Genomic DNA, 64,818 nt, shown 5'->3' with positions numbered 1-64,818 from the left:
CTCACCCTCACCTCTCACCCTCTCTCTCTCCCTCCCTCTCCCTCCCTCTCCCTCCCTCTCCCTCCCTCTCCCTCCCTCTCCCTCCCTCTCCTCCCTCTCCCTCCCTCTCCCTCCCTCTCCCTCCCCTCCCTCCCTCTCCCTCCCTCTCCCTCCCTCTCCCTCCCCCTCCCTCCTCTCCCTCCCTCTCCCTCTCCCTCCTCTCCCTCTCCCTCCTCTCCCTCTCCCTCCTCTCCCTCTCCCTCCTCTCCCTCTCCCTCCTCTCCCTCTCCCACTCTCCCTCTCCCACTCTCCCTCTCCCACTCTCCCTCTCCCACTCTCCCTCTCCCACTCTCCCTCGCTCACTCTCCCTCGCTCACCCTCCCTCTCACCCTCACCCTCACCCTCACCCTCACCCTCTCACCCTCACCCTCTCACCCTCACCCTCTCACCCTCACCCTCTCACCCTCACCCTCTCACCCTCACTCTCTCACCCTCACTCTCTCACCCTCACTCATTCTCTCACTCTCACCCTCACACTTTCTCATCCTCACTCCTCCCTCACTCCCCCCTCACTCCCCCCTCGCCCCCTCGCCCCCTCGCCCATTCTCATTCTCTCACCCTCCCTCATTCTCTCACCCTCCCTCCCTCGCCCTCCCTCCCTCGCCCTCCCTCCCTCGCCCTCCCTCCCTCGCCCTCCCTCCCTCGCCCTCCCTCCCTCGCCCTCCCTCCCTCGCCCTCTCACCCTCACTCACTCTCTCACCCTCTCTCACTCACACCCTCAGTCGCTCACCCTCTCACTCTCTCACTCACTCTCTCTCTCACTCACTCTCTCACTCACACTCTCACCCTCACTCACTCTCCCTCCCTCCCTCCTCCCTCCCTCACACTCTCTCACTCTCACACTCTCACACTCTCACACTCTCACACTCACTCTCACTCTGTCACCCTCTCTCTCTCTCACCCTCACTCTCTCTCTCACCCTCACTCTCTCTCTCACCCTCACTCTCTCTCTCACCCTTACTCACCCCTCTCATTCACCCCTCTCATTCACCCCCTCTCATTCACCCCCCCTCACTCACCCCCCCTCACTCACACCCCCCCTCACTCACCCCCCCTCACTCACCCCCCCCCACTCACCCCCCCTCACTCACCCCCCCCCCCTCACTCACCCCCTCACCCTCACTCACACCCCTCACTCACACCCCTCACTCACACCCCCTCACTCACACCCCCTCACTCACACCCCCTCACTCACACCCCCTCACTCACACCCCCTCACTCACACCCCCTCACTCACCCCCCCTCACTCACCCCCCCTCACTCACCCCCCCTCACTCACCCCCCCTCACTCACCCCCCCACACTCACCCCCCCACACTCACCCCCCACACTCACCCCCCCACACTCACCCCCCCACACTCACCCCCCCACACTCACCCCCCACACTCACCCCCCCACACTCACCCCCCCACACTCACCCCCCCACACTCACCCCCCCACACTCACCCCCCCTCACTCACCCCCCTCACTCACCCCCCCTCACTCACCCCCCCTCACTCACCCCCCCCTCACTCACCCCCCCTCACTCACCCCCCCTCACTCACCCCCCCCTCACTCACCCCCCCTCACTCACCCCCCCCTCATTCACTCCCCCCTCACTCACCCCCTCACCCTCAACCCCGCACCCCCTCACCCATTCATCTCACCCTCACCCCCTCGCCCCCGCCCGCCCTCGCCCCCGCCCGCCCTCGCCCCCGCCCGCCCTCGCCCCCGCCCGCCCTCGCCCCCGCCCGCCCTCGCCCTCGCCCGCCCTCTCCCTCGCCCGCCCTCTCCCTCGCCCGCCCTCTCCCTCGCCCGCCCTCTCCCTCGCCCGCCCTCTCCCTCGCCCGCCCTCGCCGCCTCGCCCGCCTCGCCCGCCCTCGCCCGCCCTCGCCTCGCCCTCGCCCTCGCCCTCGCCCGCCCTCACTCATTGTCATGGTCTCTCACTCACTCTTACACTCTCACACACTCAAGCACTTAGAGAAACAGCGGACAGCTACACCACGTGCCATGCAGATACTCTCTCACAAGCACGCACTTTCACACGCTCACATTCACATGTTCTTGTGCTGCCTGACAATGTACAGAAACACACAGACACAGACACCTATCCCATTTCTCTCTCTCTCTCTCTCGCACAGAGACAAACTCACTCTCTCACTCACTCTCTCACTCTCTCTCACTCTCTCACTCTCTCTCACTCTCTCTCACTCTCTCTCTCTCTCTCACTCTCTCTCACTCTCTCACACTCTCTCACTCTCACTCTCTCACTCTCTCTCACTCTCTCACTCTCACTCTCTCACTCTCTCTCTCACACTCTCACACTCTCACACTCTCACACTCTCTCACACTCTCACACTCTCACACTCTCACACTCTCTCTCCCCTCCCTCTCCCTCTCTCTCTCTCTCTCTCTCTCTCTCCCACCCTCACTCTCTCACCCTCACTCATTCTCTCACTCTCTCACCCTCACTCACCCTCTCACCCTCACTCACCCTCACTCACTCAACCTCACTCACTCACTCAACCTCACTCACTCTCTCACCCTCCTCACTCTCTCACGCTCAGTCACCCTCTCACCCTCTCACCCTCTCACCCTCTCACCCTCTCACCCTCTCACCCTCTCACCCTCTCACCCTCACCCTCTCACCCTCACCCTCTCACCCTCACCCTCTCACCCTCACCCTCTCACCCTCACTCATTCTCTCACTCTCACCCTCACTCACTTTCTCACCCTCACTCCTCCCTCACTCCTCCCTCACTCCTCCCTCACTCCTCCCTCGCCCCCTCGCCCCCTCGCCCCCTCGCCCCCTCACTCATTCTCATTCTCTCACTCTCACCCTCCCTCACTCTCTCACCCTCCCTCACTCTCTCACCTCTCTCGTCGCCCTCACTCTCTCGCCCTCACTCCCTCGCCCTCACTCCCTCGCCCTCACTCCCTCGCCCTCACTCCCTCGCCCTCACTCCCTCGCCCTCACTCCCTCGCCCTCACTCCCTCGCCCTCACTCCCTCGCCCTCACTCCCTTTCCCGCTCACCCTCTCACCCTCTCTCACTCACACCCTCAGTCGCTCACCCTCTCATTCTCTCACTCACACTCTGTCTCACTCACTCTCTCACTCACCCTCTCACCCTCACTCACTCCCCCTCCCTCACACTCTCACACTCTCACACTCTCACACTCTCACACTCTCACACTCTCACACTCTCTCTCACTCTCTCACTCTCTCACTCTCTCACTCTCTCACTCTCTCACTCTCTCACTCTCTCACACTCTCACACTCTCACACTCTCTCACACTCACTCTCACTCTGTCACCCTCTCTCTCTCACCCTCACTCTCTCTCTCACACTCACCCCCTCTCACTCACCCCCTCTCACTCACCCCCTCTTACTCACCCCCTCTCACTCACCCCCTCTCACTCACCCCCCCCTCACTCACCCCCCCTCACTCACCCCCCCTCACTCACCCCCCCCTCACTCACCCCCCCTCACTCACCCCCCTCACTCACCCCCCTCACTCACCCCCCCTCACTCACCCCCCCTCACTCACCCCCCCTCACTCACCCCCCCCTCACTCACCCCCCCCTCACTCACCCCCCCTCACTCACCCCCCCTCACTCACCCCCCCTCACTCACCCCCCCCTCACTCACCCCCCCCTCACTCACCCCCCCCTCACTCACCCCCCCCTCACCCTCACCCCCCCTCACCCCCTCACCCCCTCACCCCCTCACCCCCTCACCCCCTCACCCCCTCACACCCTCACCCCCTTACCCCCTCACACCCTCACCCATTCTCTCACCCTCGCCCCCTCGCCCCCTCGCCCCCTCGCCCCCTCGCCCCCTCGCCCCCCTCGCCCCCTCGCCCCCCTCGCCCCCTCGCCCCCCTCGCCCCCTCGCCCCCCTCGCCCCCTCGCCCCCCTCGCCCCCGCGCCCCCCTCGCCCCCGCGCCCCCCTCGCCCCCGCGCCCCCCTCGCCCGCGCCCCCCTCGCCCCCGCGCCCCCCTCGCCCGCGCCCCCCTCGCCCGCGCCCCCTCGCCCGCGCCCCCCTGCCCGCGCCCCCCTGCCCGCGCCCCCTCGCCCGCGCCCCCTCGCCCGCGCCCCCTCGCCCGCGCCCCCCTCGCCCGCGCCCCCCTCGCCCGCGCCCCCCTCGCCCGCGCCCCCCTCGCCCGCGCCCCCCTCGCCCGCGCCCTCGCCCGCCCTCGCCCTCGCCCGCCCTCGCCCTCGCCCGCCCTCGCCCTCGCCCGCCCTCGCCCTCGCCCGCCCTCGCCCTCGCCCGCCCTCGCCCTCGCCCGCCCTCGCCCTCGCCCGCCCTCGCTCCTGCTCACCCCCTCACCCTGACTCGCTCACCCTCACTCATTGTCATGGTCTCTCACTCACTCTTACACTCTCACACACTCAAGCACTTAGAGAAACAGCGGACAGCTACACCACGTGCCATGCAGATACTCTCTCACAAGCACGCACTTTCACACGCTCACATTCACATGTTCTTGTGCTGCCTGACAATGTACAGAAACACACAGACACAGACACCTATCCCATTTCTCTCTCTCTCTCTCTCTCGCACAGAGACAAACACACTCTCTCACACTCTCACTCTCTCTCTCTCTCTCTCTCTCTCTCTCTCTCTCTCTCTCTCTCTCTCTCACACACTCTCTCTCTCTCTCTCTCTCTCTCTCTCACACACTCACTCTCTCTCTCTCTCTCTCACACTCACTCTCTCTCTCTCTCTCACACTCTCTCTCACACTCTCTCTCACTCTCACACCAGGGACAACTGTGTCAGACGACACTGAGGAGGCAGCTGGAGCAGTTAAACACATCCTCCTCAGAGAAAAATGTATTTCCTGGGGGAAGGAATCTCCGGAGAGTATCAGACAAAGGAATTCCGCCATCAGATGTAAACCCCAGGCTTCCATCCGTGTAAATACTCTGCTTTCCTTGTGTTGTTACCAATACAGTGTAGTCTTAGGGCTGTGCTTGTGTTCAAATCTCATGTTACACTCAGACGCCCGCCCTCCTGCCCGCCCCGGGGCAGGGGTGTGGGAGGTGGGTACAGTCAGTGAAAGGGAAATATGGATGGGGTTGGGGGGGAGCCGGGTAAGCCAGGGGTGACGTCTAACCCTGTTCCTGTCAATGTCCACTCGGTCTGACCCTCACCTGATGGACATGGTGCCCATTTTCAACACGTGTTAAAGTGGAAATGGATTTATTTCAACAACGGTTTAGCAAGAATCTGTATTTTTGCTGCAATGCCCCGGGAGTGGGAGAGAGAGAATGTTGGACTTTATTATGAGGGGATTCTGAACACTCCAGTCTCCCCGCAGTTGTCCCAGGTCTTGGTGAGATCCAGAGCCGGAATTCTGTGATAGAGATAATAGGAACTGCAGATGCTGGAGAATCCGAGATGACAAGGTGTAGACCTGGATGAACACAGCAGGCCAAGTTTGATCTGCCTTTTGAAAGAGGGACATAATTACATTTGGACACATTACATAGTGTAGGCTCACTAGAACTCTCCCTGTGATGACAGGATGGGCGTACAATGGGAGGCTGTGGAAACTGGGGTGTTATTCTCTGGGCTTTATGAGAATGAGAGGTGACCAGGTTGGCTATTTTCACATTCAATGGCAGAGCCATTCCCAGGAGCTGAATGGCCTCATCCTCTTCCTAGTTCTTATTGAAACTTTCAAAATTCTGAAAGGGTTTGAGGGTGTTGACACTGAGAGGGTTAACTGGGGCAGGTTGGTGGGGATGGGGGCTGGTACACAGGGAGCTGGCACCATCTCAGGGGAAAGGGGCCAATGGTTCCAGGGCTGGAATGGAATCTTCAGGATTCTGTGCCCCAGAGGGTGGGGGCTCCATCCTTGAATATATTTCAGATTAAGACAAGATCGATTTTCGGGGAATTGTGGAAGATGGGGAGTGGGGTTAGGGGTTTAGTTGAATGGAGGCTATGGTCAACCACAATGGTATAGAATGGCACAGCAGGCTCAATGAGCTGAATGGCATGCTCCCATCTTATCTTCTGAACTAATCCATCAGTCTGCCCATCTGGCCGTGGGGCAGATACTCTGACAGAGAATTGAGGGGGTGTTTGGTGGGAGGAGGGAAATGTGATGTCTCTCATTCTCAATTCACTTCCATTAGGACCTGGTAATTGGAGAAAGGGAGAGAGTCAGCTTAGGGATCCTGTAAGAGGAGCTAGTCTGAGGACATGACCCATCCTCTAATTCACTCTTGGGCTTGGCAAATTTCAGAAGCAGAATCACAAGGCCTGACCCCAAAGCCAAAAGCACAAATTAAATTAAAGCTTGTGGAAATTACAGACAGTAAGGCACTAATCTCCCTCTCACCAATCCTGCTCCATCATCCTCAAACTCTTTGATTCTCTCCACCAGAAACCACGCCAATCCCCCTAGTAGTAGAAGGAAAATATTCTACCTGGAAGTCAGTGGTGAGTGGAGTTCCACAGGGCTCTGTCCTTGGGCCTCTACTGTTTGTAATTTTTATTAATGACTTGGACGAGGGAATTGAAGGTTGGGTCAGCAAGTTTGCAGACGACACAAAGGTCGGAGGTGTCGTTGACAGTGTAGAGGGCTGTTGTAGGCTACAGCGGGACATTGACAGGATGCAGAGATGGGCTGAGAGGTGGCAGATGGAGTTCAACCTGGATAAATGCGAGGTGATGCATTTTGGAAGGTCGAATTTGAAAGCTGAGTACAGGATTAAGGATAGGATTCTTGGCAGCGTGGAGGAACAGAGGGATCTTGGTGTGCAGATACATAGATCCCTTAAAATGGCCACTCAAGTGGACAGGGTTGTTAAGAAAGCATATGGTGTTTTGGCTTTCATTAACAGGGGGATTGAGTTTAAGAGTCGTGAGATCTTGTTGCAGCTCTATAAAACTTTGGTTAGACCGCACTTGGAATACTGCGTGCAGTTCTGGGCGCCCTATTATAGGAAAGATGTGGATGCTTTGGAGAGGGTTCAGAGGAGGTTTACCAGGATGCTGCCTGGACTGGAGGGCTTATCTTATGAAGAGAGGTTGACTGAGCTCGGTCTCTTTTCATTGGAGAAAAGGAGGAGGAGAGGGGACCTAATTGAGGTATACAAGATAATGAGAGGCATAGATAGAGTTGATAGCCAGAGACTATTTCCCAGGGCAGAAATGGCTAGCACGAGGGGTCATAGTTTTAAGCTGGTTGGTGGAAAGTATAGAGGGGATGTCAGAGGCAGGTTCTTTACGCAGAGAGTTGTGAGAGCATGGAATGCGTTGCCAGCAGCAGTTGTGGAAGCAAGGTCATTGGGGTCATTTAAGAGACTGCTGGACATGTATATGGTCACAGAAATTTGAGGGTGCATACATGAGGATCAATGGTCGGCACAACATTGTGGGCTGAAGGGCCTGTTCTGTGCTGTACTGTTCTATGTTCTATGTTCTATGTTCTATGTTCTATGTTCTATGTTCTATGTTCTATGTTCAATCAACGAGAATGCTCACAGCCTGATGTGTGCGACTGTATGGCAACTCCTGTGAGCTACTGTTCTGTGAGGGAGAGGGGGCCTTTATCTTTCAGGGAGGGGTATCCAGATCTACAGGGGGAAGGGGTGTCATACCAAGGAAGGTCTGAATTACAGAGAAGGATGAGAGCATTCCATCTCAGGCTGTTCCATCCTGCCCTCTCCCCCCTGCCCTGGTATGGCCAATCTGAGTGGCAACTTTTCAATTGAAATGAGAAGTCAGGGTTCAGGGGATAGTATGGGTCACCCTCTGCTCTCCTGCTGCTTGGCTGCCAAGCCCAAGACTGGAATTTGGATGGAGTCTGGGTGATATCCCCGGCTTCTAGTCTTAATTGGTCAGTGCATTGAGTATAGGAGTTGGGAGGGCCAAGTTGTGGCTCTACAGTGCATTGGTTAGGGCCAGTTTTGGAATATTGTGTTCATTCCTGGTCTCACTACTACAGGAAGAATGTTGTGAATCTTCAGAGGGTTCAGAAAAGATTTACAAGGATGTTGTCAGGGTTGGAGGGTTTGAGCTACAGGGAGAGGCTGAATAGACTGGGGCTATTTTCCCTGGAGTGTCAGAGGCTGAGGGATGACCTTGTAGAGGTTTATAAGATCATGAGGGGTGTGGAGAGGGTGAATAGTCAAGGTTTTTTCCCCAGGGTGGGGGAGCCCAAAACTAGAGGGGCATAGGTTTAAGGTGAGAGGGGAAAGATTGAAAAGGGATCCGAGGGGCAACTTTTTCACACAGAGGGTGGTGCGAGTTTGGAATGAGCTGCCAGAGGAAGTGGTGGAGGCTGGTGCAGTTACAGCATTTAAAAGGCATCTGGATGGGTACATGGATAGGAAGAGGCTCGAGGGACATGGGCCAAATGGGACTAGTTTAACTTAGGATATCTGGTCGGCACGGATGAGTTGGACTCAAGGATCTGATTCAGTGCTGCTCTTCTATGACTATGATGCCCCTTGTCTGGTAAAGCATGGGCAGAATGGCCTCCCCTGAACAAACGTTGTGTCCAAGAGTTAAGGGGGTGAAAAGTAGACCTTGTGTAAGGTTGTGGGAGATTGGGATCCCTGACTATGCTCAGTGCTTTTCGATAAGTTCTCACTGGGAACCAGGTGATGGGAGTGACACATGGAACTCTGAAACTCTGACAAACCTGGATGTTTGCTTGTGTAATTATAAACTGTGAGCTTTGTTCGGTGTATCCTGTGCACACAATAAACAGCGGAAAAGGTTTTGGGGGGAAATAATATCACTGAAAGATTCTAATCTGGTGTTTGTTTTCCATAGCTTTGTGCTCCTCAATCTGCTTAAACTCTTTAATGAGATCATTCACACCTCAGTGTTCCAAACAATTAATGCTTTTCCTCATTAGCCCTTTTAACTTCTGTAGCTTGTCACACTATCTTCAGTATCTGGGACTTTGATCTTATAAAACTGCAGCAGGTTTCGCAGTTAGAGAGAGAGACATTGTCAGAACTTGCACTGAGGAATCTGGAGAGTGAGTGTCTCTTGTTCTTCAAGACAAACCTAAACTTGTCCCAGGCTCATCTGCCTGTAATCATTGAATCCTTACAGTGTGGAAGCAGGCCATTCAGCCCATACTAACCCACTGAAAAGCATTCCACTCCACCCCTGTGACCCTGCATTCTCCATGGCTAATCCATCTTAACCTGCACATTTTTGGACTGTGCGAGGAAACCGGAGCACACCCACACAGACACGGGGAGAATTTCCAAACCCCACACAGACAGTCGCCCGAGGGTGGAATCGAACCCGTGTCCCTGGCGCTGTGAGGCTGCAGTGCTAACCACTGAGCCACCGTGTCAAGGCAAACCTCCGGCTTTCCCTAATTCACAAAGTGTGTCACCGGTGACCCCAGGCTCCCTTGTGCAGTGAATGCTGGGCTATCTACAAATGGGTCCCAAGGGTCCCAGTTTATCGTGAGGGTAACTAGGATCTACAGGGTGACCCTCAGGGATTTGGAGTGGGCCACGGAACCAGCAGCCTCTGTCAGCAGGAGATTCCAGAGGGACAATATCAACGGATGTCTCTCCTTACAGACAGACCTACAAGGCAGTAGTAGAAATAGGCTATTCGGCCCCTCAAATCTAATTCACCATTCATGGTTTCCTGGTTGATTTTATTTAATGCTTCAATCACCTTTTATCCACTTCCTCCCTTTCACTTCCCATCTGACAAGAATCTATCCACCTCAGTCCTAAAACTGTTCAATGACCCTGTCTCCACTGCCTCCTGAGGCAGACAGTTCCAAAGATTCTCAGCCCTCTGAGAGAAAAACATTTCTCCTTGTCTGTCATAGACTCATGCAGCACAGAAAAAGTCGCCCCTCAGGTCCCTTTCAAATCTTTCCCCTCTCGCCTTAAACCTATGCCCCTCTGGTTCTGGACTCCCCACCCTGGGGAAAAGACCTTGGCTATTCACCCTCTCAAAGGGTGACACTTCATTTTTAAATCAGTGACCCCCTGGTTCTGGACTGACCCACGTGAGGAATCATCCCCTCCCCATCCATCATGCACAGACCATTCGGGGTCTGATACACTTCAATCAAATCACCCCCTCACTCTTCCAAACTCCAGTGGGAACAAACCCGGTCTGTCCACCCTTTCCTCCTTGAACAACCCACTCCTTCCCAGTAGCAACCCAGGAATCCTCCTCTGAACCACCTCAGATACATACACACACACCTTCCCTCAATAAGGAGACCGAAACTGCGCACCATGTTCAAAATGTGGTCTCACCAGTGCCCTGGATAACTGAAGCAGAATTTGTGGAACGAGACAAAAACTAGGGGTCATCAATATAAGATAGCCATGTAAAAATTCCACAGGGAATTTAGGGGAAGCCCCCCCCCCACCTCACCGAGAGTGGAAGGATGTGTGACTCACTCTCACGGCAAATCAGTACATTTAGGAGGAAGCTGGATAAATGCATGAAGGGGAGAGGAATAGGGTGATAGTATGAGATGAAGAGGGAATGGGAGGAGGCTTAGGTAGAGCTTAAAAACCAGCACAGACTAGATGGACTGAATGGCCTGTTTCTGGGCTGTAAATTGTGTAGAATGTCCTGTAATGTTGTCTATCTACTTGGTAAATTACCTACCTCTCCTGGGCTGACTTGTTACGGATTTTCTGTATCTGCTTCCAGCCTTGTTGGAGTGCTGGAGGATATATTGACACATTTCTCTGGCCAAGCAACTGATGGATCCTTGCTGCTGCAGTTTTACTAAAGACCGAGCTGCCGTGCTGTTTTTATCCAATTGGAACGTGGCTATGACTGACGTTTCACTTATACAGCTCGGAAACAGGCCCTTCGGCCCGACTTGTCCGTGCTGACCAGATATCCTAAATTGATCTAGTCCCGTTTGCCAGCATTTGAAAAAGTTGCCTTTCAGGTCCTTTTTAAATCTTTCCTATCATGTGGGCAGGTGATGGCCTAGTGCTATTATTGCTGGACTGCTAATCCAGAGGCCCGGATAACATTCTGGGGACCTGGGTTCAAATCCCACCGTGGCAGATGGTGGAATTTGAATCCAATGAAAATATCTGGAATTAAGGGGGAAGTCCCATCTGGTTCACCAATGCCCTTTAGGGAAGGGAAACTGCCATCCTTATCTGGTCTGGCCTACATGTGACTCCAGACCCATGCCATGTGGTTGACTCTGAGTAATGAGGAATGGGCAATAAATGCTGCTTGACCAGTAACAACCTGACCTTGTTAATGAATAAAGGAAAAAAAAATCTTAAACCTATGCCCCTCTAGTTTTGGACTCCCCCACCCTGGGGAAAAAGACCTTGACTGTTCACCCTATCCATGCCCCTCATGATTTTATAAACCTCTATAAGGTCACCCCTCAGCCTCCGATCCTCCAGGGAAAATAGCCCCAGCCTGTTCGGCCTCTCCCTGTAGCTCAAACCCTCCGACCTTGACAATATCCCCGTAAGCATTTCCTAAACCCTTCCAAACTTCACAACATCTTTCCCACAGCAAGAAGAGCAGATTTGCACGCAGTCTTCTAAAAGTGGTCTAACCATTGTCCTGTACAGCCACAAAATGACCTCCCAATTCCTATACCCAATGCACTGACCAATAAACACAACAATGCCAAAGCATACTCAAGCGTTAAGTGTACTTAAACAAACCCCCAGAGCAAACTTCAACTCCCCTGAAATTTTTCACCTCCAATTCCAACTCAATCTGATTCCCCTTCCTGACTGCACTCACTGACCTACACTGGCTCTCTGTATAGCAACACCTCTGTGGTGTAAGGTAAAGGGTTAATGTTGGAGCTTGCATTAGGCTCCACCCAACCTGATGATGTCATCCAGCGATTAGGCAGTAAAATAAAGAGCTGCAGATGCTGGATATCTGAGATAAAAACAGGCAGTGCTGGAGGAACTCAGTAGGCCCGGCAGTGTCTGTGGAGAGAGAAACAGGGTTAATGTTTCGGGTCCGGTGATCCTGTTTCTTTTAAGAGAAAGGTTCTGATTCGAGATCCTTAGGGTGACAGGCGTGTCATTGCCGGTTTCTGACAGCCCTAATCATTTATTTTTCTTCTTGTACAGGCTGTGGCTGTTGTAGACAAGGACAGCTTTACTTTCCCATCCCTGAGTGCCCTTGAATCTCATCTCTGTGAGTTTGGAATTGTGTGTAGGCTCACGTGGCAATGTTCCTGCCCATTGCCAGGGTTCGGGGCATCAGCTCAAGGCTGGAGAGGAACGAGCAGTGACCAGGGTGGGGTGGGGAGAATTGAGTTGTCATGGCCTGCAGGAGTACCAAAGCCACAGACAGGGATTCTGCATTACCAGTCTGAGGAGCTAGGTGCCACATTAAGGAAACTAGGCCTCAAAAGTTGTAACTTTTGGTTTAATTCAGTCAGCCCTGCGCACACTGGTACAGGGCAGATGTGGAAGAGAGGGGTGAATGTGTGGTGAAGGCTGCAGTGAGAGAACCGGGCTCTGGTTCATAGGGCACAGGCGCCAGGCCTGGTGAGAGTGGCTCCTGTACCAGTTGGATGGTCTTCACCTGAACTGTGCTGGGGTATCCTCACTGACCCCCAAACTACTGACATCGAGAGGATGTCAAACTCTATCGTGGGGGCAAGGATCAGATTTGAGGAGATGTAAGTCAAAGAGTAGGGTCGAGGCCAAATGGAAAGATATTAATAGAAAGATAGAAACTAGAAGCAGGAGTTGGCCACTCAGCCTGTGAGCCTGTTCCAACATTCATTGAGATCATGGCTGATCCTCTGCTTCATCACCATTGTCCTACACTCTTGCCACAACCATGACACCTTTAGAATTGATCTATTTTTGAAAACATATTCAAGTGACTTGGTCTCCACAGAATTGCTCAGGTTTGCCAACCTCTGCTGAATCATTTCTCCTTGTCTCAGTCCTAAGCTGATCTACCTCACACCCTGAGACAGTTCGCCTGCTCCTGGTCATTTGGCCCAACTCATCCCTGCTGACCAAGTTTCCCGACTAAACTAATCCCGCTTGCCTGCATTTGATCCATATCGCTCTAAACCTCCCCTATTCATGTACTTATCCAAATGGCTTTTAAATGCTGTAACTGTACCAGCCCCCACCACTTCCTCTGGCAGCTCATTCCATACACGCACCACCCTCTGTGTGAAAATGTTGCCCCGTAAGTCACTTTTAAATCTTTCCCTTCTCACTTTAAACCTATGCCCCTCTGGTTTTTGGGTTCCCCTGCCCTGGGGAAAGGGCCTTTGCTATTCACCTTATCCACGCCCCTCGTAATTTTAAAAGCCCCTATAGCCCTCAACCCGCAGTAATCCAGTGAAGGAAGCCCCAGCCCCTCCTTATAACTCAAACTCTGACAGCACCGACATTCAGAGATTGAGACTGCTGTTGTGCAGCTGTGTTTTCGAAATGTTTGCAGACTTTTGTTGCTTAAATTCTGCTGCAGATATTTGGTGAGAGTTTGTTCTGATATTCCCAGCAGCTGCAGGACCCCCCCCCCCCCCCAACCAACTCCGCTCCCTGGGGGTAGTGTGTTTGATAAAACTTTATGCATGTTTTTCCGAACCAGTCCTTCCCAAAGCAGCTCCCAGCTCTACCTTTTTCGGAGTTCTGTGGGGCCTGGGATGTGATTGGCTGCCAAGGGGTGGGTAGTTTTCCTGGACGCAGTTCAGTTTTCGTCTTCAGCCTGAATTTGTGTGGTTAGCAGAATCCCGTCTGTTAGTGAGATGGATTCGTGGCCCCAGCCCGTCCCACCCGTGACAACTTCCACAGCCCTCAGGATATCTGCATCATCTTGGCAGCCAACGAAACAGCCTTTTTAGGTGGGGGGCAGGGGGTGCTGCTGTGGGAAGGTGGTGGCACAGCAAGATCCCACAGCAGCAATGAGAATGCCTGTCGGTTGAAAGGCATGTGTCATGAGGCCTCATTTTCAGGGATAGGGCCTCCCATCTCCCACCTGATAGGACAGATAGAGGGTTCGGGTTAATGTCTCTTCTGCAAACCAGACCCACCGACAGTGCGGCGCTCCCTCAGCGCTGACCCTCCAACAGTGCGGCCCTCCCTCACCATTGACCCTTCCTAAAGTTGATGTGATGGTCGAGAAACTGCAATAACGCCTCTTTTTTTTACCAGGAGGCTAAGGAAATTTGCCGTGCCTGTAAAAATTCTTACCATGTTTTTATAGGAGCACCACAGAACGCATCCTGTCTGGATGTGTCACAGTGTGGTTTGGAATGCTGCGCTTCCCTGGACTGTACGAAACTACAGAGAGTTGTGAACACAGCCCAGTCGATCTCACAAACTAACCCCCCATCCATTCACTCCATCTTTACATCCCACTGTCTCGGGAAAGCAACCATCATCAAAGACCCCTCCCACTCCGGGTTTATTCTCCCCCACCCCCTTCCATCACACAGATGATGTAAAGGTTTGATTACACAGATGAACAGATTGAAGAGCAGCTTCTTCCCCTACTGTTATCACATTTTTGAATGTACCTCCTTAATGTTAATGTTGATCTGTCTGTCTCTCTGTGCACCTTCTGTGTGGCTATAACACTGTATCCTGTGCTCTCTGTTCTGTTACCCTGATGTACTTTGTATAGTGCAATCTACCTGTAGAGCACACAAAACAACACTTTTCACTGGATCTCGGTACGTGTGACAGTGATAAATCAAATCAATATTTTGTCTGCTGTTGAGGCTGCCACTTTCTTCCAGTGAAAGGTCCAACATCAATTCCAGATACTGTTGTTGTTGTTGTAATGAGAGAGTTCTAACCTGTCCTGGTAAGTTATTGTGGGTGGAAGTTTAGTCAAACTGCCTGACCCCTGGCACAGTTGACAGGATGAACCTGCAAACAGTGTCCTTAGATAAGGAACAAGAGGTTAAGAGAATTGAAGAAAAGATTTTGGTGAGAACTCACTGCCTGGGAGGGTGGTAGCAGCAGGAAGACAATTAAGATGAGACTTGACCTACCATAGTGTCCAAGGATACCTGAGTTCCTTGTAGTGTTCATACCTCTGACCTTGGAAGCACAGGTTATGTCAGACTCATAGCATCCTCACTGTGCAGATAGAGGCTGTTTGAGTCTGCACTGACCCTCCAAACAGCATCCCACCCAGATCCACCCTGCTACATTTCCCACGGCTAACCCGAGAGACGAAGTGTGGAGCTGGATGAACATAGCAGGTCAAGCAGCATCTCAGGAGCACAAAAGCTGATGTTTCAGGCCTAGCCCCAAAACGTCAGCTTTTGTGCTCCTGAGATGCTGCTTGCCCTGCTGTGTTCATCCAGCTCCACACTTTGTTATCTCGGATTCTCCAGCATCTGCAGTTCCCATTATCTCTAACCCACCCAGCCTGCACATCCCTGGACGCTCTGGGTACTTTCCCCTAACCTGCAAATCACTAGGCTGTAGGAAGAATCCAGAATAATCCCATGCAGATACGGGGAGAATGTGCAAACTCCACACAGACAGTTGCGCGAAGGTGGGATCGAACCTGGGTCCCTGGCGCTGTGAGGCTGCAGTCTTAACCACTGAGCCACCGAGCCAGTCCAACCTGTGGCAGAGGTGTGTCTCTGAACAGGTCCGTTCAGAAAATACCTTTGAGGAGTTCTGGAAGGCTTTTGTGATGCAGGGGTAGTACCCATGCCTCTGGGTTTGGAGACCAGGTGTGTATACAAAGGAACACCATTGTAAAATCCCTTCGGACTCAATATTGAGTTCAATAACTTTAGGGTCTAAACTCTCCCAAGTCCCAGCCCCCTACCCCACACACCAGGCCTTGTTACCACACAGCCTGCCCCTACACACCCCCTGTTGTTAGTCACTAACAGCCCCCATTAACAACTATTCACCCCCCAACCCCCAGCCTGATCGTCAGCAACTCCTTCGTCTATCCAACTGTCTTTCTCTCTCTCTCATTGTTTACTCCGAACCCCACCCACCTCCCTATTTGCTGCAGATAAACCGATGTCTTCCCAGCCACCATCAGTTCTGAGGAAGGGTCACCGGACCCGAAACGTTAACTCTGTTTTCTCCCTCACAGATGCTGCCAGACCTGCTGAGCTTTTCCAGCAACTTGTTTTTGTTCCAATATAAAGCCATGCCGTTCTGTCCTGCAGGTTATGATCTTGCTGCTGTACTGCAGTGGTTCGCACAGCGAGTGGATCGGATCATCCTCCTGTTCGACGCTCACAAGCTGGAGATCTCGGATGAATTCTCGGAGGCGATCCGGGCCCTGAAGGGGAATGAGGACAAGATCCGAGTTGTCTTGAACAAGGCCGACCAGGTGGACACCCAGCAGCTGATGCGGGTCTACGGGGCCCTGATGTGGTCGCTCGGTAAAGTCATCAACACGCCCGAGGTGATGCGGGTCTACATCGGCTCCTTCTGGTCCGAGCCCCTCCTCATCTCCGAGAACCGGAAGCTGTTTGAGCTGGAGGAGCAGGATCTGTTCCTGGATCTGCAGAACCTGCCTCGGAATGCTGCCCTGAGGAAGCTGAATGATTTGGTGAAGAGAGCCCGACTCGTGAGGGTGAGAGGACGCTATTGATATTCGTCAAAGCTGCTGATCGGCAAAGGGGGCAATCGTGTGATCGGGTTCAATATCTCATTGATGCTTAGCTGTATTCTGCTTGCGGCTTGTTTCAGCGTATTTATAAATCCAACACCCCCTCTGTCCTTGGGCAACTCCTGTCCAGTGGGTCAGCTCAATGTTATCCTCAGTTACAGTCAGTTTTGTATTTACTGGTAGTGCACTGTAATGCTTGGTGTTAATCTCAGCACATTGAAGGAATAAGCAGATCAAGAGAGGCCTGCAACTGAATAGTTGCCTTTCACACTGGGCCAGACGGAATCTGTGTCTCAGGATTTTCCAAATTCTTGAGGAATTTCTATAACGAATTCCATTCATGTTGCAGAACCTCTGGTATATACTGTGCACAATGCAGAGGGATTCCTCTCGTCAGCAAAGTGATAATGACCAGGTCATCATCTGTTATTGATTGAAGGATAAATATTGGCCCGAACAACCCCTCCCTTCTGTAGAACAGTGTCCCACAGTGTTTCCCCCAACAGGTCTCATGAGATCTCGGTTAAATAACATCTTTAACTGATGTTCGCTCAGCACTGACCCTCTGACAGTGCGGCGCTCCCTCGGCGCCGACCCTCCGACAGTGCGGCTCTCCCTCAGCACTGACCCTCCGACAGTGCGGTGCTCCCTCGGCGCCAACCCCCCAACAGTGCGGCGCTCCCTCAGCACTGACCCTCCGACAATGCGGCACTCCCTCAGCACTGACCCTCCGACAGTGCCCACTCCCTCAGCACCCACTCCCTCAGCACTGACCCTCCGACAGTGCGTCGCTCCCGCAGCACTGACCCTCCGACAGTGCGGCGCTCCCTCAGCACTGACCCTCCCACAGTGCGGCGCTCCCTCAGCACTGACCCTCCCACAGTGCGGCGCTCCCTCAGCACTGACCCTCCGACAATGCGGCACTCCCTCAGCACTGACCCTCCGACAGTGCCCACTCCCTCAGCACTGACCCTCCGACAGTGCGGCGCTCCCTCAGCACTGACCCTCCGACAATGCGGCACTCCCTCAGCACTGACCCTCCGACAGTGCCCACTCCCTCAGCACTGACCCTCCGACAGTGCCCGCTCCCTCAGCACTGACCCTCCGACAGTGCCCGCTCCCTCAGCACTGACCCTCCGACAGTGCCCACTCCCTCAGCACTGACCCTCCGACAGTGCCCACTCCCTCAGCACTGACCCTCCGACAATGCGGCACTCCCTCAGCACTGACCCTCCGACAGTGCCCACTCCCTCAGCACTGACCCTCCGACAGTTCAGCGCTCCCTCAGCACTGACCCTCCGACAGTGCGGCGCACCCTCAGCACTGACCCTCCGACAATGCGGCACTCCCTCAGCACTGACCCTCCGACAGTGCCCACTCCCTCAGCACTGACCCTCCGACAGTTCGGCGTTCCCTCAGCACTGACCCTCCGACAGTGCCCACTCCCTCAGCACTGAACCTCCGACAGTGCGGCGTTCCCTCAGCACTGACCCTCCCACAGTGCGGCGCTCCCTCAGCACTGACCCTCCCACAGTGCGGCGCTCCCTCAGCACTGACTCTCCGACAGTGCCCACTCCCTCAGCACTGACGCTCCGACAATGCGGCACTCCCTCAGCACTGACCCTCCGACAATGCGGCACTCCCTCAGCACTGACCCTCCGACAATGCGGCACTCCCTCAGCACTGACCCTCCGACAGTGCCCACTCCCTCAGCACTGACCCTCCGACAATGCGGCACTCCCTCAGCACTGACCCTCCGACAGTGCCCACTCCCTCAGCACTGACCCTCCGACAATGCGGCACTCCCTCAGCACTGACCCTCCGACAATGCGGCACTCCCTCAGCACTGACCCTCCGACAATGCGGCACTCCCTCAGCACTGACCCTCCGACAATGCGGCACTCCCTCAGCACTGACCCTCCGACAGTGCCCACTCCCTCAGCACTGACCCTCCGACAATGCGGCACTCCCTCAGCACTGACCCTCCGACAGTGCCCACTCCCTCAGCACTGACCCTCCGACAGTGCGTCGCTCCCGCAGCACTGACCCTCCGACAGTGCCCACTCCCTCAGCACTGACTCTCCGACAGTGCGGCGCTCCCTCAGCACTGACCCTCCGACAGTGCGGCGCTCCCTCAGCACTGACCCTCCGACAGTGCGGCGCTCCCTCAGCACTGACCCTCCGACAGTGCGGCGCTCCCTCAGCACTGACCCTCCGACAGTGCGGCGCTCCCTCAGCACTGACCCTCCGACAGTGCCCACTCCCTCAGCACTGACCCTCCGACAGTGCGGCGCTCCCTCAGCACTGACCCTCCGACAGTGCCCACTCCCTCAGCACTGACCCTCCGACAGTGCGGCACTCCCTCAGCACTGACCCTCCGACAGTGCGTCGCTCCCGCAGCACTGACCCTCCGACAGTGCGACCTCCCTCAGCACTGACCCTCCGACAGTGCGGCACTCCCTCAGCACTGACCCTCCAACAGTGCCCACTCCCTCAGCACTGACCCTCCGACAGTGCGGCGCACCCTCAGCACTGGCCCTCCGACAGTGCGTCGCTCCCTCAGCACTGACCCTCCGACAGTGCGACCTCCCTCAGCACTGACCCTCCGACAGTGCGGCACTCCCTCAGCACTGACCCTCCAACAGTGCCCACTCCCTCAGCACTGACCCTCCGACAGTGCGGCGCACCCTCAGCACTGACCCTCCGACAGTGCGGCGCTCCCTCAGCACTGACCCTCCGACAGTGCCCACTCCCTCAGCACTGACCCTCCGACAGTGCAGCACTCCCTCAGCACTGACCCTCCGACAGTGCCCACTCCCTCAGCACTGACCCTCCGACAGTGCAGCGCTCCCTCAGCACTGACCCTCCGACAGTGCGGCGCTCCCTCAGCACTGACCCTCCGACAGTGCCCACTCCCTCAGCACTGACCCTCCTACAGTGCGGCGCTCCCTCAGCACAGACCCTCCGATAGTGCCCACTCCCTCAGCACTGACCCTCCGACAGTGCCCACTCCCTCAGTACTGACCCTCCGACAGTGCCCGCTCCCTCAGCACAGACCCTCCGACAGTGCGGCACTCCCTCAGCACTGACCCTCCGACAGTGCCCGCTCCCTCAGCACAGACCCTCCGACAGTGCGGCACTCCCTCAGCACTGACCCTCCGACAGTGCCCACTCCCTCAGCACTGACCCTCCGACAGTGCGGCACTCCCTCAGCACTGACCCTCCGACAGTGCCCACTCCCTCAGTACTGACCCTCCGACAGTGCCCACTCCCTCAGTACTGACCCTCCGACAGTGCGGCACTCCCTCAGCACTGACCCTCCGACAGTGCCCACTCCCTCAGTACTGACCCTCCGACAGTGCCCGCTCCCTCAGCACAGACCCTCCGACAGTGCGGCACTCCCTCAGCACTGACCCTCCGACAGTGCCCACTCCCTCAGCACTGACCCTCCGACAGTGCGGCACTCCCTCAGCACTGACCCTCTGACAGTGCCCACTCCCTCAGTACTGACCCTCCGACAGTGCCCGCTCCCTCAGCACAGACCCTCCGATAGTGCCCACTCCCTCAGCACTGACCCTCCGACAGTGCGGCGCTCCCTCAGCACTGACCCTCCGACAGTGCCCACTCCCTCAGCACTGACCCTCCGACAGTGTGGCGCTCCCTCAGCACAGACCCTCCGATAGTGCCCACTCCCTCAGCACTGACCCTCCTACAGTGCGGCGCTCCCTCAGCACAGACCCTCCGACAGTGCCCACTCCCTCAGCACTGACCCTCCTACAGTGCGGCGCTCCCTCAGCACAGACCCTCCGATAGTGCCCACTCCCTCAGCACTGACCCTCCGACAGTGCGGCACTCCCTCAGCACTGACCCTCCGACAGTGCGGCACTCCCTCAGCACTGACCCTCCGACAGTGCGGCACTCCCTCAGCACTGACCCTCCGACAGTGCGGCACTCCCTCAGCACTGACCCTCCGACAGTGCGGCACTCCCTCAGCACTGACCCTCCGACAGTGCCCACTGCCTCAGCACTGACCCTCCTACAGTGCGGCGCTCCCTCAGCACTGACCCTCCGACAGTGCGGCGCTCTCTCAGCACTGACCTTCCGACAGTGCGGCGCTCCCTCAGCACTGACCTTCCGACAGTGCGGCGCTCCCTCAGCACTGACCCTCCGACAGTGCGGCGCTCCCTCAGGACTGACCCTCCGACAGTGCGGCGCTCCCTCAGCACTGACCCTCCGACAGTGCGGCGCTCCCTCAGCACTGACCCTCTGACAGTGCGGCTCCCCCTCAGCACCACAGTGTGAGTGTCATGTGTCTCTCGTGGAACTCGAGTTTCCATTCTTGTGATCCAGTGTCTGAAACAATCGGAAACTCGCAGAGTGCTTTAGCCCTGGTTTTATGGCAATCAGTGTTGTCCTTGTGTTGGATCAGCCGATGTTGGTTCCCTCTGGGCGATGGAGCGATTGAGATATGAACCAGGGGCGTTGTTCCTCAGTGTTGTCCAGTGATCCCTCTCCCATTGACATGATGGGAATGCAGAACGTGTTTACTTTGAGTGGGGACAGGAAGGGACCATAATCTGAAGCCCTCCGTAGTTGAATAGGGGGCCAGCTTTGGCATGGTGGAGATTACAGGAGGGATATTTGAGCCGCAGGCCTGTGTTCGGAGTGAATGTTTGACTGTGTGCCCTGAATATTTGTGCACCTCAGTGATTGCCTTTTCATTTCACAGTGATTGGCAGCTTCATCGCTCAGGTCAGGCCTGGGTCAGATTTGAAGCCATGTCCCTCATGCCTCACCCCCTCACCACAGACACCAAACTAGCCTGGCTGCAGCCTCACACTTGCCGACGCCTCCCTTCCCCTGGGCACAGCTCCCAGTCCAGGCCCTATCCCACTCCCAGAAACATCATTGGTCTTTAAAACAATCCGGCAGAGACCGGTATCCTGTCACCGAGTCACCCTGTTACATACACAGGGAGAGTCCTTGACACTGACCCAGCTCCCTCAGAGCCACCTCTCTGAGTCAGCAGAACCTCTGACACCCCTGTTTATATCTGTCAGCCAGGGCTCCTTCATTGGACCAGGATAGCAGCCCCAATCAGGGAGCTCACATTTTGTGAGGACCACCACCCCGCCACCCCCCAACTCCCACCCTGATCTTGTGTAGGTGTCGGGGGGGATATAGGTGTCCACTACACAGAGATGTCTGCAAATCAGATTGGCTTGCAGCTCCATAGTCCCAGCATTGCCTGCTTTGAGCCATAGCCACTCCTGGATTACACACTGTCCCTGTGCTCAGCGTGTTTGATGGCAGACAATGTAGAGGGAGCTTTACTCCGTATCCAACTCTGTGCTGCCCCTGTTCTAGGAGTGTTTAACGGGGAGTGGTGTAGTGGGAACTTTACTCTGTATTTAACCTGGTGCTGCCTCTGTCCTGGGAGTGTTTGATGGCAGACAGTGTAGAGAGAGCTTTACTCGATAGCTAACTGCAGAGGTAGGCTTTGAGGCAAGAGGTCAGAAATTATGCGACACCAGGTTATAATCCAACAGGTTTATTTGAAAAGACATGCTTTCGGAGGCTACTCCTCCTTCGGGTGTTAGTGAGAGAGGTGGAATCAGACACAGAATTTATTAGTAAATGATCAAAGGGCCATACCACTGATGAGGATGTATTGAACAAACCCAAGATGGCATTAAATCTCTAATCTTTAATGGATACACAAATCCTGAATACCTTTTCAATCACAGGCCTGAGAGAACTAGGGGTTTTATCAGTGTTAACAAGAGGTGACATTTTAGGTCAGACAATGTATGTGAGGTGTGAGGCCTTGTTTAGAATCTGTTTGTGTTTTGGTTTGGAGTCAGACTGGTTTTATTTCTGAGGAGGTCGGGAGGAGATAGGTCAGTCCAGGGAGGGTTAGAGAGACAGAGGATATAACACCTTGTTATATCGGCAGGCTTAGGCCATTCAGCTGTTGAGGCCTGCTGCGAATTTATAAAATGCTGCATTGACTGACTGTATATAAATTGTGCACTTTTTGAACAAACTAGAATGTATCTGCAAATACAAATTCATACCATAGGTTCACATTTATGTGTGTGTGTGTGTTGGCGGCGGGGGGTGGGGGGAGGTATATGTGAGTGTGTGTGTGTGTATGTGTAGGGGGGTAGAAGGACAGAGCGAATGATGTGTGTGTGTGTTTGTGGGAGAGAGAGTCTGTGTGTGTGTGAGATGTAGAGAGAGAGAGAGTCTGTGTGTGTGTCGGGTGGGGTGGTGGTTAGAGAGACACAGACATACAGACATAGAGACAGGCAGAGGGGTTGGGGAAGGATCTGGAGCTTAGGGCCCAGGCAGGTCACAGCGTGGGTGTCAGCGTTGGAGCGATGAAGATTGGAGATGGACAAGGAGCCAGAACTAAAGGAATTCAGAGAGATCCCAGAAGGGAGGAGATTCCAAAGATAGGGAAGGGAGAGGCCACAGAGAGACTTGAAAACAGATGTGAATTTTAAAATTGAAATGTTACTGAGCTGAGAGTCAGTGTGGGGTGGGTCTTTCTACCACCTGTTTCTGGGATCTTGCTGTGCACAGGTTGGCTGCTAATTTTCCTGCATTATCCTAGCTACTGCCCTTTAAAAAGATGCCTTTCCTGACTGTAAAGAGCTGAGGGACTTGCTGAGGCCGTGAAATGCATGTTCATTATTTTTGTTCTTTCAGTAGCCAACAAGCCCCACCCCATGAGCCACTTTGCACAAAGCAAGATCCCACAGTTGGGACACAAGATGATACACAAGGATAAACACAGACCAGCCCACTGCTAGTGGACTTCCCACTGCTGTCCATCAGAATGATGTGGTTGATCGGGTGTGCAGGGCCCTGGCGGTGACAGTGCAGCTCTCCCTCAGCGCTACTGCCCAAGCCTTCCGTGCTGCCAAGAAGAGAGATTCTTTGTTTAAAGAAGCTCAGTGTGTTCCTCAAGGGACAGAACCCTCTCTGCCATTCACACCACAAACCCTATCAGCTCCCGCAAACCCTGAAATGGCCTTTGTTTGTATCTGTGACCTACTGACTGTGTATACACACTGTCTGTAAATAGCGCAGATCCTGCTTACAACTGATGGCAAGTAAGATGCCAACATAAACATATCTTTATCCTGATTAACCTCAGACCTGTTTATTTATGTTAGAGACAGAGATCCGCTGTTAGTTACTCCACAATATTTATGCTGATTTTCAGGCTCACTGACTGCCCAGGTAATGAGAACTCCTTCTGACAGACACAACATTTTAATAGTGCGTTAAGATCAACTTGGGATCTTCCAGGTGAACCACTTTGAAAGCCCAAGGTGTATCTTTTAAAACTGGGCTTCAGGGAGTGTGGGTGCCATCTGCATGTTTGTCCTTGTTGACCGCCCTACCCCCCACAATCGTGAATTTGGTGGCTGCAGTTGGGAGATTAACAGAGCACTGTCACCCCCATCTCCCGCCCGACACCCAAGGATGTTTCCTTCAAGGGTCAGTCCAAAGAAGATGCTTGACCACAGGATGGCATTCACAGCCCAGTTTGTTCCTGTCTCCGACGCACACACATACACACGTACACACGCAGTCACACACGCGCACGTGCATACACAGCTCTCAATTGCAGGATCTTCAGCTGATTAATCCCTGGATTTTGACAAAGAGACCTTGGAGTGCAGGCCAATAGTTCCTTGAAAGTGGGGTCCCAGGTAGACAGGCCGGTGAGGGAGGTGTTCGGTACGCTCGCCTTTATTGATCAGTGCATTGAGTATAGGAGTTGGGAGGGTCATGTTGGGGCTGTACGGGACATTGGTTAGGGTCACTTTTGGAATACTGCTATCGATCCAGGTCTCCCTGCTACAGGAAGGATGTTGTTAAGCTTGAAAAGGTTCAGAAAAGATTTACAAGGATGTTGCCAGGATTGGAGGGTTTGAGCTACAGGGAAGGGCCGAATAGACTGGGGCTATTTTCCCTGGAGCGTCAGAGGCTGAGGGGTGACCTTATAGAGATTTATAAAATCATGAGGGGCATGGATAGGATAAATAACCAAGGCCTTTTTTTCCCCTGGGGTAGGGGAGTCCAAAACCAGAGGGGCATAGGTTTAAGATCAGAGGGGAATGATCTAACTGGGACCTGAGGGGTAACTTTTTCACACAGAGGGTGGTGTGTGTATGGAATGAGCTGCCAGAGGAAGTGGTGGAGGCTGGTACGGTTACAGCATTAAAAGGCACCTGGGTTGGGCAATAAGCGGGAAGGGTTTAGAGGGCACTGGGCCAAATGTTGGAAAATGGGATGAGATTTATTTAGGATTTGTGGTTGGCATGGATGAGTTGGACCAAAGGGTCTGCTCCCGTGCTGTGTAACTGTGGTCCCTCGGGTTGGGGGATTTCAAGACCAGGGGCTTATGTTTAAGGCGAGAAGAAAGATTTAAAAAGGGCACGAGGAGTAACATTTTTCCACAGCGAGTGGTTCACGTGTGGAATGAACTTCCTGAGGAAGTAATGGATGTGCGTAGAGTTACAACACATTAAAAGACATTTGGATAAGTTTGTGAAGAGGAAAGGTTTGGAGGGATACGGGCCGAGTGCAGGCAGGTGGGACTGGTTTAGTTTGGGACTATGTTTAGCATGGACTAGTTGGGCTGAAGGGATGTTGGGAACTGCAGATGCTGGAGAATCCAAGATAACAAAGTGTGGAGCTGGATGATCACTGCAGGCCAAGTAGCATCTTAGGAGCACAAAAGCTGACGTTTCAGGCCTCTGATGAAGGGTCTAGGCCCGAAACGTCAGCTTTCGCGCTCCTGAGATGCTGCTTGGCCTGCTGTGATCATCCAGCTTCACACTTTGTTAGTTGGGCTGAAGGGTCTGTTTCTGTGCTGTATGACTCTGTCAGGTGAGGGTGCACGAGGAGTTGTGATAGGCAGCCTGTTCTAGTTTTGTGGCGTCACCACCGCAGGCGAGGTCCAGGCTTTTGCCTCTGAAAAGGCCAAGCGAGCCCCTCGATTCAAGGTCAGTTTATGATTGGCCGACCTGCAACACCCACATCCCATGAAAGATAAAGAAACAAAAATTAACAACCCTTTGTCTAAGAGGCCACAGCTGTGAGAGTGACTGAACTTTTTAATACAACAGCGAATTTCCCTCTGTCTGTCCTGTTCATACAGAGTCGGGTGAGGCCTGGTGCACAGCTTATATCTCTCCAGATCACTCGCTTTCCTGAGGCACAAACCTGCTTTAATGGGAACAATTGTTATGCAGCTTCCTTTTATTTACTTTTCCACTCATTTCCTGATATTTCTGGGTGTAACTGTTTTAATCATGATCCCAATGTGGAAAAATAGAAACACAGTTAAACAGAAGCGAGCAGCAGGGCGAGGCTGAGATAGCACAAACTGCCGATGCTGGAGAATCCGAGATAACACGGTGTACAGCTGGATGAACACAGCAGGTCAAGCAGCATCAGAGGAGCAGGAAGGCTGACGATTCGGGCCTAGACCCTTCAGTAGAAATGGTGGGGGGAAGGGCGTTCTGAGATAAATAGGGAGAAGGGAGGAGGTGGATGGAAGATGGATAGAGGAGCAGATAGGTGGAGAGGAGACAGACAGGTCAAAGAGGCGGGGATGGAGCCAGTAAAGGTGAGTATAGGTGGGGAGGTAGGGAGGGGATAGGTCAGTCCAGGGAGGGATAGAGAGAGACAGGATATAACACCTTGTTATATCAGCAGGATTAGGCCATTCAGGATGTCTGCAGCTGATTCTCTGTCTCACTCACTGTCATTTTCCAAGTGCTCTCCATTGCAGACCCTGTTTCTGATAATCTTTCACAGGACCCTTCCCACCTTCAAAAACAAGAAAAGGTTGCACGGTGGCTCAGTGGTTAGCATTGCTGTCTCACAGTACCAGGGGCCTGGGTTCGATTCCACCATGGGGCGACTGTGTGGAGTGTGCACATTCTCCCCGTGTCTGTGTGGATATCTTCCTGGTGCTCTGGTTTCCTACCACAGTCCAAAGGTGTGCAGGTTCGGGTAGATTTGCTATGCTCAATTGCCCCATAGTGTCCTCGGATGTGCAGGTTGGGTGGGTTAGTCATGGGAAATGCAGGGTTATAGGTTGGGGGTGGGTTGACCTTTGGACGGTTGGTGTGGGCTGAATGGCCTGCTTCCCCACTGTACAGATTCTAAATGGCATCTCTACAAACCTGACGATGCCTTGAAGTGCTTTACAGTCAATGCTGTCCTGCTGTAACAGAGGAAACGTGGCATCACGATTTGTGCACAGCAGGATCCCACAAGCAGCGGGGTGACAGGCGATTACATAATCTGCTGGCAGTGAACTTCACTACCTTTCCCATAAGTATAGTTGCTGTAATCCCCTGGGGCTGCTCCCTCATTAGAGAGGGAAGCCAGCAGTGGGTTTAACCCGAGGGTCAGCGCACCTCAGGCAGGAGGGTAACATCACGAAGGTGGGAACTTTGTGGAGCGGGGATCAAACCCGCATTGGTGCCTTTCCGCTTCACAAATCAGGTAACCCCCCTTCCCCCACCTCTATTTACACAGCGGCCGTGGAATCTTTTAACCTCACCCGAGCGGACATGTGAGACATGACTCTAATCTCTCTGCTGGAAAGTGGTAGCTCTGAGAGTGCAACACTCCTTAACAAAACACTGGGAACGTCCACACCCACGTGTGGAGTCAGGCAGAGAGTTCGAACTGATGGACAAGGGAGTCAGACAGAGTCAGTGTCGATACACAACGGAATCGAGGATTACACGGAGAGCAGGAAAATGGAGTTGAAACCACAACCAGAACAGCTGGGATCTTATTGAATGTCGAAGCTCACTCAAAGGGACCTACTCCTGTTCTGAGGCCCTTTCTGCCTGACTCTGTCTGATGGTGAACACTCATGATGTCCCCTGGTTACATGATTTAACACGCTGGGAATGTGAAACAAAAACAGGGAGTACAGGTCTGGCAGCATCTGTGGAGAAAGAAAACAGTTAACGTTTCAAATCTGATCAGAGCTAGGAAGAGGTGGTCTAAATGGTGGAAACATGGGGTGGAGAGAGAAGAGGTGATTAAGGGGAAACTGGGGGCCTAGTGGTATTATAGAACATAGAGCATTATAGCACAGTCCAGGCCCTTCGGCCCTCAATGTTGTGCCGACCTGTCATACCGATCTGAAGCCTATCTAACCTACACTATTCCATGTATGTCCATATGCTTGTCCAATGACGACTTAAATGTATCTAAAGTTGGCGAATCTACTACCGTTGCAGGCAAAGCATTCCATTCCTTACTACTCTCTGAGTAAAGAAACTACCTCTGACATCTGTCCTATATCTTTCACACCTCAATTTAAAGCTATGTCCCCTCATGCTCGCCGTCACCATCCTCAGAAAAAGGCTCTCCCTATCCACCCTATCTAACCCTTTGATTATTTTATATGTTTCAATTAAGTCACCTCTCAACCTTCTTCTCTCTAATGAAAACAGCCTCAAGTCCCTCAGCCTTTCCTCGTAAGACCTTCCCTCCATACCAGGCAACATCCGAGTAAATCTCCTCTGCACCCTTTCCAAAGCTTCCACATCCTTCTTATAATGCGGTGACCAGAACTGTATACAATACTCCAAGTGCGGCTGCACCAGAGTTTTGTACAGCTTCACCATAACCTCTTGGTTCCGGAATTCGATCCCTCTATTAATAAAAGCTAAAACACTGTATGCCTTCTTAACAGCCCTGTCAACCTGGGTGGCAACTTTCAAGGATCTGTGTACATGGACACCGAGCTCTCTCTGCTCATCTACACTACTAAGAATCTTACCATTAGCCCTGTACTTTGCCTTCTGGTTACTCCTACCAAAGTGCATCACCTCACACTTGTCTGCATTAAACTCCATTTGCCACCTCTCAGCCCAGCTCTGCAGCTTATCTATGTCTCTCTGCAACCTACAGCATCCTTCGTCACTATCCATGACTCCACCGACCTTAGTGTCGTCTGCAAATTTACTAACCCATCCTTCTACGCCCTCATCCAGGTCAAATATAAAAATGACAAACAGCAGTGGACCCAACACCGACCCTTGCAGTACACCACTAGTAACAGGTCTCCAGGATGAACATTTCCCATCAACTACCACCCTCTGTCTTCTTTCAGCAAGCCAATTTCTGATCCAAACTGCTCCATCTCCCACAATCCCATTCCTCCGCATTTTGTACAATAGCCTATTGTGGGGAACCTTATCGAACGCCTTGCTGAAATCCATATACACCACATCAACCGGTTTACTCTCATCTACCTGTTTGGTCACCTTCTCAAAGAAATCAGTAAGGTTTGTGAGGAACGACCTTCCCTTCACAAAACTGTGCTGACTATCCCTAAATATTGAACAAAAACAAAAGTTGTTGGAAAAGCTCAGCAGGTCCGGCAGCATCTGTGAAGGAAAAATACAGAGTTAATGTAACAGTGACCTTTCCACAGAACAGATTAATGTTGGCCTGGCTAGTGATGCCCTCGTCCAGAGCGTGAATACAAAACATGTGACAGGGTATCAGCCTGCTTAGAGTTATTTCACTGTAAATCCATGGTACTTGATATTGAGTCCTGAAGGCAGCAGGGTACCTGAGTGCAATCATTTAATTTGATGCTGCTGGATAAATGCTGCAGGCAGGTTTGTTCTCATGGAACATCAGTGAGATGTGTGAACAAGCCTCACAATCTGGAGATAGCCTCTTGACCTTCACCTCTGGAACATTCCGCAGGATGAAAGCTTTGCCAAGTTCTCTCTCTCTCTCTGTCTTGGCTGCAGTTCTGAAAGGCAGGTCACAGACCCTTGACGCTTCTTTGCTTCCTGACCAGGTGCTCCAGACAGATGCGACAGAAAGGGCTGTCATTCCACTCAGGAAAACCAGATCCAAATCTGAGACATGCTTGGGATATGCCGCGGGTGACAGAGAAGTGGAGGAGAGAGTTTAGCAGCTGCCTGCAAACTGAGCTGGTTGCTGATGGAGGGGATTGGGGTCCGAGGAGAGATTTACAAGCTGCAGGACTGATCAAGAGCTTCAAACCACAGCAAGCCCTCTGAACATACTCATAATAGTTACTGAGGCTTCTCTAAGGAGGAATTAGGAACTGATCTCTGACACTCTTCAGTTGACATGAAATGGAATCTCAAAGTTTATTGCAGAATAAATAAATAAGTCACTTCTATCTTTTGAAAGGGGAAATCATCATGAAGATGTGTTTGGCCAAACTGTTTTGTTTCCTTGTGGAACACGATAAGAATTAATCTATGATAAAAGAATAGTTTAGCTCTGGTGAAGAATTAGCCTGCGCTCTCTCCATGGATGCAGGCCAACCTGCTGTCAGTTCCAGCATTTGTTGTTTTCAGTAGTTTTGCAGTTGTTGGGAAGACTTCACACCGAATTTACAGCATGGAAGTTAGCTGCTGTTTGACTGAGCTTCCTCATCTAGATCCACCATTATAACCCTCAACTTCCTTCCCCTCATGAGGGAGACCCATTTGTCCTGAAATGTATTCAGATTCTTCTATTTGTTTCCTGTGATAAAGGCAGTGCATCTTGCTCCTTCCAGGTTTCAGGGCTACAAGTGTTCTCCTTGGTTTTTATTGTGGCTTGTTGGAGCTCAGTTGGCTGAATGGCGTTGGTTTGGTGAGGCAGAGTGACGCCAACAGCGTGGGTTCATTTCCTGCACTGGCTGAGGTTAACATGAAGGACTCTGCTTCCCTTCCTGTCCCCTCACCTGACCCTCAGGTTAAATCACCACCAGGCATCTCTCTGTAATGAGAGAGCAGCCCAATGGCCTGGTAAGACTATAGGGACTTGACTGATTTTATTGTAGCTTCCACTGAAAGAATGAGATGAGGCAGAGACCATTGAGTCCATCCCACCTATGTTAGACTAATTCCCAAATTACAACATGCCATGGACCACTGGTACCTCATCAAATTGGCCCACACTAGATACTCATGTCACCCAATCCAGGCCTTATAAACCTCTAATCTCTGTATTGGCCGTGCCTCTCCCTGACTGTGTCACCTCCTCCAGCCCCTACACCCCCTCCCTATCTCTGTCACCTCCTCCAGCCCCTACACCCCCTCCCTATCTCTGTCACCTCCTCCAGCCCCTCCACCCCCTCTCTATCTCTGTCACCCCCTCCAGCCCCTACACCCCCTCCCTATCTTTGTCACCCCCTCCAGCCCCTCCCTCCCTATTTCTGTCACCCCCTCCAGCCCCTCGACCCCCTCCTTCTCTCTGTCACCTCCTCCAGCCCCTCCCTATCTCTGTAACCTCCCCCAACCCCTACACCCCCTCCCTATCTCTGTCACCCCCGTTCAGCACTGACCCCCCCACCCTATCTCTGTAACCTCCCCCAGCCCCTACACCCCCTCCCTATCTCTGTAACCCCCTCCAACCCCTCCACCCCCTCCGTATCTCTGTAACCCCCTCCATCCCCTCCCTATCTCTGTCACCTCCTCCAGCCCCTACACCCCGTCCCTATCTCTGTAACCTCCTCCAGCCCCTACACCCCCTCCCTACCTCTGTAACCCCCTCCAGCCCCTACACCCCCTCCCTACCTCTGTAACCCCCTCCAGCCCCTACACCCCCTCCCTACCTCTGTAACCCCCACCAGCCCCTACACCCCATCCCTACCTCTGTAACCCCCACCAGCCCCTACACCCCATCCCTATCTCTGTAACCCCCTCCAGTCCCTACCCCCCTCCCTATCTCTGTCACCCCCTTCCAGCCCCTCCCTATCTGTCACCTCCTCCATTCCCTCCCTATCTCTGTCACCCCCTTCCAGCCCCTCCATATCTCTGTCACCTGCTCCAGCCCCTACATCCCGTCCCTATCTCTGTCACCTCCTCCAGCCCCTACACCCCCTCCCTATCTCTATCACCTCCTCCAGTCCCTACACCCCCTCCCTACCTCGGTAAACTCCTACACCCCCTCCCTATCTCTGTAACCTCCTCCAGTCCCTCCCCCCTCCCTATCTCTGTAACCCCCTCCAGCACCTACACCCCCTCCCTATCTCTGTAACCTCCTCCAGCCTCTACACCCCCTCCCTATCTCTGTCACCCCCTTCCAGAACCTACCCCCTCTCCCTATCTCTGTCACGCCCCTCCAGAACCTCCACCCCATCCCTATCTTTGTAACCCCCTCCAGCCCCTCCATGCCCTCCCTATCTCTGTCACCTCCTCAAACCCCACAAAGGCATGAGATCTCCCTCTCCCCCAATTCTGGGCCCTTGCTCGTCCCCAGTTCTCAGCATTCCATCGCTGGCTGCCTAGGCCCCGAGCTCTGGAATTCCCTCCCTGAGCTTCTCCAAATCTCTCTTCTCTTTTAGCAGACTCCTAAAAACTGACACCCATGATGCACCTTTATACCACCTTTCCTAATTCCCTCTTAATGTGGCTCAGTGTTGAGTTCTGTCTAATAATACTTGTACAGCACCTTGGGTTGTTTTATTTAGTTAATATTCTTTTTTAAGATAAATGTTTATTCCTTGGGCCATATCACTTTGAGGCAGAGATAATGGGAACTGCAGATGCTGGAGAATTCCAAGATAATAAAATGTGAGGCTGGATGAATACAGCAGGCCAAGCAGCATCTCAGGAGCACAAAACCTCTCTGATGAAGGGTCTAGGCCCGAAACGTCAGCTTTTGTGCTCCTGAGATGCTGCTTGGCCTGCTGTGTTCATCCAGCCTCACATTTTATCACTTTGAGGCAGTTTGTGGGAATGATACCAAAGTCCTAATCCAGAATGTCGAGGGGAAACATGGGATTAGATACCAGGACACATGGTGAAATATGAATGTAAAAAAATACTCTGCAATAAAGAGCTGGCCTAATATTGACAATGCAACTGTTGTTGTAAAAACCTAGCTAGTTCACAGATGCCCAGTGGAAACTGAAATGTGTGGCATTAAAGTGATTCAATGGTTAGCACTGCTGCCTCACAGGGCCAGGGACCCAGGTTCGATTCCACCCTCGGACGGCTATCTGTGTGGAGTTTGCACTTTCTCCCCGTATCTGCGGGGTTTCCTCCGGGTGCTCCGGTTTCCTCCCACAGTCCAAAGGTGTGCAGATTAAGGTGTATTGGTCATGCTAAATTGTCCCCCAGAGTCCAGGGGTGTGAGGTGGGTTAGCCATGGGAAATGCAAGGTTACATGGATAGGGAAGGTGGGTGGGTCTGGATGGCATGCTCTTTGGAGGATCAGAGTGGACTTGATGGGCCAAATGGCCTGCTACCATTCTGTAGGGATTCTATGATTCAAACTGAGCAGTTCCCATCTCTTCCTTGTCCATTGCCACTGTTTGGATCCAACCATAAGGAGCAGCTTCTCAGAACTCCCACATTTTTGTTAACGTGCCAAAAATATAATCTAAGGCATGTTTGGACTTCTCTCCAAGAGGATCTGTGTTAACTAAAGTTTAGTAACTAATGGCAAACAGGCTAAGGCTTTGCAAACAGAAATCTGGTCTTCATGGAGCTGCAAGTCAGGCATGATGGGACATTTGGCCGTTCTGAGTCAGGGGGTGTCTTGCTCACTTCGCACTCTCAAAGTCATGGGTTCAAGACCCACTGCAGGAGTACCGTGTCCAGACTGGCATTCTAATGCACTGCTGAGGGAGCGCCGCACTGTCTGACAGTCAGTGCTGAGGGAGCGCCGTGCTGTCTGAGGGTCAGCACTGAGGGAGTGCCGCGCTGTCTGAGGGTCAGCGCTGAGGGAGCGCCATGCTGTCTGAGGGTCAGCGCTGAGGGAGCGCCGCGCTGTCTGAGGGTCAGCGCTGAGGGAGCGCCATGCTGTCTGAGGGTCAGCGCTGAGGGAGCGCCGCGCTGTCTGAGGGTCAGCGCTGAGGGAGCGCCACGCTGTCTGAGGGTCAGCGCTGAGGGAGCGCCGCGCTGTCTGAGGGTCAGCGCTGAGGGAGCGCCACGCTGTCTGAGGGTCAGCGCTGAGGGAGCGCCGCGCTGTCTGAGGGTCAGCGCTGAGGGAGCGCCACGCTGTCTGAGGGTCAGTGCTGAGGGAGCGCCGCGCTGTCTGAGGGTCAGTGCTGAGGGAGTGGGCAGTGTCGGAGGGTCAGTGCTGGGGGAGTGGGCACTGTCGGAGGGTCAGCGCTGAGGGAGTGGGCACTGTCGGAGGATCAGCGCTGAGGCAGTGCCGCGATATGTTTTAGCAGAGCCCTGGGGATAGTTTGAGAGCCTGTAATCACTCCAGGCTGTGCAGTATTGTGTATCATGGATTGTTTGGCTGGATGTGATAAAGGGTCTGTGAGAGTTAAACTGTTTAATAGTTATTGTGAATTGTTTCAAAAACAAATGGGCGGTGTTAGGTGTTCCCTTGTTACACAACTGGGCACTTTGATGAAAGCAGCACTGAAAGATGTGCAGTCCTGCTGGGCCCCTGATTTATAATCTCTCCCGGCCTGTGAGAAAACTCCTGACATGCCATGCCACATGGCCAATATCCTGTGACCGTTGGTCTTTGCCTGTCTGCTGTGATTGATATTATTTGGAATTTTAAACTCTCTTGTTCGCTCTATCACACTCCTCCCGGAAGCTGGTGCTACGTCTCACCAGTTATCTCTGGGCTATCACTGACCTTTGGTTTTATTACAGTCCTGTAGTATTTCCATCACAGAAAGAGACCATTCGTGACATCTGCTCCATTCTGCTGTTTTTGTCCCACACGAGTTCGCTCCTGATCCCATTTCTGAGGAAGGGTCACCGGACCCGAAACGTTAACTCTGTTTTCTCCTTCACAGATGCTGCCAGACCTGCTGAGCTTTTCCAGCAGCTTTGTTTTGGTTCCCAATCCTCTTTATATTTTTAACGAGTTTAAGGGCTCAGCATTTATTGCCCCTCCCTAATTGCCCAGAGGGCAGTTAAGCATCAACCACGTTGCTGTGGGTCCGGAGTCACATGTAGGCCAGACCAGGTAAAGATGGCAGACTCCCTTCACTAAAGGATCTTTCTTTACAACAATTGACAGTGGTATGTTTTTGCCATTTTAATTCCAGATTTTTATTGAATTCAAATTTCACCATCGGCTGTGTTGGGGACAATCCTCCTCAGGCACAGGATTGTTGCAAGACAAAAAATAGAGTAACGGGGCACAGATAAGGTGAATGGCAGGTGTCTTTTCCCTAGGATGGGGGATTTCAAGGCAAGGGGACACACTTTTAAAGCGAGAGGAGAGAGATTTAAAATGGACACAGAGGCCTGTGAGTAGTGATGTGCCACAGGGGTCAGTGCTGGGAATTTTATTATTTGTTATTTACATAAATGGTGTGAATGTGAACATACAAGGCAAGATTAGGAAGTTTGCAGATGATACAAAATTAGGAGGCATCGTTGATAGTGAAGAAGGTTATCAAAAATTACAGAGGGACCTTGATCAGATGGGGAAGTGGGCTGAGGATTGGCAAATGCAATTCAATACAGGTAAGTGAGCAGTGTTGCATTTTTGGAAAGTCAAACCAGGGTAGGGCTTGTACAGTAAATGGTAGGGTCCTGAGGAGCGTTGTGGAACAGAGGGACCTAGGAGTACAAGTACATAGTTTGATGAAAACAGCATCACATGTGGACAGGGTGGTGAAGAAGGCATTTAGCGTGCTGGCCTTCATCGGTCGAGGCATTGAGTACAGGAGTTGGAACATTATGTTACAGTTCTATAAGTCGTTGGTGAGGCCGCACATGGAGTATTGTGTACAGTTTTGGCCACCCTGTTATAGGTAAACTGGAAAGTATACAAAGATTTACAAGGATGTTGCCAGGACGAGTAGGCCTCAGTTATTGGGAGAGGTTGGCTAGGACAGGACTTCTTTTCTTGGAACATAGGGGAGTGAGGGGTGACCTTATTGAGGTGTATAAGATCATGAGGGGCATAGGTAGAATGAATTCATACAGTCTTTTTCCCAGGGATGGGAATTGAAAACTAGAGAGCATAGGTTTAAGGTGAGCGGGGAAAGATTTAAGGAGGATCTGAGGGGCAACTACTTCACACAGACAGCGGTGTGTGTATGGAATGGGCTGCTGGAGAACGTCGTTGAGGCTGGTTCAACAGCAACATTTAAAAACCATTTGGATCGGTTCATGGTGAAGCGATGTGGACCAAAGGTGAGCAATTGGAACTAGCTGAGTGGGCACCATGGTCAGCATGGACCAGTTTGGGCCGAAGGGCCTGTTTCCATGCTACATTACTCTATGACTCTAAGACATGAGGGGTAATTTTTTTAAGAGTGGTTTTTTTTAGAGGAAAGGGATGGATATGGGGACAGTTGCAACATTCAGATAAGCACATGAATGAGAAAAGTTTGGAGAATATGGGTCAAGCACAGGCAGGTGGGACTACTTTAGTTTGGGATCATGGTTGACATGGACTGGTTGGACCGAAGGGTCAGTTTCCAAGCTGTCTGACTCTATGACTATGTAAAGAAATAACACGGCAAGTAACCAGAAGGGTACAGGATTGGTAACTTAGGACTGAGATGAGGATAAATGTCTTCACTCTGAGGACGGTGAACATGTGTGGAGTTCACTATCGCAGACAACGGTGAAAGCCAAAGTGACCAAAGACAGATTTCTAGAGGCTAGAGACAAGGGATATAGGGAGACTGTGAGAGTGTAGCATCGAGATACAGGATTAGTTGTGATCACGTTGAACAATGGAGCAGATTCTATTGGCTAAATACCTATCCTTGCCCCTATTATTCCCTGTTTAGTTTGGACAATGATGTAAGTTTTAAGGAGTGTCTTGACAGAAGATAGAGAGATGGAGAGCAGTAGGGAAGGAATTTGACAATTTAGGATCCAGTAATCGGAGGCATCCGGGGTTGGGCTGATGGAAACTGGGAATGCTGAATGAGGTCGGTCAGTTTGGAACAATATCTGGCCAATTGGACTGGAGATAGAGATCAGCCAGAGTGTGTTTCTGATCCTGTGTCTCTGCTCTCCCTCAAGTTCATATCCAATCTGTAATTTGGACTCAAATTCTCGAGGTGAAGCCAAGATCCAGGGAGATATCTGGTTGATGAGCCATTGCCCAGGGCTATTAAAGATCTGGCTGCCTATTCCCCAGCAGCTGGATCACATGTACTTTGTGAATTGGAGCAGCCCAGGGACATTTTCCTGGAATCAGAAACAAACCATTTCTTCAGCTGCAAAGGTAGCTGTTTATTCATTCTCCCCATCCCAACTCCAAGTGGGAGTTGATTTAAGACTTTACCAATGGCACGGAGATCCACAGACGTACCAGATCCTCTCTATCTTGGTCAGTTCCACGCTGCTGGATTCCTCTCTTCACTAGCTCAATTTCACACCAGTCATCTCATGGCCCAATTGGGCTGAATTCCACATTGATGATCCTGCTATCTGATTGGCTAGATTTAACACAGGGGATCACACTGTCTGAATGGCTGAATACAATACTGAAGATCCTGCAAACTGATTGGCTTGATTTAATGCTGGGGATCACACTGTCTGATTGGCTCAATGTAATACTGGAGATCAGCTTTCTGACTGGCTGAATTCAACACTGGAGCTGTCTACGACAGAATTCCAAGGGTAGATCTGATTGGATCGTTTACCCAGACGCTGTCTGACTGTCATCCTGGATTCTTGTGTAGTTGGAGCTGATGGTCAGCAGATATTTTAATGTGATTCTCCTGTCTCCTGCTGCAGGTCCATGCCTATATCATGAGCTACCTGAAGAAAGAAATGCGAGGTGTCCTCAGGAAGGAGAATAAAAAGAAGCAGCTGATCTCCAATCTGCCAGAAATCTTCAGAAACATCCAGCTGGAGCACCATATCTCGGCAGGAGATTTTCCAGACTTTGAGAGGATGCAGGTCAGTCCCATCTCACTCTACATACAGTGAGAGGCATGGACGATGTTTGTGCAAGTAATCTCTGTCTTCCTTTGTCCCCTCATGTCTATATTCTACAGTTAATCTGAAACTCCCTCTCTCATGACAAGGCGTCTGTTCTAACTCTAACCCACCATCAAAGCTATTGTTGTCAGGAACAGTTCACTCTGTTACCCTGCACACGTAGCTTTCCTATTTTGTTTTGCTTTTATTTCAGATTCCCCAGTACCTGCAGGACTTTGCGTGGGGAATAATGATTCTGTTCTAACTGCCTGACTATATTCTGTGGGAATATTTTAATAATCACAGGCAGCTCCTTCAAGTATCTCCTTGCCCAAGTCAGCCAGCCATCTCTTCATTAAAAATGTGTTCCCAGCATGTGGACATTGCTGCTGGCCAGCATTAATTACCCATCCCTAGTTGCCCCGGAGAAATTGGTAGCGAGCTGCCTTCTAGAACCATTGCAGTCCTTGAGTTTAGTTGCTATCGTAACACTGTTAGGAAGAGACTTGCAGGATTTTGGCTCAATGACCGTGAAGGAACGTAAGAAATAGACTCAGGAGTAGCCTTTGAGCCTGTTCCTTATTTAAAATAATCATGGCTGATCATGCAACTAAGCCCCCTGTTCCCGCTTTCTCCCCACACCCTTTTGATCCCTTTAGCCCTAAGAATACATGTAACTCCTTCTTGAAAGCATTCAATTTTTTGGCCTCAACCACTTTCTGTGGTAGAGAATTCCACAGGCTCCTCATGCTCTGGGTGAAGACATTTCTCCTCATCTCAGTCCCAAACGGCCCACCCTGTGTCTTTAGACTGTGACCCCTGGTCATCGGGAACATCCTTCTTGCATTTATCTGGCCTAGTCATTGACTGAGTCATGGAATCATAATCCTGTTAAAATTTTGTAAGCTTCAACGAGATCAACCCTCATTCTTGTGAACTCCAGTGATTATAGTCCTGACTGCTCCAGTCTGTCTTCATACTTCAGTCCTGCCAGCCCATGAACCAGCCTGGTAAATCTTTGCTACACTCCCTCCATAGCCAGTGCATCCTTCTGCAGATAAGGAGACCAAAACTGCACACAATATTCCAGGTGTGGTCTCACCAAGACCCTGTATAACTGCAGCAACACGTCCCTGTTCCTGTACTCGAAACCGCTCACAATGAAGGCCAACATACCATTTCCCTTCCTCGCTGCCTGCTGTACCTTCAGTGCTTACCCTCAGTGACTGGCATACATGGACACCCAAGTCACGTTGCACCTCCCCTGTTCCCAATCTATCAATATTCAGATAGTCTGCCTTCCTGTTTTTATTGCCAAAGTGGATAACCTTACATTTATCCACATTGTACTGCATCCTCCATGTATCACTCAGCTTGTCCAAATCACACTAGAGCCTCTGTGCAGTCTCCTCACAGCTCACCCTCCCCTCCCATCCCCCGCCCAGCTTTGTGTAACCTGCAAAGTTGGAGACATTACATTTAGTCCCCTCATCTAAATTATTACTATAGGTAATGAATAGCTGGGGTCCATGCACTGATCCCTGTGGGACCTCATTAGTCACTGCCTGTTACTTGGAAAAAAATCCATTGATAGAGCCATAGAGTCATACAGCATGGAAACAGACCCTTCGGCCCATCCAGTCCATGCCAACCATAATCCCAAACTAAACTAGTCCCACCTGCCTGCTCCTGGCCCACGTCCCTCTAAACATTTCTTATTTGTGGTACTTATCTGAACGTCTTTTAAATGTTGTAACTGTACCCACATCCATCACTTCCTCTGGCAGTTCATTCCACACACGACACACCCTCTGTGTAAAACTTGCACCTCATATCTTTTTAAAATCTCTCTCCTCTCACCTTGAATAAAATGCCCCCCAGCTACTGAAATGACACCTACCATTCACCTCATATACACCTCTATAAGGTCACCCCTCAGCCTAACCATCCTCTCCCCATAACTCAAACCCTCCAGTCCTGGCAACATCCTGGTAAATCTCTTCTGAACACATGATCATTTATTGTCATTCTTCCGGCTCTTTGTCTCCTGTCAGTTTCCTCTAAACACTACCCCCAGTCTCAAATAGGATACGGATATTCTTTGGGCTGAAAGGATCAAAAGATCTAGGAGAAATTGGGAACAGGGTACTGATCTTAATGATCACACATGATCACTTTGCATGTTGGAGTGGGCTTGAAGAGCCAATAGCCTGCTCATATTAGCAATGTCTTGAGACAAGCAAGAGATGAATGTGGATTTCTGGTGAGTGGATGAGCTGACTCAGGATGATAGGAGGATGTAAGTCTGCCTCTGTTGGGTTGGGGTACGGGTGATATGAATGAGTGAGACTGACACCAACACTAATGAATGTATCTCTTCTTCAGGAGCAGCTCCGGGTCCATGACTTCTCAAAATTCCCTTCCCTCAAGCCCAAGATGATGGATGAGCTGGATCATATGCTCACCTATGATGTCGCTAAGCTGATGCCTTTGGTGAGACAAGAGGAGATGGAGATGCCAGAACAATTGGTCCATGGTGGTGCATTCGATGGGACCTCCAATGGGCCATTTGTCGAAGGCATTGTGGATGGAACCTGTGAAGCAGCAGATGACGATGACGAATGGGTTGTCACGAAGGACAAGCCAAAATATGATGAAATTTTCTACAATCTATCACCAATGGATGGTAAGATCAATGGGGTAAAGGCGAAGAATTGGATGATCACAACCAAGCTGCCAAACTCTGTACTTGGGAGGATCTGGAAACTTTCCGATGTCGATAAGGATGGAATGCTGGATGATGAAGAATTTGCCTTGGCCAATCATCTCATTGAGGTGAAGCTGGATGGCCATGGGCTTCCCACCGTGTTACCTGGTTACCTTGTCCCTCCGTCAAAGAGGAGGCAGGTGGGATCTGCTGAGTAACAGGCAAAGAGGAAAGGCCATTCATTCTTGGGGCCAATTGATTCGGTTTGGAGTTTGATAATCCCATTGATTGCAGCAGACTATGTTCTGGAGACAGGAGGAGCTGTTGGGCTGAATGGAAATGAGGATGGGGAGGGTTGGATTCTTTAGCTACTGTTAAACCAAACCAGTAGGGTAAATTATGTCATTTGGCCCATCAGTGAATTCATCCCGTCTTGAATTATGCAGTGGCGCTAATCCCAACTGTCTCCAGGGCCATAGACTCAAATAGTGTCTTTTGTAAAGTTGGACTCTTGTTGTTTAAAAGGCTTTACCAACTGGGTTATAATATATTATGGTTGAAGCACAGTATTTCAGGGGCTGAAACTGACCTTTCATCACTATATAATTGTCACTTGCACATTGTTCTGGCTGCTTCTCATGTAACAGCTATTGCGTCTGGCTTCTGTAGCACCAAACAACATCTGTCTTGCTTGTCCAATTGCCTCAGAGTTTGCAGTAGTTATTCAGAAAGCACTTTAACACCTATTTTACCGTGCATATGCAGTCTGTGATGCCTCACATCTATCCTCAGCAAAGAACAACAGCAGGCTAAATGTATTCACCCATCACAATATCTAGTAGGCTCCAAGTAATTTAGCTCCTCAACCCAATCAAAGACCATTTCAAAGAGGAATCACTCTAGCTCCTTGTTCCTGTGGCTGTGGCATTGTTCCAGGACCATGATTTGCTATGAAAACCAAGATTAGTTATTTAACAATGTGTTCATTCCTCTCACTTGAATACTTGAGTGTGCTAACCCCTTTGCATAGCTCAGGAGCATGACTTCTTTAGTGTGGAGTAATCTCAGCCCCCTATCACGAAGAAACACACATTTACCAACTTAGAATGTCTCCCTGAAATGGAAGATGCAGGATATGTTGATGTTTGTAAAGTGCTATGGAAATATCATACGTTTAAAAGTGCTTATACACATTTGTATCGATATTATGAGTTAACACTGGCTCTGGTGCTTTGGATACAGGGTTCATCTTAAATGCCAATGTGTAGCAACTTGTGCAGGACTTCTGACTGTTTATCCTTGAACTACCAAAGAGCAAATTCATAAAACCTTCCCCTCACATGGGCTGGTAGAAGTGGCATCTGCAGCTTACCCTTGAACAAACTGACCATCCAAGAATATCTGTTCACTGCGTATTTCACCTTTATCTTGTTTGCTGTTGGCTAATAGTCCCTCACCTCCATTAATTTTATGATTAATAAGTAAAACTAATTCAAAGAAAACAGTTCAACTGAGAGGGCACTGAAGGTTGAATCAAGACCTATAACAGACCAGAGAGTTAAGAATTAAACACTCTGTTGGAATGTAAATTCTGTCAGGCCCAAATGAACCTATCCCCTTGTTTGATTGATTCAATCTTCGGGATCCTGCTGTCTCACCCTTTTTCAGTCCCTTGCCTGCCAGAAATGGACTTATTTGGCCAAAACCTTCACAAACTGTTTCCCTCGTGATATCAAAGTATTACATGGAACAATAATAATAGAGCAGTGCAGCATGGAAACAGACCCTTTGCTTCAACTCATCAACGCCGACCAGATATCCTAAATTAATCCAGTCCTATTTCCCTCTGAACCCTTCCTATTCCTCATGTCCCCATCCAGTTGCCTTTTAAATGTTGTAACTGTACCAGCCTCCACCACTTCCTCTGACAGCTCGTTCCATACACGTACCACCCTCTGTGTGAAAAAGTTACCCGTCAGGTCCCTGTGAAGGCTTTCCCCTCTCACCTTAAACCAAATTTTGGACTCCTGTACCCTGGAGAAAAGACCTGTAATGATCAGATTGTCTGAAAACATTTCGGGTGAAGACTGAGATACTCTTGAATTTTAGTTTTGGAGTTTCCTGGAGGACTTATGCGCACGGCCCTTAATTTTGTTTGCATGGCTGTGTACACGAGAACAGCCTGTATTCTGGGTTTCTGTGTGATCACACAGCTTAGAGGGGAGATTGCTGAAGAGCTCTAAAGATAAATTATTAATCTGGTTGTACTGAGGAGAAGAGAAAAATAATTGTTTTTCTGACTCATACAGAATGGAATATTGTCTTGGGAATAGGAATCCTTTCAAGCTGTCTGAAGGAATATTGACTCTTTGGGATGTTGTTCTCAGACCTTTATCATCATGATGAACAGTGTTTAAAGAATTTTTTTTAAAAAGCTGTTTTTGTTTTGGAGATTAATCTTCAATTACTGGAGGCTCAGATATTCTTAATGTGTTCATCAGCTTACATAAAATCCTCAAGTCACACAGCATGGAAACAGACCCTTTGGCCCAACCAGTCCACATTCCCAAACTAAGCTAGTCCCATCTACCTGCTCCTTGCCCATATCCCTCCAAACCATTCCTATTCATGTACTTATCCAAATGTCTTTTAAATGTTGTAACCACCACTTCCTGTGGAAATTCACTGCACACATGGACCACTCTGTGTAAAAATGTTGCCCCTCTAGTCCTTCTTAACTTTCTCCTCTCACCTTAAAAATATGCCCCCCCCCCCAGTTTTGAACTCCCTACCTTAGAGAAAAGGCCCTAGTCATTAACCCTGTCAATGATTATTATTTTATAAACCTCTATAAGGTCACCCTGCAATGTCCTACGCTCCAGTGAACAAAATCGCAGCCTATCCAGATAACTCAAATCCTCCATTCCTGTCAACATTCTGATAAACCATATCTTAACCCTCTCCTTGGGCTACACATATCAGAGCAGGCCATTCAGCCCAACCAGTTCATGCCAGTGCTTGTCAGCTCTGATGAAGAGTTATCTAGACTTGAAATGTTAGCTTGCTGTCTCCATGCTGTCTGACCTGCTATGTTCTTCAGTATTGGCTGTGTTCACACCAACGCTTATGCTGTATGCCAGCTTTCACCTAGCTTTTCTCATCTAAAACTGTCAAAACCGACTATTCCTTTCTCCCTGATAACAAAGTGTAGAGCTGGATGAACACAGCAGGGCAAACAGCATCAAAGATGCTGCTTGGCCTGCTGTGTTCATCCAGCTCTACACTTTGTTACCTTGGATTCTCCAGCATCTGCAGTTCCCATTATCTCTGATACAGTTTCACTCCTTTCTCCCTCGTTTGTTTGTCCAGCTTAAATTCATCTGTACGATTTACTTCGACCATCCCTGTGACTGTAAATGATGCCGGAATCAATTTTACACCTTTCTTTGATTTAAAGTGTAGTTTGAAGTAATTGTAATTAACTCTTGCAGGAAGACTATCTATGCAATCTGTTGTGAGTCAAAAGTTTAAACTTTCCGTATATTATGTTTATTAAAATATATTCTCAACAATATCATGGTTTATGTTTCACTCACTGTAGACAGATACACTGTAGCTATCATTGCTTTTTGTGGTTTTACTCACTATTTTCCCCGTCTGATCTGTGTCTCATTTCATTACAACAAATGAGTTGTTGTGTATAATTGATTCATAATTAAAGTACACCGTAAATCAACCAAGTCTGTGTCACAATAATTTGCTTGTTCTCATCTGAAAACATTCCCCTTTTGTCTCATCTGTGTTTCTCTCCTAAAGGTGTTGAGCAGCAATGTCCTGGAGTGTTGGCAGCATCACATCTAAGCATGAGACTTTAAAACAATCAGGGATGTTCGACTGTGATGGCATCCCAATCTTTCACTGCATTGCTGTAAGGAGCAGGAACACCGGTGAACTTCCCTCTTCCTTAACCCTGGGATGTTGGGGGCTGAAAGATACCTGAAATGGGAGGCTCACCGAGGTGGAGGCTGGCGATTAGCACTTGCTGGATCTGTCAGGTTCTGTGTTCTGTTGACTGGTATGATATTTTGGAAGAGACATTAAACTCACACTCAAGTGGGCAGTTCCACGGCACTATTTCCAGAAGATCAAATGTCTGGTGACATCCAATGGTCGACAGTGCTGAGAATTATCCAATAATAATTCCAATTTTTACACATCCCTGAATGTAAGAACACTTCACTGTGCATTCGGCTCCCTGAGCCCTACGTTCTGAAGTAGCTGCGTTTCAATGACACTCTCGCTGTGGAGTCAGAAGGTTGTGCATTTAAAACCCACTCTGGAGACAAGAACGTTAAAATAGATCAAAGCTGAGTGTCTCAGCTCAGTGACAAGGACACTGCCAGAAGTTCTAATATTCAAAGTGGAAAAGAGAGTATGAAGACAATATGAATTCCTCAATATGACTTAAGTAAGATGGCCTGGTCATCTATCACATTGCTATCTGTGGGACCTTGCTGTGTGCAATTGACAGCTGCATCCCCAAGAAATCACTGCACTTCAGCGTATACAATACACAGCATATTAAGTGCGCTGGGACATGGAGATTGTGAAAAGTGCAAGAAATGTTAAGCTTTTTGAGTGAATCTTTATTAATGTCAGTTCGAAGGATTGGCTGGGGTGGCCTTTGATGGGCTTTCAGTTCAGAACCAGGCAGCTGCAGATTAAATCAGAAAGTGAGTGAGTTAATGTGTCCGTCCAGCTTCCTGCCATTATTCCACACATTCCTTTCTAATCACAACATGTGTTTCATTCCGGTGATAAGGGTTCTGCTTTTAAAGGGGTGTTCTCATTACAGACAGGAGCGGTGTTGGAACAGGTCCTAACAGAGAAACTGCTTGAACAACACATTCCACAGACTCTGGGATACTGAGTGTTCATTACCGAATTCCACAAAGACACCAATCCCTTTAATTTATCCCACAGATTAGAATTATTTCATTCGTTAGTCACTCGGTAATCACATCATTTCAGACCACTGCAACAGGGGAAGCCTTTCTACGCCTTAAGTCAGTTCTGTCACTCAATTAAATCATGGTTGAAGTCCACCTTCTGACTTGGTTACATAATCATTTTCAAACAATTTATTTTGATCTGTCTTAGCTTTGACACTTTCAGTTGACCTCCGGTCGCAACAGCTTATTTCTGGGGGTGTGGAGAGAGTTTTGCAGATTTCTACTCTTCTTTGTGTAGGGAAATGCTTCCTGACATCATCACTGATCGGTGTGGATTGAACTTTAAGCATTTTTAAACTCTATCCCTCGTTGTCATCATTCTGGAGTTTAAGACCAGGCTGCCTGCATCATCTTAAGGAAAGTCTATTGTCTGACAAGCAGGAAGCTGGAAGACTGACCTCTGATGCACTCTTGTTTCATGAATTATTGCTGGTGAGCTTGTTGAAAGCAAAAGATTTAGTTCTATGCAACTGTTGCATTCATCAGGCATCACTAACATTCAGACACTAGCAGTGATAGCGCTGTAATTGGACTGCAGGTCCCTCAGTGCTGGATTCTCCTCTGTCACAGGCTATGATCTATACGTTGGACAATGGGTATGTGATATAAATGTTGAGAATATGACTGCCCTCACTCGCCACTTACATGTGTACAGACTCCAGCAATGAGTACCCAGGGTTAGAATTCCAACAGAGGACCAAAGGGAATGTTGAATACAGGAAAATCCAACCAGCAGATGTTAATGCCAAGGTTCCATGGAGTGTGCCAGAGGAGAAACAGAGGGAGATTGTCAGAGATAATGGGAACTGCAGATGCTGGAGAATCCAAGATAACCAAGTGTGAAGCTGGATGAACACAGCAGGCCAAGCAGCATCTCGGGAGCACAAAAGCTGACGTTTCGGGCCTGGACCCTTCTTCAGAGAGGGGGATGGGGAGAGGGTTCTGGGATAAATAGGGAGGGGGCGGGGTGGCGGACTGAAGATGGAGAGAAAAGAAGATAGGTGGAGAGAGTATAGGTGGGGAGGTAGGGAGGGGATAGGTCAGTCCAGGGAAGATGGACAGGTCAAGGAGGTGGGATGAGGTTAGTAGGTAGGAAATGGAGGTGCGGCTTGGGGTGGGAGGAAGGGATGGGTGAGAGGAAGAACAGGTTAGGGAGGCAGAGACAGGCTGGGCTGGTTTTGGGATGCAGTGGGGGGAGGGGAAGAGCTGGGCTGGTTGAGTGATGCAGTGGGAGGAGGGGACGAACTGCGCTGGTTTTGGGATGCGGTGGGGGAAGGGGAGATTTTGAAGCTGGTGAAGTCCACATTGATACCATTGGGCTGCGGGGTTCCCAAGCAGAATATGAGTTGCTGTTCCTGCAACCTTCGGGTGGCATCATTGTGGCACTGCAGGAGGCCCATGATGGACATCATCTAAGGAATGGGAGGGGGAGTTGAGGAGGTGCAGTTGTTTATTGCGAACCGAGCGGAGGTGTTCTGCAAAGCAGTCCGAGATACTGGCAAAAGTTTCAAGAGAGAAAAGCTGACCAGCCAGTAGGTAGTAACTTTGAATTTGCTGGAGATGCCAAAATGAGAGAATCATCGAATCCCGTCTCTGGAAGTAGGCCATTCAGCCCATTGATTCTGCATGACACTCTGAACAGCATCCCACCCAGACACACCGCCCCCTTACCCTCCCTGTAACTTCTAACCTGCACATCCCTGAACACTACGGGCAATTAGCACAACAAATCCACCCTAACCTACGCATATTTGGACAGTGGGAGGAAACCGGAGCATCCGGAGGAAACCTGCACAGACACGGGAAGAATGTGCAAACTCCATAAAGACTGCCCCGGGTGGAATGGAACCTGGGTCCCCGGCACTGAGAGACAGCAGTGCTAACCACTGTGCCACCCAAAAACAAAATCATATGAAAGTTTTGAATTTAACACAGGAAGAAACGAGGGTGGGAACAGTGGTTAATGAGGAGGGAAGCACTACAGAAACGCTTAAGAAATTAACTATATAAAAAATTAGACATAAAAATCACACATGAGAGACAGGAAGGGGTTAAGAGTTGAGAGAAGAGTTGAGTTTAGTTCTAACTCCGAGAATTCGGACAAAATAAAATAGAGAATGGCTTTATCCAGTACCTCCCATTGCACACATTTTCCTAATAATGTTCCTGAGATTGGATTTGACAGGAATTTGGAACAGACAAACGGATAATCTGACTCATAGACTGACTCACCGTGGCTAAAATGCAGCATAAGCTCTGCCAGGATCCATAACTCTTCAGCTGTGGCAGGACAGAGCTCAGTTTGAAAATCACCTCCAACACTAGCCATACCTCTGAGGCTCGGCTCCCTGTTCTAATCACAAACAGGTAGTTGGTGAACATGCTTCAGCAATAAACAGCAATGTTTGCTCTTGCAGGCCAGAGCTGCTGCTGCCCTCTATTGAACACAAAAAACAAATCATTCAAAGACACAGGGCAAGGCTCAATCTCGGGAAATCCATTCTCCAGAGAGCAGAAAGGAATGGGAGACAGTGAGCAACAGCAGCTGGTTTGTGACCTGATTTTCTGCTGCACAGGAAATACACTCAGATATGCTCTACACTCCTCATCAAAACACACCGATACACCCCGCACCCCTCACTGTAACATACCGATACACCCCGCACCCCTCACTGTAACACACCGATATACCCCACACCCCTCACTGTAACACACCGATACACCCCACACCCCTCACTGTAACACACCGATACACCCCACACCCCTCACTATTACACACCGATACACCCCGCACCCCTCACTGTAACACACCGATACACCCCGCACCCCTCACTGTAACACACCGATACACCCCACACCCCTCACTATTACACACCGATACACCCCACACCCCTCACTGTAACACACCGATACACCCCACACCCCTCACTATTACACACCGATATACCCCACACCCCTCACTATTACACACCGATACACCCCACACCCCTCACTATTACACACCGATACACCCCGCACCCCTCACTGTAACACACCGATACACCACGCACCCCTCACTGTAACACACCGATATACCCCCCACCCCTCACTGTAACACACCGATATACCTCACACCCCTCACTGTAACACACCGATATACCCCCCACCCCTCACTGTAACACACCGATATACCTCACACCCCTCACTGTAACACACCGATATACCCCACACCCCTCACTGTAACACACCGATATACCCCGCACCCCTCACTGTAACACTCTGATACACCCCGCACCCCTCACTGTAACACAACGATATACCCCACACCCCTCACTGTAACACTCTGATACACCCCGCACTCCTCACTGTAACACACCGATATACCCCACACCCCTCACTGTAACACATCGATACACGCCACACTGTAACACACCGATACACCACGCACCCCTTACTGTAACACACCGATACACCCCACACCCCTCACTGTAACACACCGATATACCTCACACCCCTCACTGTAACACACCGATATACCCCGCACCCCTCACTGTAACACTCTGATACACCCCGCACCCCTCACTGTAACACACCGATATACCCCGCACCCCTCACTGCAACACACCGATACACCCCGCACCCCTCACTGTAACATACCGATACACCCCGCACCCCTCACTGTAACACACCGATACACCCCGCACCCCTCACTGTAACACACCGATACACCCCACACCCCTCACTGTAACACACCGATATACCCCGCACCTCTCACTGTAACACTCTGATACACCCCACACCCCTCACTGTAACACACCGATACACCCCGCACCCCTCACTGCAACACACCGATATACCCCACACCCCTCACTGTAACACACCGATACACCCCGCACCACTCACTGTAACACACCGATATACCCCACACCCCTCACTGTAACACACCAATATACCCCGCACCCCTCAATGTAACACTCTGATACACCCCGCACCCCTCACTGTAACACACCGATATACCCCACACCCCTCACTGTAACACACCGATACACCCCACACCCCTCACTGTAACACACCAATATACCCCGCACCCCTCAATGTAACACTCTGATACACCCCGCACCTGTCACTGTAACACACCAATATACCCCGCACCCCTCAATGTAACACTCTGATACACCCCACACCCCTCACTGTAACACACCGATACACCCTGCACCCCTCCCTGTAACACTCTGATACACCCCGCACCCCTCACTGTAACACACCGATATACCTCACACCCCTCACTGTAACACACCGATACACCCCACACCCCTCACTGTAACACACTGATACACACCCACACCCCTCACTGTAACACTCCGATATACCCCACACCCCTCACTGTAACACACCGATATACCCCACACCCCTCACTGTAACACACCGATATACCCCACACCCCTCACTTTAACACACCGATACACCCCGCACCCCTCAATGTATCACTCCGATATACCTCGCACCCCTCACTGTTACACACCGATATACCCCACACCCCTCACTGTAACACACCGATATACCCCACACCCCCCACAGTAACACACCGATATACCCCACACCCCTCACTGTAACACACCGATATGCCCCGCACCCCTCAATGTATCACACCGATATACCTCGCACCCCTCACTGTTACACACCGCTATACCCCACACCCCACAGTGTAACACACCGATATACCCCACACCCCTCACTGTAACACTCCGATATACCCCACATCCCTCACTGTAACACTCCGATATACCCCACACCCCTCACTGTAACACACCGATATACCCCACAACCCTCACTGTAACACACCGATATACCCCACACCCCTCACTGTTATACACTGATATACCCCACACCCCTCACTGTTATACACTGATATACCCCACACCCCTCACTGTAACACACCGATACGCCCCGCACCCCTCACTGTAACACACCGATATACCCCTCACCCCTCACTGTAACACACCGATATACCCCACACACCTCACTGTAACACACCGATATACCCCACACCCCTCACTGTAACACACCGATATACCCCACACACCTCACTGTAACACACCGATACACCCCACACCCCTCACTGTAACACACCGATACACCCCACACCCCTCACTGTAACACACCGATACACCCCACACCCCTCACTGCAACACACCGATATACCCCGCACCCCTCACTGTTATACACTGATATACCCCACACCCCTCACTGTAACACTCCGATATACCCCACACCCCTCACTGTAACACACCGATATACCCCACACCCCTCACTGTAACACACTGATATACCCCACACCCCTCACTGTAACACACCGATATACCCCACACCCCTCACTGTAACACACCGATACACCCCACACCCCTCACTGTAACACACTGATATACCCCACACCCCGCACTGCAACACACCGATATACCCCGCACCCCTCACTGTTATACACTGATATACCCCACACCCCTCACTGTAACACTCCGATATACCCCACACCCCTCACTGTAACACACCGATATACCCCACACCCCTCACTGTAACACACCGATATACCCCACACCCCTCACTGTAACACACCGATACACCCCACACCCCTCACTGTAACACACTGATATACCCCACACCCCTCACTGTAACACACTGATACACCCCACACCCCTCACTGTTATACACTGATATACCCCACTCCCCTCACTGTAACACACCGATACACCCCGCACCCCTCACTGTAACATACCGATACACCCCGCACCCCTCACTGTAACACACCGATACACCCCGCACCCCTCACTGTAACACACCGATACACCCCACACCCCTCACTGTAACACACCGATATACCCCGCACCTCTCACTGTAACACTCTGATACACCCCACACCCCTCACTGTAACACACCGATACACCCCGCACCCCTCACTGCAACACACCGATATACCCCACACCCCTCACTGTAACACACCGATACACCCCGCACCACTCACTGTAACACACCGATATACCCCACACCCCTCACTGTAACACACCAATATACCCCGCACCCCTCAATGTAACACTCTGATACACCCCGCACCCCTCACTGTAACACACCGATATACCCCACACCCCTCACTGTAACACACCGATACACCCCACACCCCTCACTGTAACACACCAATATACCCCGCACCCCTCAATGTAACACTCTGATACACCCCGCACCTGTCACTGTAACACACCAATATACCCCGCACCCCTCAATGTAACACTCTGATACACCCCACACCCCTCACTGTAACACACCGATACACCCTGCACCCCTCACTGTAACACTCTGATACACCCCGCACCCCTCACTGTAACACACCGATATACCTCACACCCCTCACTGTAACACACCGATACACCCCACACCCCTCACTGTAACACACTGATACACACCCACACCCCTCACTGTAACACACCGATATACCCCACACCCCTCACTGTAACACACCGATATACCCCACACCCCTCACTGTAACACACCGATATACCCCACACCCCTCACTTTAACACACCGATACACCCCGCACCCCTCAATGTATCACTCCGATATACCTCGCACCCCTCACTGTTACACACCGATATACCCCACACCCCTCACTGTAACACACCGATATACCCCACACCCCCCACAGTAACACACCGATATACCCCACACCCCTCACTGTAACACACCGATACGCCCCGCACCCCTCAATGTATCACACCGATATACCTCGCACCCCTCACTGTTACACACCGCTATACCCCACACCCCACAGTGTAACACACCGATATACCCCACACCCCTCACTGTAACACTCCGATATACCCCACATCCCTCACTGTAACACTCCGATATACCCCACACCCCTCACTGTAACACACCGATATACCCCACAACCCTCACTGTAACACACCGATATACCCCACACCCCTCACTGTTATACACTGATATACCCCACACCCCTCACTGTTATACACCGATATACCCCACACCCCTCACTGTAACACACCGATACGCCCCGCACCCCTCACTGTAACACACCGATATACCCCTCACCCCTCACTGTAACACACCGATATACCCCACACACCTCACTGTAACACACCGATATACCCCACACCCCTCACTGTAACACACCGATATACCCCACACACCTCACTGTAACACACCGATATACCCCACACCCCTCACTGTAACACACCGATATACCCCACACCCCTCATTGTAACACACCGATATACCCCACACCCCTCACTGTTATACACTGATATATCCCACACCCCTCACTGTAACACGCCGATATACCCCTCACCCCTCACTGTAACACACCGATATACCCCACACCCCTCACTGTAACACACCGATATACCCCACACCCCTCACTGTAACACACCGATACACCCCACACCCCTCACTGTAACACACCGATACACCCCACACCCCTCACTGTAACACACCGATACACCCCACACCCCTCACTGCAACACACCGATATACCCCGCACCCCTCACTGTTATACACTGATATACCCCACACCCCTCACTGTAACACTCCGATATACCCCACACCCCTCACTGTAACACACCGATATACCCCACACCCCTCACTGTAACACACTGATATACCCCACACCCCTCACTGTAACACACCGATATACCCCACACCCCTCACTGTAACACACCGATATACCCCACACCCCTCACTGTAACACACCGATACACCCCACACCCCTCACTGTAACACACTGATATACCCCACACCCCTCACTGCAACACACCGATATACCCCGCACCCCTCACTGTTATACACTGATATACCCCACACCCCTCACTGTAACACTCCGATATACCCCACACCCCTCACTGTAACACACCGATATACCCCACACCCCTCACTGTAACACACCGATATACCCCACACCCCTCACTGTAACACACCGATATACCCCACACCCCTCACTGTAACACACCGATACACCCCACACCCCTCACTGTAACACACTGATATACCCCACACCCCTCACTGTAACACACTGATACACCCCACACCCCTCACTGTTATACACTGATATACCCCACTCCCCTCACTGTAACACACTGATATACCCCACACCCCTCACTGTAACACACTGATACACCCCACACCCCTCACTGTTACACACCGATATACTCCACACCCCTCACTGTTACACACCGATATACCCCACACCCCTCACTGTAACACACTGATATACCCCACACCCCTCACTGTAACACACTGATACACCCCACACCCCTCACTGTTATACACTGATATACCCCACACCCCTCACTGTAACACACCGATATACCCCACACCCCTCACTGTAACACACCGAAACACCCCGCACCCCTCACTGTAACACACCGATACACCCCGCACCCCTCACTGTAACACACCGATATACCCCACACCCCTCACTGTTACACACCGCTATACCCCACACCCCTCAGTGTAACACACCGATATACCCCACACCCCTCACTGTTACACAGTGATATACCCCACATCCCTCACTGTAACACTCCGATATACCCCACACCCCTCACTGTAACACACCGATATACCCCACACCCCTCACTGTAACACACTGATATACCCCGCACCCCTCACTGTAACACACCGATATACCTGACACACCTCACTGTAACACACCGATACACCCCACACTCCTCACTGTATTACACCGATATACCCCACACCCCTCACTTTAACAGACTGATAGACCCCACACCCCTCACTGTAACACACCGATACACCCCACACCCCTCACTGTAACACACTGATATACCCCACACCCCTCACTGTAACACACTGATATACCCCACACCCCTCACTGTAACACACCGATATACCCCACACCCCTCACTGTAACACACTGATATACCCCACACCCCTCACTGTTATACACTGATATACCCCACACCCCTCACTGTAACACACTTATACACCCCACACCCCTTACTGTTATACACTGATATACCCCACTCCCCTCACTGTAACACACTTATATACCTCACACCCCTCACTGTAACACACCGATATACCCCACACCCCTCACTGTAACACACCGATACACCCCGCACCCCTCAATGTATCACACCGATATACCTCGCACCCCTCACTGTTACACACCGATATACCCCACACCCCTCACAGTAACACACCGATATACCCCACACCCCTCACTGTAACACACCGATACACCCCGCACCCCTCAATGTATCACACCGATATACCTCGCACCCCTCACTGTTACACCCCGCTATACCCCACACCCCTCAGTGTAACACACCGATATACCCCACACCCCTCATTGTTACACAGCGATATACCCCACATCCCTCAGTGTAACACTCCGATATACCCCAGACCCCTCACTGTAACACACCGATATACCCCACACCCCTCACTGTAACACACCGATATACCCCACACCCCTCACTGTTATACACTGATATACCCCACACCCCTCACTGTTATACACTGATATATCCCACACCCCTCACTGTAACACACCGATATACCCCTCACCCCTCACTGTAACACACCGATATACCCCACACACCTCACTGTAACACACCGATATACCCCACACCCCTCACTGTAACACACCGATATACCCCACACACCTCACTGTAACACACCGATATACCCCACACCCCTCACTGTAACACACCGATATACCCCACACCCCTTACTGTTACACAGTGATATACCCCTCACCCCTCACTGTAACACACTGATACACCCCACACCCCTCACTGTTATACACTGATATACCTCACACCCCTCACTGTAACACACTGATACACCCCACACCCCTCACTGTTATACACTGATATACCCCACACCCCTCACTGTTACACACCGATACACCCCACTCCCCTCACTGTAACACACTGATACACCCCACACCCGTCACTGTTATACACTGATATACCCCACACCCCTCACTGTAACACACCGATATACCCCACACCCCTCACTGTAACACACCGATATACTCCACACCCCTCACTGTAACACTCTGATACACCCCACACCCCTCACTGTTATACACTGATATACCCCACACCCCTCACTGTAACACACTGATATACCCCACTCCCCTCACTGTAACACACTGATACACCCCACACCCCTCACTGTTATACACTGATAAACCCCACACCCCTCACTGTTATACACTGATGTACCCCACTCCCCTCACTGTTATATACTGGTATAGCCCACATCCCTCACTATAACACACTGATATACCCCACTCCCCTCACTGTTATACACTGGTATAGCCCGCATCCCTCACTGTTATACTCTGGTATAGCCCACATCCCTCACTGTAACGTGCCGATATATCCTACACTGTTCACTCTTTTTTGTGTCCTGAGCCAGTCTTTCAGTGTTGAGGATGACCTGTCACTCTGGTTCGATGGTTACTTAAATACCATGATGTTGAGACTCTGTCACCTGGGGGCAGATAGATGGAGTTTCTGGATGTGGCTAAGGATGTTCTTGGTAGGTTTGTGTTTCTCTTGAACATTTCCACCTCAACTCCGCACAGAGACCCTGTTTGGTTCCTTTCCCATTGTACCTCCTTCCACTTTGGTCTGTTCGAAACCAGCATCTCCTATCAGTTCCAGAGCCTTTCTGAAGAAGGATCTAGATCTGACACATCAGCCTTCCTGCTCCTCTGATGCTGCTTGGCTTGCTGTGTTCATCCAGCTCCACACCTTATTATCACAGATTCTCCAGAATCAGCAGTTCGACTATCTCTCTCCTATCAGTTAGGTGTTTGACTTCTTTCGCGAAGCTTGGTTGACATCTTGACGTGTTTCCACAGTCCTCCTGGGAGACTCCTGCTGTGACCAAATTTTGGATTGAGCAGATGCCTTCAGGAGTCTGGAGTCAGATGCCCCAATGATGTATCCCACTCTGAGGAGCTTGTAATATTGGATTAGTACCTCAATGCTGAGCAGCTTCGCTTGTGAAAGGATTCTGCAGCCACGATGTTGGAAACATGATGACCCACTTGTGCATAAGCGGGGTGCCACAGACAGCGGATCCTCAAATTAAACCATCCTCTCATTTTTAGTGACTTTGGTTGAGGAATAAATAAAAGCCAGGACAAAGGTAATTTCTATTTACGAAGCACCACAACAGAAAACAAACACAGAACACCAGTCCCTGCAAGTTCCCCTCTGAGCCAGTCACCATCCTGACTTGGAAATATATCGCTGTTTCTTCACTGTAACTGGTTCCAAATCCTGGAATTCCCTCCCTAAGGGGCATTGTGGGTCAACCCACAGCACGTGGACTGCAGTGGTTCAAGAAGGTAACTCACCCCCACCTTCTCGAGGGCAACTAGGGACAGGGGCAATAAATGCTGGACCCAGCCAGCAACTCCCATATCCCACAAATGAATAAAACAAATTTGATATGAGCCACGGGACTCATCAGGGCAGGTTGTTGACTTGCTCGCCAAGCTGGCTTGTTCTCATTCAGACATTTCATCACTGTGTTAGGTAACATCATCAGTGCAGGCTCCAATCAGAACCAGAAATGACAGTACTCGATTCGGACCAGACAGGATAAATTCCAAGTGGAGTAGAACAATATTGCTTCATTGGAGGCCTCACTGATGATGTTACTGAGCATGGTGATGAAACGTCTGAATGAGAACAAGCCAGCTCAGTGATCAAGTCAATGACCTCATCCACAAGCCGAACTACAGACAGATCTTCGCTAAAACTCATTAGGGCAGGTGACCAAAAATTGGTGAAAACAGTCAAAGTAGCTCTTAAAAGCAGGAAAGTGAGATCATTAGATTAACCAACGAAACTTCCAATCCTGAAGGCTCAAGCCATATAGGCACAGAAGCAGGCTATTCAGCTCATCAAGTCTGTTCTGCCATTCAATGAGATTAGATAATCCTCAACTCCACTTTCCTGCCTTTTCCTCAGAACCCTCGATTCCCTTCCTGATTAAAAAGCTGTTTGTCCTTGAATATACTTAATGATCTCCTAGAGGGATCGAGTTCCGGAACCAAGAGGTTATGGTGAAGCTGTACAAAACTCTGGTGCGGCCGCACTTGGAGTATTGTGTACAGTTCTGGTCACCGCATTATAAGAAGGATGTGGAAGCTTTGGAAAGGGTGCAGAGGAGATGTACTAGGATGTTGCCTGGTATGGAGGGAAGGTCTTACGAGGAAAGGCTGAGGGACTTGAGGCTGTTTTCATTAGAGAGAAGGTTGAGAGGTGACTTAATTGAAACATATAAAATAATCAAAGGGTTAGATAGGGTGGACAGGGAGAGCCTTTTTCCGAGGATGGTGACGGCGAGCATGAGGGGGCATAGCTTTAAATTGAGGGGTGAAAGATATAGGACAGATGTCAGAGGTAGTTTCTTTACTCAGAGAGTAGTAAGGGTATGGAACGCTTTGCCTGCAATGGTAGTAGATTCGCCAACTTTAGGTACATTTAAGTCGTCATTGGACAAGCATATGGACGTTCATGGAATAGTGTAGGTTAGATGGGCTTCAGATCGGAATGACAGCTCGGCACAACATTGAGGGCCGAAGGGCCTATACTGTGCTGTAATATTCTATATTAAGCAGATCTAACCTCAACAGCTCTCTGTGGCAAAGAATTACGTAGATTCACTACTTTCTGATCCCTACCAGCACTCCACTAGTTACAGATTGCCCCCTCTATCCTACCTCTCTGTTTTCTATTAGTTGGCCAATCCTCCATCTGTGCTAATATACAACATTTAACACCATGGGCACTTATTTCCTGAAGTGGACTAATGTGCATTACCTTATCAGTTCCACTGAAAGATAACTGCTGGATTCTGGCTTTCTCTGCAGTGGAACAGGGCAACCAACCAGAGATAGAAAGGTCTAGGCCTGAAACGTCAGCCTTCTTGCTCCTCTGATGCTGCTTGGCCTGCTGTATTCATCCTGCTCTACACCTTGTTATCCCAGAACAACCAGAGGCTGGATTTTGATATCAGGATCAGAGTACGAGACTAACATCAGGCAGAATGTGTGGGGGTGCGCTGGCTAGATTCTTCTGAAGGGTCACTGGACCTAAAACATGAACTCTGCTTTATTTCTTCACAAATGCTGCCAGATCTACTGAATTTCTCCAACATTTTTTTGGGATAAACTCTTGCTAGGCAAGGGAATCAAGGATCATTCGGGTGGGGGAATGAGATAGGAAGGAGGAATTTGAAACCCTAACAGAGCAGCCATGATCTTATTGAACGGTCAAGGAGGTTTGAGAGGCTGAGTGGCCTACTTCTGCCCCAAATTCATACGTTTCTGTGCCCCTCTCCCCTCATGAGGGTGATTGGTTGTGGATTAACTGTTCAGTGATAATATCACAAGGCCACTGCCTCCCTGAGGGAGGTGCCACTCATTTTTCACCAACGGATACTTGGTAGGATTGAGAGGCGCAGAGGTTGGAGTGGTAGTGAGTTTGAGCACCACTGAATATGGTGCCCCCTGAATCCCATGGGGCACAGGTTATTCCTGCAGTAGGGTTCATGGCTTGGTGACTATCTCCCTAGAGAGGCACAGACTCTTGTGGGCACTGCTCCTTTGACATGCAGTGTCCACAGGGGTCTTAGAAGACCCCGGTTCATGCCAATGTCTTCAGTTTGCCCTCCTCCAGCTGCCATCGGTGTCCTGCAGGGTGGACAGGTACCTCATGGGGTCTCCTGCCCCATGGTGGGTAATGAGTCCCAGAGATACTGGTCTGCCTGGGCCACTTTGCCCTGGGGCCTTCCTGCTTGCAGCTGCTCCAGCACCCGTAGGTGCAGCAACATTGGGTGCATTGATTTCCTCCGTTTATATAACCACAGCCCTCACCCCCTCATTGGGTGCCTAGCCTAGGAACAGTCTGATCCCAGTCTAATCCCTCATTGGCTGCCTGGCCTAGGAACTGTCTGATCCCAGTCTGATTGGTTGCCAACACTCCTTTCACCACATTCTCCCTTCTCTTTCATGGACTGACAATGTCAGCTTCTCCGCTCAAATGCCCCAACTTTCCTTTAAAATTCTCCTTGGTGTCCCACCCCATCCAACTGGAACTCCCGCCATATTGCCCGAGAAAATGGCGCTGCCTCCATGGAAGGCGCGTGTTTCGGAGACTCCTGTCCTGTAGGGGGCGCGGGTTTAGGAGACTCCGGTCCTGTAGGGGGCGCGTGTTTAGGAGACTCCGGTCCTGTAGGGGGCGCGTGTTTAGAAGACTCCGGTCCTGTAGGGGGCGCGGGTTTGGGAGACTCCTGTCCTGTAGGGGGCGCGGGTTTGGGAGGCTCCTGTCCTGTAGGGGGCGCGGGTTTGGGAGGCTCTGGTCCTGCAGGGGGCGCGGGTTTGGGAGGATCCGGCCCTGTAGGGGGCGCGGGTTTGGGAGGCTCCGGTCCTGTAGGGGGCGCGGGTTTGGGAGGCTCCGGTCCTGTAGGGGGCGCGGGTTTGGGAGGATCCGGCCCTGTAGGGGGCGCGGGTTTGGGAGGCTCCGGTCCTGAAGGGGGCGCGGTTTTGGGAGACTCCAGTCCTGTAGGGGGCGCGTGTTTAGGAGACTCCGGTCCTGTACGGGGCGCGTGTTTAGGAGACTCCGGTCCTGTAGGGGGCGCGGGTTTGGGAGGCTCCTGTCCTGTAGGGGGCGCGGGTTTGGGAGGCTCCGGTCCTGTAGGGGGCGCGGGTTTGGGAGGCTCCTGTCCTGTAGGGGGCGCGGGTTTGGGAGGCTCCGGTCCTGTAGGGGGCGCGGGTTTGGGAGGCTCCGGTCCTGTAGGGGGCGCGGGTTTGGGAGGCTCCTGTCCTGTAGGGGGCGCGGGTTTGGGAGGCTCTGGTCCTGCAGGGGGCGCGGGTTTGGGAGGCTCCGGTCCTGTAGGGGGCGCGGGTTTGGGAGACTCTGGTCCTGTAGGGGGCGCGGGTTTGGGAGGCTCCGTTCCTGTAGGGGGCGCTGGTTTGGGAGGCTCCGGTCCTGGAGGGGGCGCGAGTTTGGGAGGCTCCGGTCCTGTAGGGGGCGCGGGTTTGGGAGGCTCCGGTCCTGTAGGGGGCGCGGGTTTGGGAGGCTCCGGTCCTGTAGGGGGCGCGGGTTTAGGAGGCTCCGGTCCTGTAGGGGGCGCGGGTTTGGGAGGCTCCGGTCCTGTAGGGGGCGCGGGTTTGGGAGGCTCCGGTCCTGTAGGGGGCGCGGGTTTGGGAGGCTCTGGTCCTGCAGGGGGCGCGGGTTTGGGAGGCTCCGGCCCTGTAGGGGGCGCGGGTTTGGGAGGCTCCTGTCCTGTAGGGGGCGCGGGTTTGGGAGGCTCCGGTCCTGAAGGGGGCGCGGTTTTGGGAGACTCCAGTCCTGTAGGGGGCGCGTGTTTAGGAGACTCCGGTCCTGTAGGGGGCGCGGGTTTGGGAGGCTCCTGTCCTGTAGGGGGCGCGGGTTTGGGAGGCTCTGGTCCTGCAGGGGGCGCGGGTTTGGGAGGCTCCGGTCCTGTAGGGGGCGCGGGTTTGGGAGGCTCCGGTCCTGTAGGGGGCGCGGGTTTGGGAGGCTCCGGTCCTGTAGGGGGCGCGGGTTTGGGAGGCTCCGGTCCTGTAGGGGGCGCGGGTTTGGGAGGCTCCGGTCCTGTAGGGGGCGCGGGTTTGGGAGGCTCCGGTCCTGTAGGGGGCGCGGGTTTGGGAGGCTCCGGTCCTGTAGGGGGCGCGGGTTTGGGAGGCTCCGGTCCTGTAGGGGGCGCGGGTTTGGGAGGCTAATACATTGAATCGAAAGTGCGGAAGAGAATGTGAAATCTTTCCGCTCTTAAGGATTCTCTCTCGCTGAGAAATTTCTGTATATTTTACTTCTAAAGGCCTCGTTGTGGTCTTGCCCGGGAGCGGGCTGTGTGCGGGTGAAAGCTGGTGGTGAATCTGCGGCCTCCGCTCGCCTCTCTCTCTTTCCCGCTGTCATGGCGGCGGCACAAGGCCCCGGTTCTTTCCTGACCCTCAGGCCCGACTCGGCCTCACCTCTCCCCCGGCAACAGCAGCGCCGCCGGCGCCTCAACAAGAACAAGAAGAAGAACTGGAACAAACACAGCGACATCACTGAGGTGGAGGAGTTCCTGGAGGATGTGCGGCTCCAGGAACGGACAGTCGGGTGAGGGGCGTGGGGTGAGGGGCGTGGGGTGAGGGGCGTGGGGTGAGGGGCGTGGGGTGAGGGGCGTGGGGGGGGGGGCAGGCAGGAGGGAGAGGGACTGCGGGGGTCGGGGGGGCGGGCAGGAGGGAGAGGGACTGCGGGGGTCGGGGGGGCGGGCAGGAGGGAGAGGGACTGCGGGGGTGGTGGGGGCGGGCAGGAGGGAGAGGGACTGCGGGGGTCGGGGGGGCGGGCAGGAGGGAGAGGGACTGCGGGGGTCGGGGGGGCGGGCAGGAGGGAGAGGGACTGCGGGGGTCGGGGGGGCGGGCAGGAGGGAGAGGGACTGCGGGGGTCGGGGGGGCGGGCAGGAGGGAGAGGGACTGCGGGGGTCGGGGGGGCGGGCAGGAGGGAGAGGGACTGCGGGGGTCGGGGGGGCGGGCAGGAGGGAGAGGGACTGCGGGGGTCGGGGGGGCGGGCAGGAGGGAGAGGGACTGCGGGGGTCGGGGGGGCGGGCAGGAGGGAGAGGGACTGCGGGGGGGGGCAGGGATGGGATGACAGGGAAGAAGGGAGTCGGAGGGAGTAGAGAGGGCAAGATGATCGAGATTATGGTGAGGAGGCTGGAGAAGGGGAGGTTAAGTCAGCATGAGGAGTGGAGAGAGAAAGAGGGGAGGGAATGCAGGTGGGTGGATGGCTGAGGTAGGGAGGGAGTAAAGTGGCTTGAGGCCATTGTCTGGACAATGACCGTCAGTAACCTTATTATCACAGCTGGAGATTAATTAAACTCAAGCTCCAAGTATTCATGGTCTGTATCAGCCTGGAGCTGAACTGTCTGATGAATTTCTGCTTATTTTCAGAGGCCTTGTGTCTGAAAAGTCAGATGATAACCTGTTCTTTGTTGACACTGGAGATGATGTAAAAGGTGAGGAATATCTTCTGGCCAATGGAAATAGCTGAGATAACTTCAGGGTTAGCATGCTGTTGTTGCATAGGCTGTCTATGTCCAATTGCAGAGGCGTGAGGCCATAATCCAGCTGGCAGCCTGACTGATGGAGAGCTGCATAGCCAGAAATGATATTAGAGTAATGTCCCAACAGCTCTTTCTGTTGGATGTAGAAATCAGTGATCACTGTTTGAGTGAGAACATGCGAATTTCCCTGAGTGAACTGGACTATTGTTCATCCCTCAAACAACATCAATTCAATAGACAGTGTGCCTGCGATTACTTTGCTGTTTGTGAACTCTTGCTGTTCCTACTTTGACACTTAAGTTTCTGACATTAGAACAATGAACGCCCCTGCTTTCCATGGAGTTGTGAGTGCTATTCGTTAAGCTAGGGGTTCAAGAGGGAGTTCACAAGTGAGCATTGCCAGCTGCTAAGGCAAACCACATTTGGAGTGTCTTATTCCAAGTTGTAAATCTGAGGTGCCAGTGAAAGCTACTTGGGTGCAGCTGCATAATGGTGAACTTTATTGTGATCTAGAGAATGTTGTGTCAGACCCCATCATGGCAGTTTGAAACTTCTGAATTGAGGTTTTGGAGTAGATTTGTCGCTCGGGTTGTGGGTGTTGAGGTTGGTTGGCTTGCCAAGATGGTTTGTTGTTCCGCAGATTCTTCACTACTCTGCTGGGTAACATCCTCACTGCAGCCTCCGATGAAGTGCCGTTGTGTTTACCTGCCTGTTATCTAAAGGGTGATCATCAAAGCTGTTGCTTCCCAAAATGAAAACTAAAGGATGCAGCAAATTCACCCAGGGACAGAAAGAATGAGGCTAACACTTCATGTGTGGACTCGTTGCTGAATTTTAAAATTTATTTGCATGTGGAGATAACTGTTTTTATTGTTTTTGTAGATCTGATCCATAACAAAGGAAAACTGAAGCCTCTGAGAGTTGACCTCATTCTACAGTCAGACTCCAGAGTGCCAGCACCCAAAGAGTGAGTATCTGTCTGTCTACGTCGGATTGCACTGATTTGGTTGTAAAATTGTTCCACTAAGAAGTTAAATGTTGGATAAACAGTTTTTGAAAAGCTGAAGCCTTTCAGTGTGTACGTTTGTATGACTGTAAACTGTAAAAGGAACAGACTGGGTAAGTCAGGATAAACTGTTTCCCTTGTTTGGGGAATCTAGAGTGAGGGGCGCGGCCTGAGAATTCGGGCCAGACCATTCAGGAGAGACATTAGGAAGCCTCTCCACACACAAAAGGTGATACAGGTTTGGAACTCTCTTCCACAAATGGTAGTGAATGCAGGATCAGTTGTTAATTTTAAATCTGAGAGAGAGAGATTTTTATTAATCAAAAGTATTAAGGGATATAGGCCAAAGGCAGGCATATGGAGTTATGTCACAGATCAGCCATGATCTCATTGAATGGTGGAGCAGACTCGGGGCTGAATGGCCTATTCCGGGGTTCTTGTGTTCCTGTACTGAGTATAATACAGTGCGGGTGGGTGCCGGTTAAAGCCTGGCGCTGTGTTATGGAATTATAGTGCTGGGGAACACAAGGAATGTGCTGTTTAACCCCCTTTGTCTTTTAGTTGGATCATGGCTGATATGGTTTCAGTACCGGCTCTCCATAGTCTTTCACTTCAATGTCAGGTCTGTCTAAATCAGATTTGACTATATTCCCAACATGCACTGCTCTCTGGCAAATAATTCCACTGGTTAACAACTCTGAGAGAACAGGAAAAAACCCCTTCTCTCAGTCTAAAATGGGAGACCCTGATTTTTGAACTGTGTCCCTTGGTTCTAGACACCCCCACATTGGGGAAGCATGCTGTCAGCATCCAGGTCTGTCATTGTATGACACTGGGGTACAGTGCTGGTGAGGACAGGTGTGTCGCTGTATGACACTGGGGTACAGTGCTGGTGAGGACAGGTGTGTCGCTGTATGACACTGGGGTACAGTACTAGTGAGGACAGGCGTGTCACTGTATGACACTGGGGTACAGTACTAGTGAGGACAGGCGTGTCACTGTATGACACTGGGGTACAGTACTGGTAAGGACAGGCGTGTCACTGTATGACACTGGGGTACAGTACTAGTGAGGACAGGCGTGTCACTGTATGACACTGGGGTACAGTACTTGTAAGGACAGGCGTGTCACTGTATGACACTGGGGTACAGTACTAGTGAGGACAGGCGTGTCACTGTATGACACTGGGGTACAGTACTGGTAAGGACAGGCGTGTCACTGTATGACACTGGGGTGCGGCCCTGGTGAGAACAGGTGTGTCACTGTATGACACGGGTACAGTACTGGTGAGGACAGGTGTGTCACTGCATGACACTGGGAGTTCATGGGAGGTGACTGCCCAGTGGTATTATCCCGCTGGAGTGTTAAATCCAGAAATTCATCTGATGTTCTGGGGACTGGGGTTCAAATCCCGCCACAGCAGATGGTGGAATTTGAGTTCAATAAAAATGTGGAATTAAGGGTATACTGCTGACCCTG

The 64,818-nt window shown here is 51.4% G+C and overlaps 3 protein-coding genes across 3 annotated transcripts in view; 2 read left to right on the top strand and 1 right to left on the bottom strand.

Moving 5' to 3' along the window:
- Positions 1 to 8,430: 8,430 nt before the first annotated feature.
- LOC125447736 (EH domain-containing protein 2-like) lies at positions 8,431 to 43,412 on the top strand. The gene is made up of 5 exons (XM_059641003.1): positions 8,431 to 8,493; positions 12,111 to 12,177; positions 16,160 to 16,572; positions 37,326 to 37,490; positions 39,897 to 43,412. Exons 1-5 carry the CDS (start codon positions 8,431 to 8,433, stop codon positions 40,434 to 40,436), a joined length of 1,248 nt encoding a protein of 415 aa, XP_059496986.1. The 3' UTR covers positions 40,437 to 43,412.
- Positions 43,413 to 59,324: 15,912 nt separating this feature from the next.
- Positions 59,325 to 61,204, bottom strand: LOC132206621 (basic proline-rich protein-like). Its single transcript, XM_059641002.1, has 2 exons — positions 61,099 to 61,204; positions 59,325 to 60,982 (listed from the first exon to the last, which is right to left on the bottom strand). Exons 1-2 carry the CDS (start codon positions 61,202 to 61,204, stop codon positions 59,325 to 59,327), a joined length of 1,764 nt encoding a protein of 587 aa, XP_059496985.1.
- The window catches only part of nop53 (NOP53 ribosome biogenesis factor), a 20,386-nt gene continuing 16,741 nt past the window's right edge, over positions 61,174 to 64,818 (top strand). The window contains exons 1-3 of the mRNA XM_048522624.2: positions 61,174 to 61,390; positions 62,221 to 62,285; positions 63,216 to 63,300. Of these exons, the coding sequence (XP_048378581.1) occupies positions 61,203 to 61,390; positions 62,221 to 62,285; positions 63,216 to 63,300 (338 nt within the window). The 5' untranslated portion in view covers positions 61,174 to 61,202. The remainder of the gene's footprint in view (positions 61,391 to 62,220; positions 62,286 to 63,215; positions 63,301 to 64,818) is intronic.

This window comes from Stegostoma tigrinum, chromosome 39 (assembly GCF_030684315.1).
Source record: "Stegostoma tigrinum isolate sSteTig4 chromosome 39, sSteTig4.hap1, whole genome shotgun sequence".
Lineage (NCBI taxonomy): Eukaryota > Metazoa > Chordata > Chondrichthyes > Orectolobiformes > Stegostomatidae > Stegostoma > Stegostoma tigrinum.
This window is presented reverse-complemented; position numbering and strand designations above follow the sequence as displayed.

Coding starts and splice junctions, on each gene's coding strand:
- LOC132206621 (XM_059641002.1), bottom strand. CDS start 61,204: ATGACAGCGGGAAAGAGAGAGAGGCGAGCGGAGGCCGCAGATTCACCA. Junction 60,983..61,098: donor CCACAACGAGGCCTTTAGAA/GTAAAATATACA, acceptor CGCCCCCTACAG/GACCGGAGCCTCCCAAACCC.
- LOC125447736 (XM_059641003.1), top strand. CDS start 8,431: ATGAGTTGGACTCAAGGATCTGATTCAGTGCTGCTCTTCTATGACTAT. Junction 12,178..16,159: donor TGCCCTTGAATCTCATCTCT/GTGAGTTTGGAA, acceptor TCTGTCCTGCAG/GTTATGATCTTGCTGCTGTA. Junction 37,491..39,896: donor CAGACTTTGAGAGGATGCAG/GTCAGTCCCATC, acceptor TCTCTTCTTCAG/GAGCAGCTCCGGGTCCATGA.